A 72089-nucleotide genomic window follows, 5' to 3' on the forward strand; every position below is an offset into this window, starting at 1 on the left:
AACAAGAACAAAAGGAAGCAATCAAACAAAGCAAAATCTTTTTGGACTTTCTTATAGCAAACCAACGATAGCAAATAAAGCAAAATAGGAGCAAGAAACCAAAATAAACAAATGGTAAAGAGAAACAACAGAAATATTTTTGGTCTTTTTGTGTTTTAGGAAAGAAACAAAGCAAAAACAAGAAAATGAAAACTAAAAGAGTCACATAAACACGAAGCAAAAGAAATTCATCAAACTTGACAGCAGTACAGTAATCGATTTTTACGAAAATCTTCCGCTGCTCAGCTCGAAAAGTTCTCAACTAATGAAAGTTAGATAATAACCTGGGGAACAGGCTCAAAAATTGGCTTCGAAAAATAACGTTCTGGCTGTTTTTGAGAATTTTTTTGGTATCAGTCCAGAATCTGTTTTCAAACAGCACTTCCCCAAATATCATCTCCCTCTTATTAGAAACCACTTTAAGAAGCTAAACAAATATGTACAAGTATCCAGCAATTATAATATGCAATGAATGAGTGATGCCGGTATACCTCCCCCCAAGCTTAGGCTTTTGGCCTAAGTGGAGATCAACCCCATGGTGCCCATGAAGTGGTACCTCCGTAGTACGACGAAGATGGATCCTGTTCTGGGTATGTGCTGGAAGACGCACCAGGATACGTGACGGTGTACCTGTAGGAGGGCTCGGCGTCCTCGGAGTCATGCTGCTGGTGGAACCCATGTATCCTCAGCTGCTCATCTACCTCCTCCTTAGAGCGCGACCACGGTTTCCTGTGAACACTGAACAAATCGGTCTGCGGCAAAGGGATTTCCCTCTCATCCCCGTCAATAAACAACATTCTATAGACAATATTATCTAAACTAGAGTCAGTTGTAACAAATTGGTGACTCTTCATAGCAGCAATATCAAGCTTTATAGGAGTTAATTTCTCATCAGTAGGGTCAAGAGGAAGATCTAGATATGTAATAATGCGTAAGGCGACAATTCCTCCAAAAATAGGCCCCTTATTGGATAAACGACGAGAAACAAGAGCACCAAGATGATAAGGTGTCTTTCCAGTAAGTGCAGCAACTAGGAAAGCAAGATGATAACTAGAAATATTGCTAGTGTTCTCCCTACCAAGAATGCTAGTAGCAAGATTGTAAGCGAAATATCTAATGGCAGGGAGTTGAATGTTTCTTATCTTGCCGCGCTGAATGGTGCGGCTATCATCATTGGTAACTTCTCGATAGAGCTCCAGCAAAGCCTTGGGATTATTCTCGATCTTCTTTGCTGTACCTACAGGGGCAATATCCAATGCAGCACAAAAATCCTTCAACTTCATAGTGATAGGCCTATCATAAATGCTCAATGTAACCGATGGTTGGTAGTGTGTGTTGTTGAACTGAAAGCTTTCAACAAATATTTTAGTTAGCATGTAGTATTGACTCCTCTCATCTTCCATATAGGTGGATAAGCCCACATTATGGATGAGGAATAAGAAGTCATCAAGCAGCCCTGCATTACGCAAAAAGTCATAACATGGAAAGGATGAAGCATTAGGAACTCCATTATCCTCCTCAACTTCGAAGCTCGGTGCGATGACATCCTCATTATAGGATCATCTAATTCGAGTAGCTGCCCTTGAGGGCCTCCCCGTGCTTGTCATCTCTCTTTCGAACACTTCTCCAAAGTTATAGTTATCCATCTTCTTTTTCTGAAATTTTTCAACAAACATTATAAAAGTTGATTTGGAGACATATAATTGAGGGAAACTACTATAGGAACTTGGTAGAGTACTAAACATGCATCAAAACTAATTTTTACAACTTAGAACAAGCATGCAAGCTCACTAAACATGTTACCTACAGCAGCAAAATATTCAAGATATACTCAACCAAACAAGATTCTATTTGGATAATCGGAGGAGTCACATACCGGAGAGCAAATGTGCCAAATTTCAGACAGAAATCTGGGCTGAGCAAAGAGATCGAAGAATCCTGAGCTCTTGAGCAAAAACGCGAGTGAGAGAAAGTTGGTTCGAGTTTTTTCGGGAGAGAGAGTGAAATGGGAGGAAGAGATGAGTTAGTGGGGCAAGGAGGGCCCCACACCACAGGGTGGCGCGCCCCCCTCCTTGGCCGCGCCGGCACATGGGGGCAGCCCTGGGGTGCCCCACTTGTCAGCCCCAGGTGCTCCTAGGTAGCTCTTCGAAAAATAAGACCAACGGTATAATTTTTGTAAATTTTTGAAAACTTTGAAAAATTCACATTTCTGGGTGTTAAAATTATTATTACTGGGCAGAAAAAGATTTTGAAATCTCTAAACAACTAAAGCATCTTGCAAATCAAGTAGTACTACAGCAAGTAGAACAAGTGGAGGAACAAAGAAATGTTGTTTAGCTCCTCTATGCATATAAAATGTATTTGTTAACAAGGTTGATCAAGTCTTGCCACCAAATAAATTTTACATAGCATAAGAAGAAATAAACCTCAAATCAATCATGTTACCTTGTATTGTATTGATATGGATCCAATCATAATATTTTGATATCCTTCTTTAGGCTCATATATAGGACAATCAATAACTCCCACTTTGATAGTTCTCACATTAGAAATTGTATTAACTCCACATACTTTATCAATCCTCTTGGGAAAATAAACAGTATGCTCCTTGTCATCAACATTGAAAGTAACTTTTCCTTTATTGCAATCAATAACAGCCCCTGCAGTGTTAAGAAAAGGTCTCCCAAGAATAATAGACATATTATCATCTTCAGGAATTTCCAACACGACAAAATCAGTTAATATTAAGCAATTATTAGTAACTTGAACAGGAACATCCTCACATATACCAACAGGAATAGCAGTAGATTTATCAGCCATTTGCAAAGAAATATCAGTTGGTATCAACTTATCTAAATAGAGTCTCTTGTAAAGAGAAAAAGGCATAACACTAACACCTGCTCCCAAATCACATAGAGCAGTTCTAACATAATTATTCTTGATGGAACAAGGAATAGTTGGTATACCTGTGTCGCCCAGCTTCTTTGGAACTTTGCCATTGAAAGAGTAATTAGCAAGCATAGTGGAAATCTCCTCATTAGGAATTTTCATTTTGTTAGAGACAATATCTTTCATATACTTTGAATAAGGAGGCAATTTAATAGCATCAGTCAAAGGGATTTGCAAGAACAAAGGTTTCATCCAATCACAAAATTTATTATGGTGTTCTTCTTCCTTTGATTTTAGTTTCTTAGCAGGAAAAGGCATTTGCTTTTGAACCCAAGGTTCCCTTTCATTACCATGTTTCTTAGCAATAAAATCTTCTTTAGTATACTTTTTATTTTTAGCATGCTTTTCAGGTTCATCTTCAACCTCTTCTTTATCAGAAGCATCATTCTTATCATTGTCTTTATCATGTTCATTACAACTTTCAGTTTTAGCATCAGAAATAGAAATACTATTAGGATCATTAATAGGCTCAGAGGATTCTACAACAGTTTTATGTTTCTTCTTCTTTTTCTTAGAAGGAGCACAAGGTTCAATTCGTTGACAATCTTGTTCAACTCTTTTGGGATGCCCCTCAGGATATAGAGGATCCTGAGTAGAAACACCGCCTCTAGTTGTTACTTCATAAGCATGTTTTTCTTTAGAACTATTTTTTAACAAGTCATTTTGCACTTTAGTGAGTTGATCAATTTGTGTTTGAACCATATGAAAATGTTTAACAAGCATCTTAACATCATTGGAGGTTCTCTCCACAATATCATGCAAATTACTAATAGCTTGAGAATTTTCCATTAAATGATTCTCTACTCTCATATTAAAATTTTCTTGCTTAACAATATAATTATCGAACTCATCTAAGCATTGTGCAGGAGGTTTTGAATACAGAATATCTTCCCTAGTAAAGCGTTGAAGAGAGTGTACCTCAATCATGGATGAAGGGGGAGTTATCTTGCATAAATCTTCTATGGGAGGTAAATTCTTCACATCTTCAGATTTAATACCTTTCTCCTTAAGAGATTTCTTGGCTTCCCTCATATCTTCATCATTTAATTTAATCAAACCCCTCTTCTTCAATATTGGCATTGGGGTTGGTTCAGGTGTAGTCCAATCATCATGATTTCGGCCTATTCTAGCCAATAATTCTTCAGCTTCGTCTGGAGTTCTTTTCCTGAAAACACAACCAGCACAACTATCCAGGTATGCCCTAGACTCAATGGTTAGTCCACTATAAAATATATCAAGTAAATCATGCTTTTCCAAATCATGTCCAGGTCGAGCTCTGATAAGAGAGCAAAATCTTGCCCAAGCTTCAGGCAATTTCTCTCCATCTTCCTGGTCAAAACTATAAATTTTCTGCAAAGCAATATGTTGAGCACTAGCAGGAAAGTATTTCCGAAAGAAAACATCAAGCAAACCAATTGGACTATCAATAGAATCAGGAGGCAAACTATTATACCAAGTTTTAGCATCATCCTTTAATGAGAAAGGAAAAAATTTAGCAACAAAATAAGTACGCTTCTTGATATCATCAGAAAACAAGCTACTCAGAGTAGACAGCTCAATCATGTGTTCTACAACACTTTCTTTTTTAGTACCACAAAAAGGTGTTTTCTCAACAATAGATATATGAGATAAATCAAGAGAAAAATCATAATCCTTATCCTTAATGTTTATAGGAGATGTGGCAAATTTAGGATCAGGAGACAGTTTATATCTAACAGTATGTTGTGCAAGAAGCTTTTTAATTTTACTTGCATCAGTAGTAGCATTGCATTTAACAATAAAATCATCATCAAGTTCCACATAATCTTCATCAAGATCATCACTAGAGTATTCAAAAGACTCGGGTGAATTAACAGGTGTAACAGTATTTTCATTAGGAGTTTCAGTAGTTTCAATTTGTCTAGACCTAGCAATTGTAGCATCTAGAAAAGATCCTAACGAACCACTATCATCAAGCACAACAGAAGCATCATCAAAATTATGAGAATTTTCAGATTCAGCAGAAGTACCAGCATGTGAAGCTTGTGGTGGTGAAACAAGTTGACTTATCACAGATGGTGAATCAAGAGCAGCAGAGGTACTCAGAGTTGTACCTTTTCTTGTAGTGGATGGTAATATGGCGACTTTAGTATCGCGAGGTTTACCCATGATGGAGAATTTGCAACGATCAATATCAATCCAAGTGAACTTGCAAATAAAGCTATGCTCCCCGGCAATGGCACCAGAAAATAGTCTTGATGACCCACAAGTATAGGGGATCGCAACAGTCTTCGAGGGAAGTAAAACCCAATTTATTGATTCGACACAAGGGGAGCCAAAGAATATTTGTAAGCCTTAACAGCGGAGTTGTCAATTCAGCTGCACCTGGAAACAGACTTGCTCGCAAGAGTTTATCAGTAGTAACAGTTTTATAGTAGTAGCAGTAGTGAAATAAAAGCAACAGTGTAACAAAGACAGCAGTAGTAATTATAGTAAACAACATGATTAAAATACTGTAGGCACAGGGATGGATGAACGGGCATTGCATGGATGAGAGAAACTCATGTAAGAATCAAGGTAGGGCATTTGCAGATAATAATAAAACAATATCCAAGTACTAAACAATCCATAGGCATGTGTTCCATATTTAGTTGTACGTGCTCACAATGAGAAACTTGCACAACATCTTTTGTCCTACCAGCCGGTGGCAGCCGGGCCTCTAGGGAATCTACTGGAAATTAAGGCACTGCTTTTAATAGAGCACCGGAGCAAAGCATTAACACTCCGTGAACACATGTGATCCTCATATCATCGCATTCCCCTTCGGTTGTCCCAATTTCTGTCACTTTGGGGCCTCGGGTTCCGGACAACAATACGTGTATACAACTTGCAGGTAAGATCATAAAGCAATGACTATCATCATGAATTGATAACATGCTCAGATCTGAGATCATGGCACTCGGGCCCTAGTGACAAGCATTAAGCATAACAAGTTGCAACAATATCATAAAAGTACCAATTACGGACACTAGGCACTATGCCCTAACAATCTTATGCTATTACATGACCAATCTCATCCAATCCCTACCATACCCTTCAGCCTACAGCGGGGGAATTACTCACACATGGATGGGGGAAACATTATTGGTCGATGGAGAGGCGTCGGTGGTGATGATGGCGATGATCTCCTCCAATTCCCCGTCCCGGTGGAGTTCCAGAACGGAGTTTCTGGTCCCGAGACGGAGTTTCGCGATGGAGGCGGTGTTTTGGATGTCTTCTGGCAATTTCGTCTAACCCCCGTGCGTTTTTAGGTCGAAGCCCTTAAGTAGTCCAGAGTGGGGGCACCTGGGGCAGCCCGAGGCGCCGCCACCATAGGCCGGCGCGGCCGAGGGGCCTGTCACGCCGTCTGGTGGGGTGGCTGCCTCGTGGCCCCCCTCCTTCTGGTCTTCTGGCTCCGTCAATATTATGTGAAAATAGGCCCATTGGAATTAATCCCGGGGATTTTCCTGAAAGTTGAGTTTCTGCACAAAAACGAGACACCAGGGCGATTCTGCTGAAAACAGCGTTAGTCCGTGTTAGTTGTATCCAAAATACACAAATTAGAGGCAAAACAATAGCAAAAGTGTTCGGGAAAGTAGATACGTTTTGGACGTATCAGCCACCTGCTCAGAGACTGTCGACGGTTTATCGAGATGCAGAAGTTTATTCAGCAGCAGTAGCCGAGTCAACCACCACCACCTCAACACCAAGTTCATCAAGTACAGCCTCATAACCCTAACGATTCCTTCCCTCCACCACGAGGACAGATGAGCATGATCCACAAAACTGGTGTTTCGAGAAGGGAGATAAAGAAGCTGACTCAAGAAATCAACCTAGCAGAAAGTACTATGGCAAATGTTCCAGAATATGTCGATTGGTCGTCTCAGAGTATCCTATTTAGCAGAGCGGATCACCCGATGACAATCCCAAAGCCAGGGCATGCTGCTTTGGTAGTTGAGGCGCAAATAGGAGGATACAATATGAGCAAAGTCTTCATGGATGGTGGAAGCGGCTTAAATCTGATATTCGCGAACACACTCAAGAATATGGGAATTACGATAAGGATGTTGGAAGAATCTGACACATGTTTCCATGGCATCCTCCCAACTTTACCAGCGTACTCTCTTGGCAGAGTTTTCTTAAACGTTGTCTTTGGGAAGTCTGACAATTTCAGGAAGGAAAAGATAGAGTTCGAGGTAGTAGCTAGATTGGGAATCGCAGTACCATGATATACTCGGGAGACCGGCTTATGCGCTGTGCCACATTATGCGTATCTCAAGCTCAAAATGCCAAGCAATAATGGAACCAACATCACAGTCTATGGAAGTTTTTCACGCTCAGATAATTGCGACCGCGAGTTTCAGAGGATTGCTGCCAAGTTCGGCATAAAGCAAGAAGCTGTAGACTTCCCTTCTAAACAATTGGCACTTAAAGGTAAAAAGGATGAGAGCATCAAGAAATTGAAAAAGAAGCCAGACGACCCCGTCCTGAAAACCTCGGCAGTTGGGCCTTCGGCAGCTGATACAAAGGCCTCTGCCGATGACAGTAAAGCTCTTGCGCTTACCGCAAGCACTTCTGATGAAATCGTCAACGCCACCAAAGCCACCGACTCTCTAGACAAGATCGAAGATAAGAAGAACCCTCCTCTTGGTTAAAGAAGATGGGCAACATTATGCATATTTAATTTTCTTTCTTTAATAAGGCTTTTCAAGCCACTTCGTTTTTATATTACGATATTAATAAAGACTCAAGTTCTGTTTATCTAAAGTATTGCAGTAATTTGGGGCACCCAAACAAATTTTATCGAAAACCTTTTTCGTATACTACAGCGAACATTGGTTTACTCGATATTTTACTCAAGATTGTCATCCAAAGCATCTAAAATTATGAGTGCTAGGAGATAAGATCAACGGTACTTTCACCCTCCGCTAAAAGCCTCGAAATTACACGAGTGCTGCTAATAGGAAGGTTAAACACATATATACTTACCAAAAAAGACTCATGGCCGGTACTTTAAACTACAGAAGTACTTAATAGCGACGGAGTCATCAGCAGGCTTAGTTCCATCGACTCGCTCGGGGGCTGCCGCTAAAACATACATCGTCGGTTGAAAGCAAAGTTGCACTTACATCGGGTTTCGCAAACTCGCAACATGAGCTGATCACTCAAGAAATTTGTTGCCGACAAACATACATATACATCATAATCCAGATGTAAAACGAGTAATTAAGATTTACTCCATTCATACTAACCCTTTCCAATGGCATTAGACATAATTACAAAAGGGGGATACATATATACACCTTTCGATGAATCAGTTTAAACTCAAGCATCCGAACAATCGGATGCAGCAAGCACTGAAGTATTTACTTTACAGTAGGAGCATAAACGTTTCTCGGGACTATTCCTCTGGAGCCTCCGCCTCTTCGACTGCCTTTGAACTGTCTTCAAGTCATTCAATTACGATGGTGGCAGGAATCTCCACCTTAGGAAACAGAGGTCCTACATCACCATCAGCGTTGGCAATGGCCATCAAGTTTGCGGAAGGATGTCGCAAAAGAACAAGGGCAAAGGTAGCTTTAGCTCCAGCAATAAGTTGTGCTCGAATCAAGCCTCGGATTTTCTTGGTGTTCCTGAACTTTGACATCAAAGTCAGCAAAGTGGGAGGGACCTCGTTCAAAGGAAACATTGTCTTCCAGATTACCCTCAACCCATTATAGCACTTGTCAAAAAATCGGTGTGCTTGTTGTACCTGATCCTGAAACTTAGCGACAGTGGAAGCTTTTGATTGATTCCTCCAAAAAACCTCATCAACAAATGCAAGATGAGTCAAGGCATTTAAGCGTTCATGAATACACTTGTTCTCTTCTGATGGGTTCAGAGCTATGACTACAAGAAGCAGTGAAGGAAGTAAAGTCAAGAGGTTATCTTTATTATTCAAGAAGTTAAGGAACAGGAATTTAGGATACTTACAATTCAAACTTTCTATGTCCTTGTGCAACTCAGTAAGGGCGTATCGTTCTGCGTCGGCAGCTAGTTCGCCCTTTTTCTTTGTAATAGCGGCCATGTCATAAATACCACGCATATCCTTTTCCATCTGGGCGATCCGAGCCTTCATGCGTTGGAGCCGATCATTCTCAGAAGAACCATCCGAAGAAGCTTCGGTAAAGGAGGGTACAGGAAATACCTGCAAAGGTATGCCATTAAAAACACAATGGAGTAAATGAGATTTTCAATTGGACTCACTCCCATCGGGAGCGCGCGATTGAAAGTGTCGAAAGTATTATAGCACGAGGGTATTGACAAAATTGCCAATACGGGATTCATTACAATAAAAAAGGTCTTACGACATGAAATTGTTTTAAAAGAGAACAAGATTACAATCCAACGAAAAAGTCAAGGAGCCTGAGTCTGAGTTGACAAGCTTGGGCCAGTAGCTGATTTGTTTAATGAAACCAATTCAAGAAGCTGACGAACACACTTGAGCGCTGAAGTTTTATGGACACTTAAGTCAATAAGTCTCCCATCATGTTCCTTTGGCAGCTCCTTGGACATTTGTTCAATATCGGCTTTGAAGCCATGGCCCATCATAAGCTAAAAATCTAGGAGAACGTTGTAGGTGCGTGAAGTGCGTTTGAATACCGTGATAACTTCCTTCGTGTCGACAGTAAAAACATCTGTTAGCTGCTCTAGAGTTTTGTTTTGGTCGGCCTTCAGAAAAATCATCGAGTGCATCTTTAACATGACTCTTTTATTCTTCTGGAGAAGAGCCTAAATGAGTTTGTGAGATTCAAGGGTCAATGACAAAGCATCGACATGGGAGTTATCTTGGAGCTTCTCTAGGGCATCAGCAGGGATATCGGCAGCTTCTGCAAAGAACGAAAAGGAAAAATTTGTTAATTACAATTAAGCCAAGAAAGGAAAAATTAAAGAAGAGGCTGAGCCGATAAGAATTACTGAGCATGGCCAAAGTGGATTGGCGAAGGAGGTTGTCCTTTTCTTTCCTTTGGGCTTCGACAGTGGCCTTCGAAGCTTCTTCATCCTTCAGTTTCTTCTCTAGCTGCTTAAGCTCTCCCTTCAGGGAATCAGCGTTCTGACGAGCTTCGGCAGCTATTTTATTGCATTATCAAGCTTAGAGGAAATTGAGTCAATTTCCTCCTGAAGCCGAACCTTGTCAGCTTCGAGTGAGGTGAATTGAGAGGCGAAGGCCTCCAAAGAAGAAATGACTGATCGAATATCCTGGAGAAACGAATAGAAGTAGTTATTAAAAGCAATGGGGTTCTTCCCAAAGAAGTTTATAAATACTCAGAAGCTGTCAGTAGCAGGCGTGTTAATAAGAAAACTTACAGGCTTTTATGGAAGTGGAGAAGTTGTAACGGCATTCCAAGGAATCTCCTTCCCTTTAGAAAGGAAAGAAGTTGTCGAGACTTGAGCTGCAGGAATTGTTGCGGGACCCGAAGCTTCAGAAGCTGCCAAAGCTAGCTTGCTAGAATTTGACTTGGCCTTCTTGGGAGGAGGCTCTAGGAAGCCTTCATCACTACAAGCATATGAACCAGGCAAAATGAGAACATTAATACAAGAGAAAATCTCAAAGACTGGAGCAGAGGGAAACACTCACAGGTCAAACAGATCGTCTTCATCGGTGAACCCGCCAGACGACCTCTTCGAAGGCAGCACATTCACCTTCTCCGCAGCTGCAGCAACAAAGGGAGTACGATCAGCATCATCGTCATGGATCGACTCCGCTGTATCACTTGTATCATCAGCAAGGGATTTAGGATCTATGGAAACAGCTTCAGGATTCATCGGATCATTGTCTTCATCTTCTGGATTTACATTTTCTCCAGTACGGGATTCTACAAGAATGGAAGAGTTTCTTTCTTCAAGATTGTCGTCCGACATATCTTGAAAATGTTCGGGAGCTATCAGAATCTGTCGAAATAATTAAGGATAATGAAAAATATAAGTTTGGAAGTAATAAGTTGATACAAATACAAAGGGGGAAATACCTCGTTCGGCGGATGGTCAGCATCGAAAGGCATTTGAAGAGATAGAAGTGGAATCGAGTCTTCGTGACTAAAATGAGTCAAGAGCCTAACTTCATCAAGCAGTTCTTTCTCAGATAGTTCGGCAACATTCACTCTGGTCTCGTCCTTGGGGCCTGAATACAACCACATTGGGTGGGCCCTAGACATAATCGGCTGGACTCGACATTTCAGGAAAACGGCGGCTATCTCGGTGCCTATCATGGTTTGGCCATTAGACTCTTTGATTCGAAGAACTCTCTCGAATAATTTGCCAGCTGTTGGTTTCTCTTCGGGTGATAGGATATTCTTCCAAGATCACCTGGGCACAGCTTCGAGGACATCGGTAAAACATGGGAGTTGCATTTCTGATGCTGATGAATCTTTGATATATAACCACTTCAACCTCCATCCTTGGACAGACTCTCTCATTGTAAAATTGAAGTAATTAACTTCTTTGCGGACAACGAATCCAACTCCGCCGGTGACGAAGGACCCGTTACTACAGTTGTATCTCTTCACGAACAAGATCTTCTTCCATAAACCGAAATGAGGTTCGATGCCCAGGAAAGCCTCACATAAGGTGATAAAGATGGAAAGGTGGAGGATCGAATTGGGGGTTAGTTGCCACAATTGGATCTCATACACATGAAGAAGGCGCCGGAGGAATTCATGAGCAGGAAGGAAAAGACCAGGATAAAGGAAAGACAAGAACATCATAGTAAAACCGACGGGGGGATTGGGGCATGAAGCCGCAACTGGGAGAATGACGTTCCCCTCGTTAGATGAGATTATGCCGAGGCTCCGAGCCCTCTTCTCGTCACTCTTGGTGGTTGTGGACGCTGGCCAATCGGCAGGCGCAGGTCCGGCCATGGAGCTCTCCGGCGCGGGCGGTGCAGGAGCTGGGGCAGAGGCATCCGAAGCACCCTTCCTTGGTGCGCTTGGCAGGGCTTTGGTGCTGGCGCCGCTAGTCGTAGCACCGACAGCGAGAGTAAGATTCCTCTTCTTCACCATCATGAGAGAGATCTGGAGAAGGTTGATACGTCTCCAACGTATCGATAATTTCTTATGTTCCATGCTACTTTTATGATGATACTCACATGTTTTATACATACTTTATGTCATATTTATGCATTTTCCGGCACTAACCTATTAACGAGATGCCGAAGAGCCAGTTGCTGTTTTCTGCTGTTTTTGGTTTCAGAAATCCTAGTAAGAAAATATTCTCGGAATTGGACGAAATCAACGCCCAGGATCTTATTTTTCCACGAAGCTTCCAGAAGTCCGAAAGGGAAACGAAGTGGGCGACGAGGCGCCCACACAACAGGGCAGCGCGGCCCAGGTGCTGGCCGCATGGCCCTAGCGTGTGGGGCCCTCGTGGCGCCCCCTGACCTACCCTTTCGCCTACATAAGCCTTCGTCGATAATAGTTCCAGTACCGAGAGCCACGATACGGAAAACCTTCCAGAGACGCCACCGCCGCCAATCCCATCTCGGGGGATTCAGGAGATCGCCTCCGGCACCCTGCCGGAGAGGGGAATCATCTCCCGGAGGACTCTTCACCGCCATGGTCGCCTCCGGAGTGATGTGTGAGTAGTTCACCCATGGACTATGGGTCCATAGCAGTAGCTAGATGGTCGTCTTCTCCTAATTGTGCTATCATTGTTAGATCTTGTGAGCTGCCTAACATGATCAAGATCATCTATTTGTAATGCTACATGTTGCGTTTGTTGGGATCCGATGAATAATGAATACTATGCTATGTTGATTATCAATCTATTATCTATGTGTTGTTTATGATCTTGCATGCTCTCCATTATTAGTAGAGGCTCCGGCCAAGTCATTACTTGTAACTCCAAGAGGGAGTATTTATGCTCGATAGTGGGTTCATGCCTCCATTAAATCTGGGACAGTGACAGAAAGTTCTAAGGTTGTGGATGTGATGTTGCCACTAGGGATAAAACATCAATGCTATGTCTAAGGATGTATTTGTTGATTACATTACGCACCATACTTAATGCAATTGTCTGTTGTTTGCAACTTAATACTGGAGGGGGTTCGGATGATAACCTGAAGGTGGACTTTTTAGGCATAGATGCATGCTGGATAGCGGTCTATGTATGTTTTCATAATGCCCAATTAAATCTCACAATACTCATCATAACATGTATGTATGCCCTCGTTATTTGTCAATTGCCCAACTGTAATTTGTTCACCCAACATGCTATTTATCTTATGAGAGAGACACCACTAGTGAACTGTGGACCCCGGTCCATTCTTTTACATCGAATACAATCTACTGCAATACTTGTTCTACTGTTCTCTGAAAACATCATCATCCACACTATACATCTAATCCTTTGTTACAGCAAGCCGGTGAGATTGACAATCTCATTGTTACGTTGGGGCAAAGCATTTTGGTTGTGTTGTACAGGTTCCACGTTGGCGCCGGAATCCCTGGTGTTGCGCCGCACTACACTCCGCCGCCATCAACCTTCAACGTGCTTCTTGGCTCCTACTGGTTCGATAAACCTTGGTTTCTTACTGAGGGAAAACTTGCTGCTGTACGCATCACACCTTCCTCTTGGGGTTCCCAACGGACGCGTGTTGTACGTGTATCAAGCTCTTTTTCTAGCGCCGTTGCCGGGGATCGAAGAAAAGTTACACCACAAAGATTTTCAACTCCCACGTCAACAGCTCTTTTTCTGGCGCCGTTGCCGGGGAGATCAAGACACGCCGCAAGGGGAGTCTCCACCTCCAATCTCTTTATTTTGTTTTTGTCTTGCTTTACTTTTATTTACTTCTTTGTTTGCTGCACTAAAACAAAAAAAAATACAAAAAAAATTAGTTGCTAGTTTTACTTTATTTACTATCTTGTTTGCGTTCTCCATATTAAAAACACAAAAAAATAGTTACTTGCATTTACTTTATTTACATTTACTTATTTCATCATGATTCCTCCTAAGTTCACTCTAAAAGATATATATGTAGGACAAGGGTCTATAATTGGAAGAGATAATATAGAAGAATTTTTCACCCATGTTAGCATGAATGAAGATCTTGAAGATATACCCCTGGCAAAAACTGTCCCTACCTATGAAAATGCCTCTGTCTGTTTGGTACGCATGATGGAAACTAGATTTATTAGTCTCAATCCCATGATACAACACATGTTTCTTACACTTTCTGATATGGAGAGGGGAGAAAAGAGAGATTTTGTTTTAAAAGTCCTTGTTAGAGAATTTGAGGATATAGCTAAAGAAGCTAGAAAAGTTTTCATTAAGCATAAGAGGCTTGGTATGTTCACCAATTTTAAAAGAACACTTGAAAAGATGGACATGGACAGAATAAGGTACCCTAATAATGTTAATGATGGTGGGAAGATTAAAGCACCAATACCTTCCGAGCTCCTAGGAATGCATGAAGCTCTAGAAGATAATTATGCTTGGCTTGTCCCTAAAAATTTGTTTGATGAGAATAGCATGCCTAAGACTAATGAAAAGGGAGCCTCTGTAACTTACATATACAAAATACAATGCATGATTGAGAAAACTCCAAACCCCTCTGTAGATGTATCATCTCTTGATAATACTTGATACACACTTTCTGCGCCTAGCTGAAAGGCGTTAAAGAAAAGCGCTTATGGGAGACAACCCATGATTTTACTACAGCACTTTTGTTTTATATTTGAGTCTTGGAAGTTTTTACTACTGTAGCAACCTCTCCTTATCTTAGTTTTGTTGCATTGTTGTGCCGAGTAAAGTCTTTGATAGTAAGGTTCATACTAGATTTGGATTGCTGCGCAGAAACAGATTTCTTGCTGTCACGAATTTGAGCAGTAGTTTCTGTAGGTAACTCAGAAAATTCTACCAATTTACGTGAGTGATCCTCAGATATGTACGCAACTTTCATTCAATTTGAGAATTTTCATCTGAGCAAGTCTGGTGCACCTTAAAAATTCGTCTTTGCGGACTGTTCTGTTTTGACAGATTCTGCCTTTTATTTCGCATTGCTTGTTTTGCTATGCTTGATGGATTTCTTTATTCCATTAACTTTCAGTAGCTTTGTGCAATGTCCAGAAGTGTTAAGAATGATTATGTCACCTCTGAACATGTGAATTTTGATTATGCACTAACCCTCTAATGAGTTGTTTTGAGTTTGGTGTGGAGGAAGTTTTCAAGGATCAAGAGAGGAGGATGATACAATATGATCAAGGAGAGTGAAAGCTCTAAGCTTGGGGATGCCCCGGTGGTTCATCCCTGCATATTTCAAGAAGACTCAAGCATCTAAGCTTGGGGATGCCCAAGGCATCCCCTTCTTCATCGACAACATTATCAGGTTCCTCTAATGAAACTATATTTTTATTCCATCACATCTTATGTGCTTTACTTGGAGCGTCTGTATGTTTTTATTTTTGTTTTGTTTGAATAAAGTTGGATCCTAGCATTCATTGTGTGGGAGAGAGACACGCTCCGCTGTTGCATTTGGACAAATATGTCCTTAGGCTTTACTCATAATGTTCATGGTGAAGGTTGAATCAGCTTCGTTAAATTGTTATATGGTTGGAAACGGGAAATGATACATGTGGTAATTGATATAATAACTTGAATAATGTGATACTTGGCAATTGTTGTGCTCATGTTTAAGCTCTTGCATCATATACTTTGCACCTATTAGTGAAGAAATACATAGAGCTTGCTAAAATTTGGTTTGCATGATTGGTCTCTCTAAGGTCTAGCTATTTTCTAGTAAGGGTCGAACAAAAAGGAAGACGGTGTAGAGTCTTATAATGCTTACAATATGTCTTTTATGTGAGTTTTTCTGTACTGGTTCATACTTGTGTTTGCTTCAAACAACCTTGCTAGCCTAAACCTTGTATCGAGAGGGAATACTTCTCATGCATCCAAAATCCTTGAGCCAAACACTATGCCATTTGTGTCCACCATACCTACCTACTACATGGTATTTCTCCGCCATTACAAATTAAATTGCTTGAGTGTTACCTTTAAATTTCCATTCTTCGCCTTTGCAATATATAGCTCATGGGACAAATAGCCTAAAAACTATTGTGGTATTGAATATATACTTATGCATCTTATCTCTTATAAGTTGCTTGTTGAGCGATAACCATGTTCCTGGGGACGCCATCAACTACCCTTTCTTGAATATCATGTGAGTTGCTATGCATGTTCGTCTTGTCTGAAGTAAGGGCGATTTACCATGAGTTGAATGGTTTGAGTATGCATATTGTTAGAGAAGAACATTGGGCCACTAACTGAAGCCATGATCCATGGTGGAAGTTTCAGTTTTGGACAACTATCCTCAATCTCATATGAGAATATTATTTGTTGGTAAATGCTTATGCATTAAAGAGGAGTCCATTATCTGTTGTCTATGTTGTCCCGGTATGGATGTCTAAGTTGAGAATAATCAAAAGCGAGAAATCCAATGCGAACTTTCTCCTTAGACCTTTGTACAGGCGGCATAGAGGTACCCCATTGTGATACTTGGTTAAAACATATGTATTGCGATGCTAATCCAGGTAATCCGAGCTAATTAGGACAAGGTGCGGGCACTATTGGTATACTATGCATGAGGCTTGCAACTTGTAGGATATAATTTACATAATGCATATGCTTTATTACTACCATTGACAAAATTGTTTCTTGTTTTCAAAATAAAAGCTCTAGCACAAATATAGGAATCAATGCTTCCCTCTGCGAAGGGCCTTTCTTCTACTTTCATGTTGAGTCAGTTTACCTATTTCCTTCTGTCTTAGAAGCAAACACTTGTGTTAACTGTGCATTGATTCCTACATACTTGCATATTGCACTTATTATATTACTTTATGTTGACAATATCTATGAGATATACATGTTATAAATTGAAAGCAACCGCTGAAACTTAATCTTCCTTTGTGTTGCTTCAATGCCTTTACTATGAATTTATTGCTTTATGAGTTAACTCTTATGCAAGACTTATTGATGCTTGTCTTGAAAGTACTATTAATGAAAAGTCTTTGCTATATGAATCAATTGTTTACTCATTGTACTTACCATTGCTTCGAACCGCTGCATTCATTACATGTGCTTACAATAGTATTTGATCAAGATTATGATGGCATGTCACTTCAGAAATTATCTTTGTTATCGTTTACCTACTCGGGACGAGTAGGAACTAAGCTTGGGGATGCTGAAACGTCTCCAACGTATAGATAATTTCTTATGTTCCATGCTACTTTTATGATGATACTCACATGTTTACACATACTTTATGTCATATTTATGCATTTTCCGGCACTAACCTATTAACGAGATGCCGAAGAGCCAGTTGCTGTTTTCTGCTGTTTTTGGTTTTAGAAATCCTAGTAAGGAAATATTCTCGGAATTGGACGAAATCAATGCCCAGGATCTTATTTTTCCACGAAGCTTCCAGAAGTCCGAAAGGGAAACGAAGTGGGGCGACAAGGCGCCCACACAACAGGGCGGCGCGACCCAGGTGCTGGCCGCGCGGCCCTGGCGTGTGGGGCCCTCGTGGCGCCCCCTGACCTACCCTTCCGCCTACATAAGCCTTCGTCGATAATAGTTCCAGTATCGAGAGCCACGATACGGAAAACCTTCCAGAGACGCCGCCGCCAATCCCATCTCGGGGGATTCAGGAGATCGCCTCCGGCACCCTGCCGGAGAGGGGAATCATCTCCCGGAGGACTCTTCACCGCCATGGTCGCCTTAGGAGTGATGTGTGAGTAGTTCACCCCTAGACTATGGGTCCATAGCAGTAGCTAGATGGTCATCTTCTCCTAATTGTGCTATCATTGTTAGATCTTGTGAGCTGCCTAACATGATCAAGATCATCTATTTATAATGCTACATGTTGCGTTTGTTGGGATCCGATGAATAATGAATACTATGCTATGTTGATTATCAATCTATTATCTATGTGTTGTTTATGATCTTGCATGCTCTCCGTTATTAGTAGAGGCTCTGGCCAAGTCATTACTTGTAACTCAAAGAGGGAGTATTTATGCTCGATAGTCGGTTCATGCCTCCATTAAATCTGCGACAGTGACAGAAAGTTCTAAGGTTGTGGATGTGTTGTTGCCACTAGGGATAAAACATCAATGCTATGTCTAAGGATGTATTTGTTGATTACATTACGCACCATACTTAATGCAATTGTCCGTTGTTTGCAACTTAATACTGGAGGGGGTTCAGATGATAACCTGAAGGTGGACTTTTTAGGCATAGTTGCATGCTGGATAGCGGTCTATGTACTTTGTCGTAATGCCCAATTAAATCTCACAATACTCATCATAACATGTATGTGCATGGTCATGCCCTCTTTATTTGTCAATTGCCCAACTGTAATTTGTTCACCCAACATGTTATTTATCTTATGGGAGAGACACCACTAGTGAACTGTGGACCCCGGTCCATTCTTTTACATCGGATACAATCTACTGCAATACTTGTTCTACTGTTCTCTGCAAACATCATCATCCATACTATACATCTAATCCTTTGTTACAGCAAGCCGGTGAAATTGACAACCTCACTGTTACGTTGGGGCAAAGTATTTTGGTTGTGTTGTGCAGGTTCCACGTTGGCGCCGGAATCCCTGGTGTTGCGCCGCACTACACTCCGCCGCCATCAACCTTCAACGTGCTTCTTGGCTCCTACTGGTTCAATAAACCTTGGTTTCTTACTGAGGGAAAACTTGCTGCTGTACGCATCACACCTTCCTCTTGGGGTTCCCAACGGACACGTGCTGTACGCGTATCAAAGGTCTAAAGAATGGCAGCGGCGGCGGTGCAGCAGTTGTGAGCGAGGAAGAAGGGTTGCGAGAAGAAAGGGTGAAAAGGGTAAAATCTGCCCTCTGCGATTATAAACTAAAGAGAGTTTAGGATTAGGCGACCACGTGTCATTGTTTCTGATTTATTAAGGATCTTTTTCATCACTATGTGCGGAAACCGAGGAAACGTCTTGGTAACTGCACAAATACTGGTCATTCCCCAAACTGAACTGCGCAGAAATAGGGTGGGCCCGCTAGGTCATGTCCTATCAGTCATATCGCAGCAGTGATCACGTCATCAGTGATGTCACAAGAAGTATTGACTCCGCATGAAGCATTCGAAGGAAATTAAAAACTATCGAGTGGATCGGTTTGAGTCAACACACATATGCGAGCACCCGACAAAATTTGGGCTCGAAGACTTTTTGCACTAGAATTGCATCAGAAGTATCTGAAGAAAAATTGAAGTATTTGAGTAGATTTGGGCTGAGTCTGCACTCGGTTGCAAGCATCCGCGTCCAGACTCGGGGGTTACTCCCATTGGGAGTGTTGGATGCACACCCGATAAAAATTGTGGACTCGAAGATTTTTTGCCGCGACCCAGAATCATGCCCGAGGACTTGATTCTGTGTAGGGTAATGTTGTTTTGCCATCGGCAGTTAACCGGTAAAAACCGGGCACGTTACTCGATATCCTTTACGTACTAAATCTTGCTTGAAAGAAATGAAGACCCGATGAAAGGAGATATATTGGATGACCATAACAGTTTGCGGAAAGTTTCGACAGAGGAAATATTCGAGTAGAACAACTTGAGTCTACACACGGTTGCCAGCATCCGTGTCTAGACTCGGGGGCTACTCTCATCGGGAGCGCTGAATGCGCACCCGATAAAGAAGATGCTACTATTACAAGAAAGTCAAGTTTTTCCCGGCAGGAATGAAGATTCAAGACACATTTTTAGTCCCTGCCCGAAGTTTCTTCGGCCAGTCACTTGGGGGCTACTGATGTGGGCATTACCCTTCGGATAACTATTATTGTACTACCTCCTGCAGCCCAGCTAGGGGCCCAGGAAGACACTCGACGACCAGGTGGGCCGTATCGTTGGTTCCGAAGAAGGATTGTTGAAGCACAAGGCAAGAACACGAAGAATACAAGGAAAGTCTAGATCTAGGGCTCTTTGTAACATATTCGTACCTGGACAGATCTCTCGAGACTTGGCTCCCGATATAAGGGCCAGGAGAGGGGCTGCCGAGGGACAAACGCAATCATAGTAATCATAGCCACCGCAAGTCTAGAGCTAGGTCATTACAGAACTTAGTCTCTCGACGAGATCACAGCCGAAACCTTCGGCACCCCATTGTAAATCGATATTTTCATAATCAAGATCAGACAGGTAGGACGTAAGGGTTTTACCTCATCGAGGGCCCCGAACCTGGGTAAAACGCTCTCCCCGCTTGTTTGATAACCGATGTCTCGTGTCAGCCTACATGATTCCATCTACCCTAAGCCCCATACGGAGGGCATTGCCGAGGAGTACCCTCGACACCGGAAACCGGCTTCCATGGATGATCTCAAGTCTTTGGAAACATCCTTGAGAACCTCATTGGAATCTAGTGTGCTAGATATGAAGAAATATCTTGCAGAGCTTCTTAAGCCACCAATCCCTCCCATAATTCCCATCACACAGGACAAGGACAAGGACTCTTTATTAGAGGGTGATGCTTTGGCCTAACCCTCTACTAAAAACCCTTGGATGGTGATGACTTAGCCGATATTGAAATCTCTAGTGCTTTGACTAAAAAGGGCTTAGGTGAGAAGGAGAGCTACAATGATGTTGATTGGTGCTCTCCGGATCCACCTATCCCTCACCCTCATATAAACAATAGAGGTGATCCACCTAAGCTTAATGTTGAGGATTTTAATAGGTGGCAATTTGAGTTTCGCTCTCATGTGTGCAGTGCCTCCAATGAGCCGTCGATAATCATTCTTGAAGGGTACAAACCTTTCAACACCGAAAAATTGAATAGAATAGAGGTGTGGTTGATCACCAACTCAACTCTGTCGTCTTGAACATGTTTTATCAAGCTGTGGGGACAAAGGACTTGGCTTATATTCGGAACTACACCACCGCCAGGGAAGCTTGCGATGGGTTGTCCGAAATATTTTGTGGCAAGTGAAAGCATGAAGAGAAACAAATATAGTGCTCTTCGGAACCAAGCCGAAAGGTTCATGAGGTCGCCAAATTAAGATCATCAAGAGATGTATAGAAGGCTCCTATCCGTTGCTGATGCCATTCGTAATGTGGGTGCCAAACATATTGATGACTTTTGAATCAAGGACAAGTATATTAATGCCATGATGCCGTATGAACCCATTGATGTCAAAAATCTCCTATGGAGGGAAGTTATCCAAAGCTAACCTCCACTACAAGAAAAGTTGTCATGGCCAACGAATTGAAAGTCGCGTCGTGGTTGTTGATACACTATGCCTGTAATATCCCAGGTAATGGGGTTACAAAAATAGAGGAAACAGATGTGTGCATTGCATTCATGCATAGAAAATCTGGGGAATTTTCGCGCTTTAAAGTAAAACAGTCACAGTAACTGAAGTTTCACTTGACCTTGGTGGAATTGAAGTAGCTCAGCAAGTCAAGCGCTATAAACCTCAATGTGACTTTGGTAAAACCTTGTTTTGGGTAGAGAGGATTTGATCTAAGGGGTTAGATCAAATGGAACTAATAATCAACACAACAACACTTTACTCAATGATCAATTGCTTGATCCTATGAAAGATTATAATATGGTAATCCTTGTCATAACATATGAACACCAATTCAATTGCAAATCAAGTAACAATATAATGGAGAAACTATTCTTGACTTATCTTTTCCATGTCTTAAACTAAAACCTTGATCCTACCATGAACCTCATGGTATTCAATTTACTTCATTCTTGGAAATAAGACAAGGAGATCACAGAAATAAATATTTCTCTCTATTCCAAATTATTATACATCAAACCTAGTGAGGTGAGAGTTCTATAGTATTTATTAGAGAAGCAATGGAAAACCTTAAGCTAAAATCTTGGATATACATCCATGTATTCCAACCATCACCTTGAAGAGAAACCCTAGGATACTATTCCAGACCTTCCCTAGAGAGAGAACCCATTCATGTTAACCATAGATATTGGTGACTACATCATTATCTTTGGAGAATAACCTTAGGCTAGAATTGAAGTCCTTCCCAAATGAGTGAGACCATTCATACTAATCCTAGTTTCACCTAATTTAAGAATAGATGACAACCTTTGAACTAAACAAATAGGGGATAAACCATTTCATCCTAGTGTGGTGAGATAACCAACTACCAAATGAAATAAGACCATATTCATGAGACATACCTTAGGAAGCCAAACCTTTGATCATTACAAATTGGGTAATGAACATATACCATAAGAATTGAGAGTAGAAGCCATTGAGAATAAGTTGTTCATGATAATGCCATGATCATGCTTTGGAGAAATAGAAGAATAAGCCATAAGTTAAACCTTATATGATGAGTAGATATCATTCACCACATGAACTTATAGGGAGATCACTAGTAATCAACCCTAGGCTTATATTACAATTCTATCTTGTGAATCACTTGGTGATCATAAGTACAATTCTACCACATCTACATTCCACTTATCTTTCATTTCAAAACCATAAGAAAACCTTAGAGTAAAACTCCATACTTTATATGGTGAGAAACCATACATCCATATGACCAAAGTTAACTATAAAAAAAAGAACCATAAATACTTTAGTTTCTATAATGATAAGATGAGGATAATAATAGGAGTTAATTGATACAAGATAAAACCAAACCTCAAAGCCTTAGTAATTAGGGAAGTACATGAAATATTAAGCAAGTAACCACCTTATCATGGTTAGGGGAGATTAAACCCTAGCACATGCAATATGGTGTAATCTCAACTCTATAACCTAGAATTATAACTCAACCCTAGTTTGAGTATCACTTGGGTGATCACAAATAAAACCAAGTCCTAATTGAGATTCAAACAAATTGCCATTAGGTGAATATGATTAGAACCCTAGAAATTGTTCACTAATTAAAGCTCATGATTCATTATGGAACTTAAGAATAACCTAGTGCTAAACCATTTGATTAGAACTGTGGTGGTGATCAACCACTCATAATTATAACCAAGACTAAACCATGATGAGAGTAATACCCACCCTAGGCAATCCAAAGTATTATTAAATATAATCCTAATGCTACCTTTGAAATATGGTTATAATAAATCACAAGACCTTAATCAACAAGTGATCACATGAAATAACATGCAAATAAATAATTTCTCAAATAGAAACCATGAACTACTAACAACCTAAGAAATAATTTGTGATACAAGTATCAACTCTCATCCTTCTAAATTGAATTGAACTCCTAATAATAATAAAGGAAGTAAAAGTGAGAATACAAACTCATGTTTAATTGCTATATTGAATAAGCCAACAAGCATGAAATGTAATCAAATATAAAATGTTTGATTCATAATGGAGTGAGGTGTGATACATCACATTACCTTGTAATTGAGTTAACATAACAAGACTTGCAAGTAAATTTTTAAATCAAATTAGATTTAACACAGAATTCAATAAATGTAATTGAAACCAGAAAATAAAAATAGGAAAGAGAAAAGGAAATAAAGAGAGGAGGAGGACTTACTAACAGGCCACTGTGAGCCTGTGCGTAGCCCAACAAAGAACTCAAAGAGCCACAAGCCCAACACGGCCCATCACAGCCCACCGTACCCCTTCACCTGGATAAAAACAGAGAAGCAAATCCTCTTCTTCCTCTCGCCAGGGATCGACACCGCGGCATCAACGGAGCTCCACGTCCCGGCCGAAATTGTTGACCCCGCGAACGCCGACGACTGCGAGGGGAAGTATAAATGCCACGGATGAAACCCTAGCCCTCAAATTTCCCCTCTCTCTGCCTCTATCCCGAAAATGGACGAAACCCTAGCTCCCGGACCGCCACCTCTCGCCGTCGATTGGGGAAGCCCCAAGCCCCGCCGTGGACATCATCATCACCGCCATGCTCTACTCGCTCTACTGGCGCGAGGAATTGAGCTGAAGCATCCCGAGGCGACCTCACGAGCTCATCTTCTCCGCTCCCGGCCACCGTCTCCGTCGACCATGGAGTCGCCGTCCGACTACCTCCGACCTCGCCGTCACTTTTTTCGTGACCACGGTGAGCTCCTGCTTCTCGAGGACCCATTGGTTATTTCGCGCGTGCCTCCTAACGCTGTCGCGTCGCACGCCTGTGAGCACCACCGCGCGGCCTCACCGGCGAGCAAGCTCCGGCGACCGTTTAAGGGCGGCGCTCGAACTATTAGGTTCACCGCGCTGTGCTGAATCGAGGGGTGTGAGGATTCCGTCCACCCGAGCCCAGGAACGGCGGCGCCGTCACCGGCTTACCGCCGGCAGAGAGCTCTGCCACGTCGTGGATTTGGACCTCGGTCAACGTCCGCGTGGCAGCCGACGTGGCTCGGCCTGGTCCGCGTGCCTCTGTGGGTAGAAAACCGGGTAGATTTAGCAGTTTCTTGTGTTTTATTTCAACTACAATAATTACTGAAACTTTGATAAATTGTAGAAAATCCAATATAGCTCAGAAAAATAAATATAAGATATCAAAATTCTTATAAAGATAAATCCTATCCAATAAAAATATAAAATGAAATTTTAGTTTTTAATAAAAATTTAATTATTTAATACTTGTTATTTAAGCCTTTTATTTTAATTCTAAATTCAATTAAAATTCAATAATTAGTAAAAAGTTCCAAAATTAAATAAAAACCAGTAAATAAATAAAGAAAACATTAAACTAATTTTCTTTATCTATTATTTGTTAAATCATTATTAGAGAGATTTAAACCCTAATTAATAATTATCTTAATTATTAATTATTTAAGAAAATAATAAAATGCCAAATCCAATATTACTTTTATTTCAAAGTTATTAATAACTTCAACCTTAAAGTGAAGTTATTAATTCAAGAACTTTTGGGTATTTAGAAAACCCTAATTTCATAAGTAATAGAACCAGGAACCCATAATTTAATGTGGGACCCTAAAACCCCAATACCATTAGGCAACCTAGCTCCATTTATTCATATGAACCCTAATTTGTTTCTAACCTAAATCCTAGGTTAGAACTTGTGATCATGACATTTTGATTTCATTCATAGAACCATAGTAGCTTCTAAATGTTTACCTTGATCACATAAAATGTAGCAACCAGCATTACTAAATTAGTATCCCATGTATTCATCTTAATCAAACCTAGATGATCAAATAGGGCCAACACTAGTTCCTATACCTAGAGGCAACAACTTTAAATATCCATATTTACCATCACACCAATGTGATGAACCTTAGGAGCAATCATACCAAACCTTGAGCATTCCATAACCATACTCCACTAAATCTTATTAGTATTGGATACTTATCCACCATCCTATTTAGGAGCCAATTAAACCTTACTTAATAGAACCAACAGTAAAACCTAGACCACTTCAACCCTAATTGATATACTTCTTATTATTTAAGAAGTATGTTCTTCAAAAGTTATTCTTTTGAAGAAAATAAGGAATCATCATCAACCCTGCTTATAGAACCTATAAACCCTAGCTAGCTATCACCAGCAAAATGAACCCACCAGGATAGCAACCATGTATAACTAATTGCTTAAGTTGCTTATGCTTAAGTAAAACCATTCAAGCCTAGTTGCTAATTAATCCAACCTTGTTTGGATCCAACCTAATACTTACTCCAGAAACTAGATGAAACCATAGTCAACCATAGAACCCCACCAACCTAATTATCATACTTGTTCTTTATCAAAGAACATGTTCTTCAAAAGTTATTCTTTTGAAATATATGATAATTAATCATTAACCATGTCATATAGTACTAAAACTGACAACTGTTCTTTACATGCTAACATTATGCCAATTATCATTCTTGGTGTGCTCAATTGATTACTGTGCTTTATTATCTACCTGTTCATGATACCAAGTAATCACACCTGAATAAGAACCTTGTTTGCGAATCACTTTAAAAGTGCAACACACCCTAAACTAATCCTTACCACTCACTAATCCTAAATCATCGGGGTTAGGACACGCTTAGAACGATTGCATCTCATACTTATGCATTATTGCATCCTTGCCAATCTTTTAAACATCGTCCTTACCGGACGATGATGCTATTTCAGAATTTGGAGTTTCTACGTATCGAAGACCTTGCCTGCATAATCTTGCAGTCAAGAAAGGCAAGTTCATCACTTGCTCATGTCATTTGAGTATTTCTATCAAATTACTTGCAAAGTATTATGGTTATCACTATTGCATAAAAATCAAAACCACTACTTTCATAACTATGAATATGACTATGTGGTGGGCAATGGAACCATGGATTGTGTTGATATGGTGGAGGTTCCATTGCAAGGGTTTATATCCATCTAGGATTAAACAACAAATGTCACCAGTGATTCTTGTGCCGTAATACCCGTGTTAACCATAAGATCTGGAGTGGGACAGAGTAGTCAAAAGTGTTTCCACCTCTCGTTCATCAACGGATGCGCTTTACCGTAGACACTTGTATCTGTCGGCGGCAAGCGGTAGGTCGGGGAAGCCTTAAGTCCCCACGGCATAGTCCGTAGACACTTGTCGTGCGAAGTGCAAGCGGTAGGGTGGGGATCCCATTCTAATTCCCCACGGTATTGCGGTCTATGATGGGTTGCAGCCACCGGCGTAGGAGTGTATGGTAAGAGCCCAGCACTGTTGTCGTGGTCGGGGTCCACCCTGAAATTACGGGAATAATGGGACCGACGTGGACCCAGGGTCGGCGCATGCAACAAAGGGTGGGTGTTCGAGGTAGCGGAGGAACATGATTGGCTAGACCTTATACCGGGCCTCACACCATAGGAAGTGTGGACGAGAACATGACTCGGTTGGCACCAAGGTTAAGATCTCTTATGGGTAAAGCAACACACCTCTGCAGAGTGTAAAGAACCGTGACCTGTCACTCCCTGTTCCGGGATATGGAACTGCGAACGCGGCCGGAAAGGAGCTCCATTAAGTTCTAGTAAACCGGTGAAGGCTGACGGACATAGTTCTTCTGAATAAAAGCAACCTTTTGAAGAAATGGTTATGAAAACCTGCATTGGTATTAGACTTTCTGGTCTAATGCCGTAGCTAGTGCATTAAACACCTCTTTCCTATAATGAACTTGTTGAGTACGCTCGTACTCATCCCACTCTTAAATCCCCTGCTTAGATATGGAGGCCACGATGGAGGATCTACAGTGTAACTCGAAGACCGAGGAGTCAACAACTACTTCAAGAGACAGGACCATGTCAGAGGAGTCAGATACCACGTCCAACAAGGAGAAAACCTAGTTTAGCCATAGAAAGGAACTAGCTTCCTAAACCTAGCTCCTATTTAGCTAGAATCTATTCATAGCCCCTACAGCTAGTCAAATACTCTACAAATAGAGTTCGTGATAGGATTAGACTACGAGTCGTTCTTCTGGAGTTTATTTGCAGATTTACCTCATTGTAAAGTAGGAGGCTGTGATGATCTTATGTAACAGAGTAAATCTTGTAATTCTATAGACATGCCTTGGACCCGCATATGTTTCTGTTGTACCACTCTGAGCGATATAATACTAGTGGAACTGTGTTTCATTGGTGTTATATCAGACTTGCATACTACACCATGCAGTGGTATGCCGGGTCACCACAGTTGGTATCAGAGCAAATGCTTTGACCCTAGGATTAAAACCCTTTAAAGGAGACCTATAGGATTGGTAGTGTCTATAGGAAGTTGTCCTAGGTAAACCAAATACTTCTTATGACTTGAGATGGATATTCACTTGAGAAAAATCCTGACACACTTGAGTCAACATTTCTTACCTTTGTAATAGATAAAGTAAAGTTAATCAGCTAATCCCAAACATGTAGTACACAATTAAGTCCTTATAACAATAGATGAGTAGATCATAGTTGGTATACAATACATGGTAGTCCAAAGAGAGGATACAACCATAAGGAAGATATCCTATTGGAAGATGTGTACCAACACATGTAATTGGTAAGTAAATTATCCAAACGTGTAAAAACAACTGATAGTAAGGAATGAATATAAGTTATAGGAGGTTGTATTAACCATGATGAGTCAATCATGAGAGGAAAGGAAGAGGGATAGGAATAATATATGACTACTTACATGGTAGAGATAGAAATCATATATGATTCACCTGAGAATCGTTATGGGATGGATTAGAACTTCATAAATACTTAGAAGAAGTACCATAAGAAGTCAGGTGTTCAACAATAGTGCAAGAATTGTGTTCCCAAAACCATGGGAAGTGTGCCAAGCATATCATGACCATAGTCTCATGATAAGTATAAACACTTGGAAGTATAGGAGCTATATTGCAATAGTTATGTATTTAGAGTAGTGATGTTAGAATCTAGATATACCATACGAAGTAGTCCTCAACATAATGGAAGCTAAGTTAGTACTTCCAAAGAAAATTAGGTTAACCTTAATCATCCCAAACCACTTTGTTTCAAGTTTATCACATTGCAAATGTGCAATTATGGTAAAGGTTGAGATAAATAGAAGAAATCCCCATATTCGTGCTAAGTATCACGATATAAACCTGTATTATGTGGTGTTATATACTACACATCAGAGCCTGATGTTTAGAGATGTTTTACTCAATTATTATTTGGGCTTATGATGATGTGTATTATAAGCACAAAGCTGAATCTTCTTGGATTTTATTGGATTTTCATTGTTTGACTAGATCCATACATGAAGTTTGACTTTGATATGCAAGTGCATGTTGCTATATCAAGTTCTTACTTAATGCTATAGATCTAGAGGGTAATGGTATTCGTGTGAGGAAGTGACGAATTCTGAAGATTCTGAAGACAAGATGAAGGTTCATCAGAAAAAGGAAGTAAAGTTGTGGGATGTAACCACAATACTCTGAATGAAGTACAATCGGAAACTCATGCTTACCTCAATAAAGGAGTACTTTTGTACGAAAGAAGCATGAAGGTGAGAAATATAAGGATTATGGTGAAGCTGAAGCAGATCCATAGTCAACATAGAAGAGGGAATGCATGGGAAATCACTGAGGATACTATATTCATAGTGTCAGCCAGTGGTTTTCTTGCAAAATAAACCCTGAATGAAGGAAGGTGTTATATGAAATCATAGCAGACATAAGAAGACCATAGTCGATATCAAAAGGCCACAATTGGTATAATATCTATACTACGAGATAAAGTAGAAGATGTCTCGTCCAGTTGATCAGAACTTATAATAGAATCCATTTTTAGATATCAAATAGCCACAGTTGGTATAATAATCACAGCTGGTATCAGTTGGTATTACAAATAGTCCACGATTTATTTATTTGTAACAAAAGTTTGTGAACAAATAAAAAATCTTGTCAGCCAAATAGCTAGATCTATAATCATTTAGTCGAAGGATTCACATTGGATGTCCACAATCGAGTGGATACACCACAAACATTCTTCGTGAGACCTTAGAAGAAGTAAAACCCAAAAGTTAGAACCAGACCAATATTCCAACCATAAGTCCAATAGTTGGAAGAAAAGGAGTTGAAAACCATAAGAAAACTCTAAGGGGTAGAGTAAACATTGAGTTGGATGTACAATAACTCAATATTTTGAGCAAGATAGTTGAAGAAGGCTTGAACTAAGAGGAAGTTCGATCTTATTTTCATAAGATTAATGAACACTACTTTCAGAAGAAGGTCAGACCAGAAGCCGAGGTTCATACCTCGAGGACGTAAGAAGGGAATTATAACTTGAGCAAGTGAGTAATATTTACTCAGAAGTACGATAGCTCAAGTCAGCAAAGTTTAATGAAGTTGGACGAAGAAAATACCATATACCAAATAAAGCTCAAGATGGCCAAAGATTGAACACAACAATACCAAAGACTAATAGAATGATTCCTTTCATGGAACCTAAAGAACCCAAAATAGTTATAGGTATGAACTATAAACCATGATTGGATGGACTAAATGAGTCTAATCCATTCTTAGGAAAATAAACCATCACAACCATTTCCATAGTTAGTACCTTATTAAGCACCATTACTGCAATTTTGGTAGTAAGGGAAAACGAAGACCTATTTACCAATTAGGAGTATGCTATCAAACTAGTCTTCAGTTAAGACTAGCAGCACCAGAATAAGTCCTAATTAATGAATCTTCAAAGAGAAAGGAAATAAGCTTAGAGTTTGAAGAAATCAAAGAATCAAAGTAAGAACCATGGTTCAGAGACAAACCCTAATGGATTCCAGGAAGAATCTGGACAAGGGATATATTCAATTATATCTAGTGAGATCAATATGGGGTTCGAGAAAAGTTTTAGTCTATACAAGTTAGATCCACACTCCGGAAACGTAAGAGAGTTCAAACTTCGAGGACGAAGTTTAGTTTAAGGGGTAGAGACTGTAATATCCCAGGTAATGGGGTTACAAAAATAGAGGAAACAGATGTGTGCATTGCATTCATGCATAGAAAATCTGGGGAATTTTCGCGCTTTAAAGTAAAACAGTCACAGTAACTGAAGTTTCACTTGACCTTGGTGGAATTGAAGTAGCTCAGCAAGTCAAGCGCTATAAACCTCAATGTGACTTTGGTAAAACCTTGTTTTGGGTAGAGAGGATTTGATCTAAGGGGTTAGATCAAATGGAACTAATAATCAACACAACAACACTTTACTCAATGATCAATTGCTTGATCCTATGAAAGATTATAATATGGTAATCCTTGTCATAACATATGAACACCAATTCAATTGCAAATCAAGTAACAATATAATGGAGAAACTATTCTTGACTTATCTTTTCCATGTCTTAAACTAAAACCTTGATCCTACCATGAACCTCATGGTATTCAATTTACTTCATTCTTGGAAATAAGACAAGGAGATCACAGAAATAAATATTTCTCTCTATTCCAAATTATTATACATCAAACCTAGTGAGGTGAGAGTTCTATAGTATTTATTAGAGAAGCAATGGAAAACCTTAAGCTAAAATCTTGGATATACATCCATGTATTCCAACCATCACCTTGAAGAGAAACCCTAGGATACTATTCCAGACCTTCCCTAGAGAGAGAACCCATTCATGTTAACCATAGATATTGGTGACTACATCATTATCTTTGGAGAATAACCTTAGGCTAGAATTGAAGTCCTTCCCAAATGAGTGAGACCATTCATACTAATCCTAGTTTCACCTAATTTAAGAATAGATGACAACCTTTGAACTAAACAAATAGGGGATAAACCATTTCATCCTAGTGTGGTGAGATAACCAACTACCAAATGAAATAAGACCATATTCATGAGACATACCTTAGGAAGCCAAACCTTTGATCATTACAAATTGGGTAATGAACATATACCATAAGAATTGAGAGTAGAAGCCATTGAGAATAAGTTGTTCATGATAATGCCATGATCATGCTTTGGAGAAATAGAAGAATAAGCCATAAGTTAAACCTTATATGATGAGTAGATATCATTCACCACATGAACTTATAGGGAGATCACTAGTAATCAACCCTAGGCTTATATTACAATTCTATCTTGTGAATCACTTGGTGATCATAAGTACAATTCTACCACATCTACATTCCACTTATCTTTCATTTCAAAACCATAAGAAAACCTTAGAGTAAAACTCCATACTTTATATGGTGAGAAACCATACATCCATATGACCAAAGTTAACTATAAAAAAAAAGAACCATAAATACTTTAGTTTCTATAATGATAAGATGAGGATAATAATAGGAGTTAATTGATACAAGATAAAACCAAACCTCAAAGCCTTAGTAATTAGGGAAGTACATGAAATATTAAGCAAGTAACCACCTTATCATGGTTAGGGGAGATTAAACCCTAGCACATGCAATATGGTGTAATCTCAACTCTATAACCTAGAATTATAACTCAACCCTAGTTTGAGTATCACTTGGGTGATCACAAATAAAACCAAGTCCTAATTGAGATTCAAACAAATTGCCATTAGGTGAATATGATTAGAACCCTAGAAATTGTTCACTAATTAAAGCTCATGATTCATTATGGAACTTAAGAATAACCTAGTGCTAAACCATTTGATTAGAACTGTGGTGGTGATCAACCACTCATAATTATAACCAAGACTAAACCATGATGAGAGTAATACCCACCCTAGGCAATCCAAAGTATTATTAAATATAATCCTAATGCTACCTTTGAAATATGGTTATAATAAATCACAAGACCTTAATCAACAAGTGATCACATGAAATAACATGCAAATAAATAATTTCTCAAATAGAAACCATGAACTACTAACAACCTAAGAAATAATTTGTGATACAAGTATCAACTCTCATCCTTCTAAATTGAATTGAACTCCTAATAATAATAAAGGAAGTAAAAGTGAGAATACAAACTCATGTTTAATTGCTATATTGAATAAGCCAACAAGCATGAAATGTAATCAAATATAAAATGTTTGATTCATAATGGAGTGAGGTGTGATACATCACATTACCTTGTAATTGAGTTAACATAACAAGACTTGCAAGTAAATTTTTAAATCAAATTAGATTTAACACAGAATTCAATAAATGTAATTGAAACCAGAAAATAAAAATAGGAAAGAGAAAAGGAAATAAAGAGAGGAGGAGGACTTACCAGAACAGGCCACCAGAGCCCAGGCGTAGCCCAACAGCAACCCAGCAGCCACAAGCCCAACACGGCCCATCACAGCCCACCGTACCCCTTCACCTGGATAAAAACAGAGAAGCAAATCCTCTTCTTCCTCTCGCCAGGGATCGACACCGCGGCATCGACGGAGCTCCACGTCCCGGCCGAAATTGTTGACCCCGCGAACGCCGACGACTGCGAGGGGAAGTATAAATGCCACGGATGAAACCCTAGCCCTCAAATTTCCCCTCTCTCTGCCTCTATCCCGAAAATGGATGAAACCCTAGCTCCCGGACCGCCACCTCTCGCCGTCGATTGGGGAAGCCCCAAGCCCCGCCGTGGACATCATCGTCACCGCCATGCTCTACTCGCTCTACTGGCGCGAGGAATTGAGCTGAAGCATCCCGAGGCGACCTCACGAGCTCATCTTCTCCGCTCCCGGCCACCGTCTCCGTCGACCATGGAGTCGCCGTCCGACTACCTCCGACCTCGCCGTCACTTTTTTCGTGACCACGGTGAGCTCCTGCTTCTCGAGGACCCATTGGTTATTTCGCGCGTGCCTCCTAACGCTGTCGCGTCGCACGCCTGTGAGCACCACCGCGCGGCCTCGCCGGCGAGCAAGCTCCGGCGACCGTTTAAGGGCGGCGCTCGAACTATTAGGTTCACCGCGCTGTGCTGAATCGAGGGGTGTGAGGATTCCGTCCACCCGAGCCCAGGAACGGCGGCGCCGTCACCGGCTTACCGCCGGCAGAGAGCTTCTCTGCCACGTCGTGGATTTGGACCTCGGTCAACGTCCGCGTGGCAGCCGACGTGGCTCTGGCCCACAGGTCAGTGCCTCTGTGGGTAGAAAACCGGGTAGATTTAGCAGTTTCTTGTGTTTTATTTCAACTACAATAATTACTGAAACTTTGATAAATTGTAGAAAATCCAATATAGCTCAGAAAAATAAATATAAGATATCAAAATTCTTATAAAGATAAATCCTATCCAATAAAAATATAAAATGAAATTTTAGTTTTTAATAAAAATTTAATTATTTAATACTTGTTATTTAAGCCTTTTATTTTAATTCTAAATTCAATTAAAATTCAATAATTAGTAAAAAGTTCCAAAATTAAATAAAAACCAGTAAATAAATAAAGAAAACATTAAACTAATTTTCTTTATCTATTATTTGTTAAATCATTATTAGAGAGATTTAAACCCTAATTAATAATTATCTTAATTATTAATTATTTAAGAAAATAATAAAATGCCAAATCCAATATTACTTTTATTTCAAAGTTATTAATAACTTCAACCTTAAAGTGAAGTTATTAATTCAAGAACTTTTGGGTATTTAGAAAACCCTAATTTCATAAGTAATAGAACCAGGAACCCATAATTTAATGTGGGACCCTAAAACCCCAATACCATTAGGCAACCTAGCTCCATTTATTCATATGAACCCTAATTTGTTTCTAACCTAAATCCTAGGTTAGAACTTGTGATCATGACATTTTGATTTCATTCATAGAACCATAGTAGCTTCTAAATGTTTACCTTGATCACATAAAATGTAGCAACCAGCATTACTAAATTAGTATCCCATGTATTCATCTTAATCAAACCTAGATGATCAAATAGGGCCAACACTAGTTCCTATACCTAGAGGCAACAACTTTAAATATCCATATTTACCATCACACCAATGTGATGAACCTTAGGAGCAATCATACCAAACCTTGAGCATTCCATAACCATACTCCACTAAATCTTATTAGTATTGGATACTTATCCACCATCCTATTTAGGAGCCAATTAAACCTTACTTAATAGAACCAACAGTAAAACCTAGACCACTTCAACCCTAATTGATATACTTCTTATTATTTAAGAAGTATGTTCTTCAAAAGTTATTCTTTTGAAGAAAATAAGGAATCATCATCAACCCTGCTTATAGAACCTATAAACCCTAGCTAGCTATCACCAAAGAAAATGAACCCACCAGGATAGCAACCATGTATAACTAATTGCTTAAGTTGCTTATGCTTAAGTAAAACCATTCAAGCCTAGTTGCTAATTAATCCAACCTTGTTTGGATCCAACCTAATACTTACTCCAGAAACTAGATGAAACCATAGTCAACCATAGAACCCCACCAACCTAATTATCATACTTGTTCTTTATCAAAGAACATGTTCTTCAAAAGTTATTCTTTTGAAATATATGATAATTAATCATTAACCATGTCATATAGTACTAAAACTGACAACTGTTCTTTACATGCTAACATTATGCCAATTATCATTCTTGGTGTGCTCAATTGATTACTGTGCTTTATTATCTACCTGTTCATGATACCAAGTAATCACACCTGAATAAGAACCTTGTTTGCGAATCACTTTAAAAGTGCAACACACCCTAAACTAATCCTTACCACTCACTAATCCTAAATCATCGGGGTTAGGACACGCTTAGAACGATTGCATCTCATACTTATGCATTATTGCATCCTTGCCAATCTTTTAAACATCGTCCTTACCGGACGATGATGCTATTTCAGAATTTGGAGTTTCTACGTATCGAAGACCTTGCCTGCATAATCTTGCAGTCAAGAAAGGCAAGTTCATCACTTGCTCATGTCATTTGAGTATTTCTATCAAATTACTTGCAAAGTATTATGGTTATCACTATTGCATAAAAATCAAAACCACTACTTTCATAACTATGAATATGACTATGTGGTGGGCAATGGAACCATGGATTGTGTTGATATGGTGGAGGTTCCATTGCAAGGGTTTATATCCATCTAGGATTAAACAACAAATGTCGCCAGTGATTCTTGTGCCGTAATACCCGTGTTAACCATAAGATCTGGAGTGGGACAGAGTAGTCAAAAGTGTTTCCACCTCTCGTTCATCAACGGATGCGCTTTACCGTAGACACTTGTATCTGTCGGCGGCAAGCGGTAGGCTGGGGAAGCCTTAAGTCCCCACGGCATAGTCCGTAGACACTTGTCGTGCGAAGTGCAAGCGGTAGGGTGGGGATCCCATTCTAATTCCCCACGGTATTGCGGTCTATGATGGGTTGCAGCCACCGGCGTAGGAGTGTATGGTAAGAGCCCAAAGATCGTTGTCGTGGTCGGGGTCCACCCTGAAATTACGGGAATAATGGGACCGACGTGGACCCAGGGTCGGCGCATGCAACAAAGGGTGGGTGTTCGAGGTAGCGGAGGAACATGATTGGCTAGACCTTATACCGGGCCTCACACCATAGGAAGTGTGGACGAGAACATGACTCGGTTGGCACCAAGGTTAAGATCTCTTATGGGTAAAGCAACACACCTCTGCAGAGTGTAAAGAACCGTGACCTGTCACTCCCTGTTCCGGGATATGGAACTGCGAACGCGGCCGGAAAGGAGCTCCATTAAGTTCTAGTAAACCGGTGAAGGCTGACGGACATAGTTCTTCTGAATAAAAGCAACCTTTTGAAGAAATGGTTATGAAAACCTGCATTGGTATTAGACTTTCTGGTCTAATGCCGTAGCTAGTGCATTAAACACCTCTTTCCTATAATGAACTTGTTGAGTACGCTCGTACTCATCCCACTCTTAAATCCCCTGCTTAGATATGGAGGCCACGATGGAGGATCTACAGTGTAACTCGAAGACCGAGGAGTCAACAACTACTTCAAGAGACAGGACCATGTCAGAGGAGTCAGATACCACGTCCAACAAGGAGAAAACCTAGTTTAGCCCTAGAAAGGAACTAGCTTCCTAAACCTAGCTCCTATTTAGCTAGAATCTATTCATAGCCCCTACAGCTAGTCAAATACTCTACAAATAGAGTTCGTGATAGGATTAGACTACGAGTCGTTCTTCTGGAGTTTATTTGCAGATTTACCTCATTGTAAAGTAGGAGGCTGTGATGATCTTATGTAACAGAGTAAATGTTGTAATTCTATAGACATGCCTTGGACCCGCATATGTTTCTGTTGTACCACTCTGAGCGATATAATACTAGTGGAACTGTGTTTCATTGGTGTTATATCAGACTTGCATACTACACCATGCAGTGGTATGCCGGGTCACCACAATGCCCGACGATTTTTGCTCTCTCTATGGTGCATGTCAAAAAAATTCTCGTTTTTGAGGCCATCTAGCCCGACGTTAATGTGGAAAACATCGTGAATGGTGGCCCGGGACGTGGTGCATGATCAATTCTCGGGTGCGCCGGCTGATTCAATGCAAATCCGCACCGCCCAGGGATTTAGGGCCCAGATGGCAGCGTCTCTAGCAATATTTTTTCTCGATCGCGCCATCTAGTTCACGCTCTTCGATCGAGCCATTTACGCTGCAGGATCATGGGTCCCGCATGTCATCCTCTATGAAATAAAATTGTTCTTTTCTTGGATTTTTTTTACCCATTGATTTCTGGCTACTTCCTTTTTCTTTTGATCCCGTGCCGCCTTGGAAACGTTGATACCGCTGCTGCAAAATGGGACCCGTATGTCATCCTCTATGTACAACAAACATTTCTTTTCTTGGAGTTATTTTTGGCACCTGTTATTTAGTCACTTGCCTTTTTTTTTTCTTTCGATCACGTGCCACCTTTGAAACGTTGGGACCGCTGCTGCAAAATGTGACCCGCATGTCATCCTCTATTTACAATCAAATTTTTTTCTTGGAGTTATTTTTGGTACCTGATACTTGCCTTTTTCTTTCGATCACATACCACGTTTGAAACATTGAGACCGCTGCTGCAAAATGGGACCCGCATGTCATCCTCTATGTACAATAAAAGTTTCTTTTTCTTGGATTATTTTTGGCTCCTGATATTTGGTCACTTGACTTTCTCTTTCGATCTAATGCCGTATTTGAAACGTTGAGACTGTTGCTGCAAAATGGGACCCATATGTCATCCTCTATGTACAATAAAAGTTTATTTTCTTGGATTATTTTTGGCTCCTGATATTTGGTCACTTGACTTTTTCTTTCGATCTGATGCCTCCTTTGAAACGTTGAGGAACCTTCTTGCTCATGGGACCCGCATGTCATCCACTATGTACTATAAAAGTTTCATTCCTTGGATTTTTTTCACCTTATGATTTTTGGCTATTTCCTTTTTCTTTTGATCCCTTGTCGCATCGAAAACATTGAGTAAGCTGCTAGCTCATGGGACCCTGATACGCGTACAGCACGCATCCGTTGGGAACCCCAAGAGGAAGGTGTGATGCGTACAGCGGCAAGTTTTCCCTCAGTAAGAAACCAAGGTTTATCGAACCAGTAGGAGCCAAGAAGCACGTTGAAGGTTGATGGCAGCGAGATGTAGTGCGGCGCAACACCAGGGATTCCGGCGCCAACGTGGAACCTGCACAACACAACCAAAGTACTTTGCCCCAACGAAACAGTGAGGTTGTCAATCTCACCGGCTTGCTGTAACAAAGGATTAGATGTATAGTGTGGATGATGATTGTTTGCAGAAAACAGTAGAACAAGTATTGCACTAGATTGTATTCAATGTAAAAGAATGGACCGGGGTCCACAGTTCACTAGTGGTGTCTCTCCCATAAGATAAATAGCATGTTGGGTGAACAAATTACAGTTGGGCAATTGACAAATAGAGAGGGCATGACCATGCACATACATGATATGATGAGTATTGTGAGATTTAATTGGGCATTACGACAAAGTACATAGACCGCTATCCAGCATGCATCTATGCCTAAAAAGTCCACCTTCAGGTTATCATCCGAACCCCTTCCAGTATTAAGGTGCAAACAACAGACAATTGCATTAAGTATGGTGCGTAATGTAATCAATAACTACATCCTCGGACATAGCATCAATGTTTTATCCCTAGTGGCAACAGCACATCCATAACCTTAGAGGTTTCTGTCACTCCCGCATTCACTAGAGACATGAACCCACTATCGAGCATAAATACTCCCTCTTGAAGTTACAAGCATCAACTTGGCCAAAGCATCTACTAGTAACGGAGAGCATGCAAGATCATAAACAACACATAGATTGATAATCAACATAACATAGTATTCTCTATCCATCGGATCCCAACAAACACAACATATAGCATTACAGATAGATGATCTTGATCATGTTAGGCAGCTCACAAGATCCGACAATGAAGCATAATGAGGAGAAGACAACCATCTAGCTACTGCTATGGACCCATAGTCCAGGGGTGAACTACTCACTCATCACTCCGGAGGCGACCATGGCGGTGTAGAGTCCTCCGGGAGATGAATCCCCTCTCCGGCAGGGTGCCGGAGGCGATCTCCTGAATCCCCCGAGATGGGATTGGCGGCGGCGGCGTCTCTGGAAGGTTTTCCGTATCGTGGCTCTCGGTACTGGGGGTTTCGCGACGAAGGCTATTTGTAGGCGGAAGGGCAGAGTCGGGAGAGTCACGAGGGGCCCACACGCTAGGGCCGTGCGGCCAGCACCTGGGCCGCGCCGCCCTACTGTGGCGCCGCCTCGTGGCCCCACTTCGTCTTCTCTTCGGTCTTCTGGAAGCTTCGTGTGAAAATAGGCCCCTGGGCGTTGATTTCGTCCAATTCCGAGAATATTTCCTTACTAGGATTTCTGAAACCAAAAACAGCAGAAAACAGCAACTAGCTCTTCGGCATCTTGTTAATAGGTTAGTGCCGGAAAATGCATAAATATGACATAAAGTATGCATAAAACTTGTAGATATCATCAATAATGTGGCATGGAACATAAGAAATTATCGATACGTCGGAGACGTATCAGCATCCCCAAGCTTAGTTTCTGCTCGTCCCGAGCAGGTAAACGATAACAAAGATAATTTCTGGAGTGACATGCCATCATAACCTTGATCATACTATTGTAAGCATATGTAATGAATGCAGCGATCAAAACAATGGTAATGACATGAGTAAACAACTGAATCATAAAGCAATGACTTTTCATTAATAGTACTTCAAGACAAGCATCAATAAGTCTTGCATAAGAGTTAACTCATAAAGCAATAATTCAAAGTAGAGGTATTGAAGCAACACAAAGGAAGATTAAGTTTCAGCGGTTGCTTTCAACTTGTAACATGTATATCTCATGGATAGTTGTCAATGCAAAGTAATATAACAATTGCAATATGCAAGTATGTAGGAATCAATGCACAGTTCACACAAGTGTTTGCTTCTTGAGATGGAGAGAAATAGGTGAACTGACTCAACATAAAAGTAGAAGAAAGGCCCTTCAAAGAGGAAAGCATCGATTGCTATATTTGTGCTAGAGCTTTGGTTTTGAAAACAAGAAATTTTTTTGTCAACGGTAGTAATAAAGCATATGTGTTATGTAAATTATATCTTACAAGTTGCAAGCCTCATGCATAGTATACTAATAGTGCCCGCACCTTGTCCTAATTAGCTTGGAATACCGGGATTATCATCGCAATGCACATGTTTCAACCAAGTGTCACAAAGGGGTACCTCTATGCCGCCTGTACAAAGGTCTAAGGAGAAAGCTCGCATTGGATTTCTCGCTATTGATTATTCTCAAATTAGACATCCATACCGGGACAACATAGACAACAGATAATGGACTCCTCTTTAATGCATAAGCATGTAGCAACAATTAATGTTCTCATATGAGATTGAGGATATATGTCCAAAACTGAAACTTCCACCATGATTCATGGCTTTAGTTAGCGGCCCAATGTTCTTCTCTAACAATATGCATGCTCTAACCATTAAATGAGTGGTAAATCTCCCTTACTTCAGACAAGACGGACATGCATAGCAACTCACATGATATTCAACAAAGAGTAGTTGATGGCGTCCCCAGGAACATGGTTATCGCACAACAAGCAACTTAATAAGAGATAAAGTGCATAAGTACATATTCAATACCACAATAGTTTTTAGGCTATTTGTCCCATGAGCTATATATTGTAAAGGTAGAGGATAGAAATTTAAAGGTAGCACTCAAGCAATTTACTTTGGAATGGCGGAGAAATACCATGTAGTAGGTAGGTATGGTGGACACAAATGGCATAGTGGTTGGCTCAAGGATTTGGATGCATGAGAAGTATTCCCTCTCGATACAAGGTTTAGGCTAGCAAGTTTATTTGAAACAAACACAAGGATGAACCGGTGCAGCAAAACTCACATAAAATACATATTGTAAACATTATAAGACTCTACACCGTCTTCCTTGTTGTTCAAACTCAATACTAGAAATTATCTAGACTTTAGAGAGACCAAATATGCAAAGCAAATTTTAGCAAGCTGTATGTATTTCTTCATTAATAGGTGCAAAGTATATGATGCAAGAGCTTAAACATGAGCACAACAATTGCCAAGTATCACATTATCCAAGACATTTTAGCAATTACTACATGTATCATTTTCCAATTCCAACCATATAACAATTTAACGAAGAAGATTCAACCTTCGCCATGAATACTATGAGTAAAGCCTAAGGACATATTTGTCCATATGCAACAGCGGAGCGTGTCTCTCTCCCACACAATGAATGCTAGGATCTATTTTATTCAAACAAAACAAAAACAAAAACAAACCGACGCTCCAAGCAAAGTACATAAGACGTGATGGAATAAAAATATAGTTTCAGGGGAGGAACCTGATAATGTTGTCGATGAAGAAGGGGATGCCTTGGGCATCCCCAAGCTTAGACGCTTGAGTCTTCTTGAAAATTGCAGGGGTGAACCACCGGGGCATCCCCAAGCTTAGAGCTTTCACTCTCCTTGATCATATCGTATCATCCCCCTCTCTTGATCCATGAAAACTTCCTCCACACCAAACTCAAAACAACTCATTAGAGGGTTAGTGAACAATCAAAATTTACATGTTCAGAGGTGACACAATCATTCTTAACACTTATGGACATTGCACAAAGCTACTGAAATTCAATGGAATCGAAAAATCCATCAAGCATAGCAAAACAGGCAATGCGAAATAAAAGGCAGAATCTGTCAAAACAGAACAGTTCGTAAATACGAATTTTATTGAGGCACCAAACTTGCTCAAATGAAAATGCTCAAATTTAATGAAAGTTGCGTACATATCTGGGGATCACTCACGTAAATTGGCATAATTTTCTGAGTTACCTACAGAGAATTAGGCTCAGATTCGTGACAGCAAAGAAATCTGTTTCTACGCAGTAATCCAAATCTAGTATGAACCTTACTATCAACGAATTTACTTGGCACAACAATGCACAAAACTAAGATAAGGAGAGGTTGCTACAGTAGTAACAACTTCCAATACTCAAATATAAAATAAAAGTACTGTAGTAAAAACATGGGTTGTCTCCCATAAGCGCTTTTCTTTAATGCCTTTCAGCTAGGCGCAGAAAGTGTGTATCAAGTGTTATCAAGAGATGAAACATCAACATCATTTTCAAAATTTATCCCATTAGGTATCTTAGATGCTCCCTTATCTATAGTGGTTTTAAGAGCTTTATCAATTTTAGGCCTATAATAGCTTTTTGGTTTAGGCCCCTTAGAGACATACATGAACTTTTGCTCCTTACCCACATAAGCTTTCTCTCTAAACTTTATAGATGAAAAGGTTGACCCCAATGTTCCCATAGCCTCTTCAAGTTCACTAATCCTTTGGGTTTGATTATCATGAATAGCACAAGATTCTAAAATGGCAATTTTCTCATTAATTCCACCTAGAGATTTATCAAGTTTATCAGTGCTATCAAGTAATGCTCCCAAAGTAGTATCAATACTTGGAAGGTTTTGCTCTATGGTTTCCAACTTCTTCATGACATCTTCAGGAGAGGTTTCAATTTTAACTTCATTAACAGGTGGTATTCCAAATAAACTCTCAATAATGCAACTAGCTTCTAAAGCAGGAGCACCTAGGAAGTTACCTCCCGCGAGACAATCAAGAACATACCTATTCCAGCTAGAGATACCAACATAAAAATTCCTGAGTAGGATAGTGGTGGAGTGTTTCTTAGTGCACCTATTATGGGCATCACTAATTCTATACCAAGCATCTTTTAAACATTCTCCCCCTTGTTGCGTAAACGAACGAACTTCAACTTCAGGATTACTCATTTTAGCAGTAGTAAATAAAGCAAACTAGATAAAGTAAATGCAAGTAACTAATTTTTTTGTGTTTTTGATATAGAGTGCAAACAAGACAGTAAATAAAGTAAAACTAGCAACTAATTTTTTTTTTATTTTGATATAGTGCAGCAAACAAAGTAGTAAATAAATAAAGCAAGACAAAAACAAAGTAAAGAGATTGGGATGTGGAGACTCCCCTTGCAGCGTGTCTTGATCTCCCCGGCAACGGCGCCAGAAAACAGTCTTGATACGCGTACAGCACGCGTCCGTTGGGAAACCCAAGAGGAAGGTGTGATGCGTACAGCGGCAAGTTTTCCCTAAGTAAGAAACCAAGGTTTATCGAACCAGTAGGAGCCAAGAAGCACGTTGAAGGTTGATGGCAGCGAGATGTAGTGCGGCGCAACACCAGGGATTCCGGCGCCAACTTGCAACCTGCACAACACAACCAAAGTACTTTGCCCCAACGAAACAGTGAGGTTGTCAATCTCACCGGCTTGCTGTAACAAAGGATTAGATGTATAGTGTGGATGATGATTGTTTGCAGAAAACAGTAGAACAAGTATTGCAGTAGATTGTATTCAATGTAAAAGAATGGACCGGGGTCCACAGTTCACTAGTGGTGTCTCTCCCATAAGATAAATAGCATGTTGGGTGAACAAATTACAGTTGGGCAATTGACAAATAGAGAGGGCATGACCATGCACATACATGATATGATGAGTATTGTGAGATTTAATTGGGCATTACGACAAAGTACATAGACCGCTATCCAGCATGCATCTATGCCTAAAAAGTCCACCTTCAGGTTATCATCCGAACCCCTTCCAGTATTAAGTTGCAAACAACAGACAATTGCATTAAGTATGGTGCGTAATGTAATCAAGAACTACATCCTCGGACATAGCATCAATGTTTTATCCCTAGTGGCAACAGCACATCCATAACCTTAGGGGTTTCTGTCACTCCCCCAGATTCACGGAGACATGAACCCACTATCGAGCATAAATACTCCCTCTTGGAGTTACAAGCATCAACTTGGCCAAAGCATCTACTAGTAACGGAGAGCATGCAAGATCATAAACAACACATAGATAGATAATCAACATAACATAGTATTCTCTATCCATCGGATCCCAACAAACACAACATATAGCATTACAGATAGATGATCTTTATCATGTTAGGCAGCTCACAAGATCCGACAATGAAGCATAATGTGGAGAAGACAACCATCTAGCTACTGCTATGGACCCATAGTCCAGGGGTGAACTACTCACTCATCACTCCGGAGGCGACCATGGCGGTGTAGAGTCCTCCGGGAGATGAATCCCCTCTCTGCCAGGGTGTCGGAGGCGATCTCCTGAATCCCCCGAGATGGGATTGGTGGCGGCGGCATCTCTGGAAGGTTTTCCGTATCGTGGCTCTCGGTACTGGGGGTTTCGCGACGAAGGCTATTTATAGGCGGAAGGGCAGAGTCGGGAGAGTCACGAGGGGCCCACACGCTAGGGCCGCGTGGCCAACACCTGGGCCGCGCCGCCCTACTGTGGCGCCGCCTCGTGGCCCCACTTCGTCTACTCTTCGGTCTTCTGGAAGCTTCGTGTGAAAATAGGCACCTGGGCATTGATTTCGTCCAATTCCGAGAATATTTCCTTACTAGGATTTCTGAAACCAAAAACAGCAGAAAACAGCAACTGGCTCTTCGGCATCTTGTTAATAGGTTAGTGCCGGAAAATGCATAAATATGACATAAAGTATGCATAAAACATGTAGATATCATCAATAATGTGGCATGGAACATAAGAAATTATCGATACGTCGGAGACGTATCAGACCCGCATGTCATCATCTATGTACAATCAACTTTTTTTCTTGGAGTTTTTTTGACCCCCTAATGTCACATCCCGAAAATTTTCCAAATTTCGGAATGTAAAATAAAAATAAATTAATGCTTGATTGTTTTAACTTGATTGAAAATTCACAAAGAATTAAAACTTTTTTAAGTTATTTAAAGTATTTCCCAAAATGGTGTTTTCAAGTACCTTTGGTTTCAAAGTATTTTTAATCAACCATAGTTTGTTTTGGGGATTTGAAATTATATACTCCCTCCGATTCATATTAATTGACTTCAATATGGTTGTATCTAGAACTAAAATATGTCTAGATACATCCATTTTAGAGTCAATTAATATGAACCGAAGGGAGTATAAAAAAATTCTCCTTGGGAATACAAAATCCCTAAAACCCTAATTTGGAAAATGTGCATAAAAGGACCATTTTTGGTCTACCCTATAATTTTGAAAGTTTGAAAATTTATTTTTCAAATAAAATAAGTGCCAAAGTGTTCTACACTAAATTAGCTTTGCATTCATATTTTTTCAAAATTTTCGGAATAGGTTTTGAATCAATTTGAAATTTGCTAATCAAATAACAGAGAAGAAATCGGAAAGGAATTAAAAAAAGTGAAATGGCCCAGCCCAAAGAAGCCAGCCGTGGCCTCCCTCTCTCCATATGTTTGGACCGACCCAGCCTGGCCCAACTAACAAAACGAGCGAACCAGTCCATGTAGACCATACATAGACTCCACGTGAAACGTATGACAGTTAACCTTGTCTCATCTTTTTCCTAATTTCTAGCCATTGTTTCCTCTCAGCTTAAATACGAAAATTACTCAGTATTAACTGAGGAATCCATTCAGGGAGTTATTTCCTCTTTTTATTGACTTAATTGCCCTAATGGAAATGACGCCCTGAATGCCGCTCGTTGGCATTCACGTCCCAATCTATCACCTCAGACCATTCCGAGATAAATCGAGACGTCTACCTTGTGTCCCTGTCTTTCCAGAAATCCTACACCTACGGAATAGTTCTCACGGAAAAACCTTACGGACTGCCTCCTCCTTGTGTGATTGGCTGAATCCCTCCCACCTCCCATGATTCTAGGACCTCAATCCCTCCCGTGGCCTCCACGTATGTCCGTAAGGTGAATTCTGTACAAAATTGTCCGTAGATGTAGTGTTACTCCTGTCTTTCCTCCCTCACTTTCATTTCAAAGTTTTCTGAGAGGAGCTCTGTACAGCTCGTACCAACTATGCCAACCTTACCCATAAAATTGAGTTTACCGTCAGATCTTGTCGCGCACGGTAATCACCTCGACGTTTTGCTGCACCAGAAGAATCCCCTTGTCACACTAGTGGAAAATGGGGCATCCATCTAAGCCATTGGTACCGGTTCCCTTACGAACCGGTGCCAATGGGGCAATCTGCACCGGTTCGGGGGCTCAGGCGGGCGAGGAGCAATGGCACCGGTTCGTGAGGGGCTTTCGTACCGGTTCGTGTTAGGAACCGGTACGAAAGGTCTTCGGCCATTTGTCAGACGCGTGGTGGGGCTCGGGTAGGACCTTTGGTACCGGTTTTTAACACGAACCGGTACCAAAGGGTGCCCCCTATATTATCATCAAGTCTCGAGCCCGTCCCCTGGCCGGCTCTTCTCTTCATCTCATTTTTCTCTTCTTCCTCTCACACACAAAATTTTTGCACCTCTCACACTCCAATAAATCTCTATTTTTTCTCCACCATTTTAACAAGATTAACGGCATGCATCTATCCAAGGGTTAGCAATATCATCCTTTCTTCCGGCGTTCCTAATTTAGCTCATTTCTTTGGTAGTTTAACTCGTACTATTTTTCTAGTGCTAGCAAGGTGTTTGATGAAATGCCTAAGTTAGGGATTTTACTTTTTTTATAATCAATTTGAGCTGAAATTATGGTATATTTTGTAGGTTTTAATTAGTATCATCCCCGTCCTCACCGCCGTCGATCGCTAGCGTCGTCCCCTAGCCGGCACCGTACAACCTCGGTGAGCCTCTTCTTTTTTATAAAAAAAACTTAGTTTTATGTGATGAACTTGAATATTAATTAAGTTGGTCACTCATATATCCATGATGTTGTGTACTTAATGATTTTTGATATACATATAAAATGCAGATGAGTCGACAATGGATGTACGGTGACCGGGTCCATCCCGAGTTCATTCGGCATGCATTATTTTCTCAACGTGGCTGAGGCAAACAGCAATCGAATGGTTTCATGTATTGTCCATGTAGTTCCTGTAAGAATATGAAGGATTACTCTACCTCGAAGACCCTTCACGTCCACCTGCTGGAGAATGGTTTCATGCCCAGCTATAATTGTTGGACCAAGCACGGAGAAAGAGGGGTTATATTGGAAGACAACGAAGAAGAAGAGGATAGTGACAACTATCCCTTATTCACTGAAGACGGTGGTAGTAGAATAGGGGAAGACGAAGCTGAAGAAGAGCCCATTTTCGATGAGCCGATTTTTGATGACCCGGATGACGATTTGGGTCGGGCCATTCTTGATGCGAAGATGAACTGCGGAAATGAAAAGGAGAGGTTGAAGTTGGAGAAAATGTTAGAGGATCACAACAAACTGTTGTACCCAAATTGCGAAAATGGTCAGAAAAAGCTGGGTACCACGCTGGAATTGCTGCAGTGGAAGGCAGAGAATGGTACTTACGACAAGGGATTTGAAAAGTTGCTGAAAATAATAAAGAAGATGCTTCCGGGGAGAACGTGTTGCCCTCTAGCACGTACGAAGCTAAAGAAGGTTGTCTGCCCTCTAGGATTAGAGGTGCAGAAGATACATGCATGCATCAATGACTGCATCCTCTACCGCGGGAGTACGAGAATTTGAATGCATGCCCGGTATGTAGTGCATTGAGGTATAAGATCAGGCGAGATGACCCTGGCGATGTTGAGGGTGAGTCCACCCCCAGGAAGAGGGTTACTGCGAAGGTGATGTGGTATGCTCCTATAATACCACGGTTGAAACGTTTGTTCCAGAACAAAGAGCATGCCAAGTTGTTGCGATGGCACAAAGAGGACCGTAAGAAAGATGTGATGCTGAGACACCCCGCTGACGGGTCGCAGTGGAGAAAAATCGACAGAGAGTTCAAGTCATTTTCAGATGACGCAAGGAACTTAAGATTTGGTCTAAGTACAGATGGCTTTAATCCTTTCGGGGAGCAGAGCTCCGGTCCATAGCACCTGGCCGGTGACTCTATGTATCTATAACCTTCCTCCTTGGTTGTGCATGAAGCGGAAGTTCATTATGATGCCGTGCTCATCCAGGGGCCCGAAGCAACCCGGCAACGACATTGATGTGTACCTGAGGCCATTGGTTGAAGAACTTTTAGAGTTGTGGCGTGACGAAGGTGTACCTGTGTGGGATGAGCACGAACAAAAGGAATTTAACCTACGAGCGTTGTTATTTGTAACCATCAATGATTGGCCTGCTCTTGGTAACATTTCAGGGCAGTCAAACAAGGGATACAATGCATGCACACACTGTTTAGGTGAGACTGATAGTATTTATTTGGGAAACAAGAATGTGTAACTGGGGCATCGTCGATTTCTTCCAAAACAACATCACGTAAGAAAGAGAGGAAAGCATTTCGGAGGTGAGGCAGATAACCGAACCAAGCCTACCCGCCCTAATGGGGAAGTTATATATGATATGGTCAAGGATTTAGAAGTGATCTTTGGAAAGGGTCCCGGCGGACAATCTGTTCCGCATGATGTTGACGGACACGTACCCATGTGGAAGAAGAAGTCGATATTTTGGGAGCTACCCTACGGAAATTCTTAGAGGTTCACTCTGCAATCGACGTGATGCACGTGACGAAAAATCTTTGCGTGAACCTGCTAAACTTCTTGGGCGTGTATGGGAAGACAAAAGATACACCGGATGCACGGCAGGACCAGCAAAGTATCCACGAAGGAAACAACCTGAATCCAGAGAAGTATCAAGGTCCTGCCAGCTATGCTCTTACCAAAGAGGAGAAGGAGATCTTTTTTGAAGTCCTGAGTAGCATCAAGGTCCCGTCTGGCTTCTCGTCGAATATAAAGGGAATAATAAACATGTCGGAGAAAAAGTTTCAAAACCTAAAGTCTCATGACTGCCACGTGATTATGACACAATTACTTCCGGTTGCATTGAGGGGCTTCTGCCGGAAAATGTTCGAGTACCCATTGTGAAGCTATGTGCGTTCCTCAATGCAATTTCTCAGAAGGTGATCAATCCACTTACTCTACAAAATTTACAGAAGGATGTGGTCCAATGTCTAGTCAGCTTCGAGTTGGTGTTCCCACCATCCTTCTTCAATATTATGACACATCTCCTAGTTCACCTGGTCGAAGAGATTGGCGTTCTCGGTCCTGTATTTCTACACAACATGTTCCCCTTTGAGAGATTCATGGGAGTCTTAAAGAAGTACGTTCATAACCGTGCTAGGCCAGAAGGAAGCATCTCCAAGGGCTATGGAACAGAGGAGGTCATTGAGTTTTGTGTTGACTTTATTCCTGACCTTAAGCCGATCGGTGTTCTGAATCGCGCTATGAGGGGAGACTGCGTGGAAAAGGCACGCTAGGAAAGAAATCAGCAACGTGTATGGACGGGACATTCTTTCACTCAAGCACACTACACAGTTCTACTTAATTCCATCTTGGTGGCTCCGTACAAAGAGGAACACAAGGAGATCTTACGCTCTAAATACCCGGAGCAACGTGAAGATTGGATTGATGGAGAACACATGAAGACTTTCGGCGGTTGGTTGCAAACACGTCTCATGAATGTCACCGATGACGAGCAGCTGTACTTGTTGGCCAAGCAACCATCTTCTACTATATCGACTTTTCAAGGGTACGAGATTAATGGGAACACATTTTACACTTTGGCCCAAGACAAAAAGAGCACCAACCAAAACAGTGGTGTCCGCTTTGATGCAGAAGATGGCAATGGGAACAAGGTCACATATTATGGGTACATAGAGGAGATATGGGAACTTGACTATGGACCTAATTTCAAGGTCCCTTTGTTCCGGTGTAAATGGTTCAACCTGAAAGACGGGGTACAGGTAGACCCGCAGTACGGAATGACTACAGTGGATTTCAAGAATCTTGGGTACGACACCGAACCATTCGTCCTAGCCAGTGAAGTGGCTCAGGTTTTTTATGTGAAGGATATGTCTAGCAAACCGAAAAAAGAAAAGAAAGGCAAGAGGACACATCATACGATGAGCCAAAGCGGCACATAGTTCTTTCAGGAAAAAGAAACATCGTGGGAGTAGAGGACAAGACAGACATGTCAGAAGATTATAATAAGTTTGACGATATTCCACCCTTCAAGGTAAAAATTGACCCAAGCATCATCTTAAACAATGAAGATTGTCCATGGTTGCGTCAGAAGTAAGAAGAAAGGGAAACGAGCGAAGAAAACTCAGAAGACTAGCTAGCTACATATAGGGATCATAACTTGTGTATCTCAATATGGAAATCACTTTTGTGTAATGATGTTACTGTATGTAAGATATTAACAATGGAGATGGTTGGCTTGTTTTACTAGTTAAGTCACGGGCTTGTATGTAAGATATTAATATAGGGCATGTGCACCAAGGGCATATTCGAGAAGTTCCGCCACGGGAGATTTCCCACCGACAGGGCGTCGTGCGCTACATACTTTATCTCATCGAGCAGAGCGTTCTTATCCTGCCGACAGCTTTAGTACCGGTTGCACCCACCAACCGGTACTAAAGGTTACCCACGCGTCCTTATCCCACCGACAGGGCGTCGTGCGCTACATACTTTATCTCATCGAGCAGGGCGTCCTTATCCTGCCGACAGCTTTAGTACCGGTTGCACCCACCAACCGGTACTAAAGGTTTGCCTCGATCTGTCTTCCCGCCTATTTTCTTCCCGCGCTTTCCACCGGTTCCCGCCTCTGTCTTCCCGCCATTTTTTCACTATATATATGTAGGCTTGGCCACCATTTACATATCACATCTAGACTCATATCTGCAAACCCTCATCATTCTCTCCCATGGCTTCCATCGCATCTCTAACCCCCCGGGAGGCGGAGGCGCTTTGCGCCTCGAACTACCCCTGCCCGCCGGGCTACCGCGTCCCGACCGGCTGGTTGCTAAGCGTCGGAGGCGTACCGGTCCCTCCAGTCCCTCTAGGTGTGGCGCGCGAGATGGCCATCACGAACCACTACTACTTCGAGCTCACGCCAGAGCAGCGGAGGAATCCCCAGTGGCATCCCGACTACAGCCCGACTTGGGAAAGCTTCTTCATCAATCGGCGTGAGAGGGCGCTTGCCAGGCACGAGGAGGGCGGCCCGCCTCCTCCGAACTTCAACGAGGCCGGCCGTCGGCTGTGGTGGCGCGGCCGGACTCTCCAGGGCGTCATGGCCTACCGTGGCCCCCGCCTGCGCTACCCTCAGTCCCAGCCCACGCGTGCTCACCCGCCGACGTTCGAGTACCGCGACCCCGATGCCAGCGACGATGATGACGGCGACTACGACGACTACAGTGGCGAGTACTACAGGGCTAGGCAGGAGTATGACTGAATGACTCCCCAGTAGAATTTGGTCATGTATCTTTAATTTTCAGTTAAGCTATGTACTTTTAATTCGAGTTCAATCGTAATAAAATTTCATTCCCGCCCTTTCTTTCCCGCCTTTTTTCTCCCACGCGCGGCGTCGTGGCGGGAAAGTTTCCCGCGCGACGTCGTACGTGGCGGGAAACTTTCCCGCGCGGGACGGCGTCACATGGCGGGAGTAAAGAAAAAGAAATAGAAAAGAAACAGAAAAGAAAAGAAAAGGAAAAAATAAATAGAAAATAAAAGAAAAGGAAACAGGAAAAGAAAAGAAAAGAAAAAGAAAAGAAAAAGAAAAGCAATAGAAAAAATAAAAGCAATAGAAAAGAAAAGAAAAAATAAAAGCAATAGAAAATATAAATAGAAAAGAAAATAAAAGAAAATAATAAATTGAAAAGAAAAGAAAAGAAAAGAAACAGAGAAGAAAAAATAAACAGAAAAGAAAAAGAAACAGCAAAAGAAAAGAAAACAGAAAAAGAAAAAAGAAAAACAAAAAAAAACCTTTGGCACCGGTTGGTGCCACCAACCGGTACGAAAGGCCTTTCGTATCGGTTGGTGGCACCAACCGGTGCCAAAGGTCGTTCCCAGGCATTTTGACTTAGCCGCGCGGCCAAATCTCCCCCAAATCCCCCAAAATCTTCACAGTACTGCCGCGCGCGCGCTCGCCGTCGTCCACGCCGTCGAGCACCACGACGTCGCCGCCGTCGAGCACCACGCCGTCGAACTCCGCGCCGTCGCCGTTGCCATCGTCCGCGCGCTCGCCGTCGTCCACGCCGTCGAGCACCGCGCCGTCGAACTCCTCTCTCTCTCCGCGCGCGCCGGCAGGTACGTACGTCCTCCACGCCGGCCGCCGCACCATGGCGCCGTCGGCGTCCCTCTCCCCTTGTCCTGCCCTCGCCCGCGCGCTGCACGCTGCCTCGCTGCTGCTCCGTCTAGGTCGGCGTCTCGCTGTGCGCTCCCGGCCTCCGCCTCGGCGCCGGCCAGGTCACGCCCGCAGGGTGTTCGACCCAATGCCGAGCCGCGCGTGCGCGGTGGTGGAGGCCGTGCGCCAGGGAGATCGAGGGAGGCCGTGCTCCGTCTAGGTCCGCGTCGGCACCCCGTCGCCGGTCGAGCTGGTAGACGAGGTCGTGGGGATGCGGAGCGGCACGAGCTTGCCGCCGGAGAAGAGCTGGTCGGCGGGGAGAATGGTGGACACCGCGGAGCACCCGGCGAGGAAGAACTCGAAGTCGGCGCTGGCCTTGCCCGGTCCCGCTCCCGCGGCCATGGACGCGTCCCTCCCGCCGCCGGCGTCGTCGAGGCTGAAGGAGACGCCGTTGAGTTTGAAGAGTTAAAAGGGGCAGCGAATATTAGAGTACCTATTTTCCTAAGTCAATGTAAAAGAAAAGAGTAGTATGTGTTCTCGAAAAAATAAATATTTTTTGACAAACATGCATTAGTATTAATTCCGGAGAAAACAATCGATGAACAACGAAACATTTTTTAGAAATATAGAGTGGTGGAAGAACACATGCAAATGTGGGCCATTTGAAAATAAAATTGAGGAGTTACTGATGAAGTGCGGTAGGGGCGGACGCGGCCGACGAGCGCGTTCTGGATGTGGAGGCTGCGCACCCGCACGCCGGAGCACGAGTCGATGGTCACCGCCGTCGTAGATTTAGGGAAAGAAAAAATAGGACCACCGTAGTAGATTAAGAGAAAGAAGAGCGAGAGGAGGAACACCGAGTCCATGGAGGAACACCGAGTCCATGGAGGAACGCCGAGTCCGTGGGTTAGGGTTAGGGTTATTGCTTTCTTCATTTCAATTGTTATCCATCTAGCAATCTGTTATATGATCATGACAAGATGAATGAAATATAATTGCTTTCTTAATTTTGTAGTGACATTGAGCTATGGCGGACGGCACCTTCGTCCGAGATGAGGAGGGGGAAGAAGCGGTGCAGAAATTGATATATGAGAGTGCCCGTGGGGCTGATGGAGATGAAACAGATTTTGCCGACTTTCTGAATGATTTCGGCGAGGGACTTGAGTCCGAACAAGTTAGAAGAGACAACGAAGTTTCCATAACAAACTCCGCCGAGGTGTATATTTATGTATCAAGTCTATGTTCATATCACTAGATGCATTCATTTATTTGTATTTCACTTATTAACGAATAATTTTTCTATTAGCCTTCTGGAACATCGAGCAAGTCTGTTAAAACAAAACGAGGCCCGACGCGAGTTCTAAAGGGCGAGGGTAGGTTAGCCCTCACGGCATTTAAGGATAATGGTGAACCGGTGCATCCCAAAGATCATCGCACCAAATTTACAAGTCAAGCTGGAGTTCTTGTTAGGGACCATGTACCGATCAGCATTCGAGAGTGGCATAAGCCGAAGAAAGCGGACAATGAAGCTAGTTATGTCAACGACGCGATGAAAAAGTTTCTTTGGGAAACTCTGCGACACGCTTCAGCCTACCGGAAGACATGACGGAAGGCCGTAAGAATAAAGTCAAGGAATGGACTCTCAAGAAGATGGCCATACAATTCCAGGACTTGGAAGAAAAATTTATGGGACAAATATAAGAATGAAGATCCAGATTCGATGATAATCTAGTGAAGATAAAGGATCACCGGCAAGAATTTAAGAGGTATAAGCAATCGTCTACTTTTGTGTCTCGATCGGTCACAAATAAGAAAAATGCTGCAAAGAAGACAATTTGGCATCATATGGGGTCAGGTGGCTACAAGACTGCCATTCCGAGGTGGATAGCGTATGAAAATGAACTGATGGCTGCAGGAATCACTCCACAGACATGGGACTGGCCCGAACGGTCCAAGTTCTGGTTGTTCGCGCATGGGGCAGGGTTGGACCCAAAGACAGGGCTGATCGTTGCGGAGGGAAAATGGAAGGAAAAGATTGAGCAAATCGTACCGAAGCTTGTAGCTGCAATTGAACAGGTTCGAAAGGGAGAGTACATTCCCGATAGAGAGAATGACGAGCTGACACTCGCCTCGGGGGAATCCTGAACACGTTGGACGGGTACGAGCTCGCCCAGGTCTCACCATGAAGGAAGCGTTCCCGCAGTCCGGCGACACTTATAGAAGCCGTTCGCGGAAGAAGAAGAAGGATGCCGACATTGTAACGGAATTGTTAACTAGGGTGGAGGCGCTTGAGAAAATCAGAGGCCACCCGACCAGCCGATGTTCCTACGGGATCCTCAAGCCGATGCCGCCCCATCTCAGCGAAGAAGCAGTGTGGGTTCCACGCATCTTGACGGATGTGGAGGAAGCTACCCCGTGGATTATGTCACGGAGAAGACAGATTGCGAGCTCTATATGTTATTCAGAACCGCGTCTGTTAAGGTGGCGGTCGGTTATGTTTACCCAAGTGAAGAAGGAGCAACGCACCACCATATGCCCATTCCACCTGGCTGTGTTCGTGTCGGGGTGGATGAAGTTGTTCCGGCTTTTGAATCAGTGGAGCTTGATATTCCTAGAGGTGACGATGAGAGGACACTTGCCGATGTCAAGCACGGTTTCGCCCTATGGCCGAAGAAGTACGTCGTCCTTCTGCAAAGGCCACCGACTCCTCATAGCAGTCCACATGAGCATCAAAGGCCTTCGACTCCTCCTCCTAGCAGTCCACATGAGCAGCAAAGTCCATACCTACCTGAGAGGGACCCCAGCATGAGTCCACCACCTCGAGATCCTCCGCGTAAGACAGCGCCTGGTAAGCGGAATGGTACGCCGCCTAAGAAGAGATCTAGAAAGGAGAAACCACTGCCGCCTATTGAGAAGTTACCTTGGGAAAAAACTCCCGAGGAAAACCAGGAAGCCGTTGAGTCCCAAATGAGGGCCTTTTTGCTAAGAAAGAGCCAGAGATACCTTTTGAGAAGACACTAGATCCGGTGAAGGTTTATCGTACGGTCGAGAATCAGATAACCCTGAACCATCGCCGCCATCTGACTATAGGCGTTCTATTGAAAGGTCGTACGACCAAATGATGGAGGCGAAAAACCCCACTACCAGCTCGGGTATCAGGGAGATAAAAGGGATACACCAAGTCTACCAGCTCGGAGAACAACCCGTTAAATCGGTCCCCCCTCTAAAGGTGTTTGACGAGAAGGCCGTTCAAAGTTCTCGACAAATCTCAACCGATTACGCCATGGCTAAGGTAGTATATCAATATGTTCAAGGGAAAGATTTGGTCGAGAATCTCAGCAAGCTACCAACAAGTATGCGTAACTTGCATACGTGGTACGGTGTTGCCGCAAAGGGAGGGATGGAGACTATCATGGTGCGAGTTAAGGAAGAGCACTACTTCCAAGAATACTCTGTGAGCGTTGACTTCTCCGAGCTTTTCCAAGTTATACAATCTTCGGGCCCTCGACAAATCTATCGTCGATTGCTATTGTCTGTAAGTGATTTATTTATATAATTTGAGAAGTCTTTAGCTCAGCTCCTTGATTATCTGCAAATTATAATCTTTTGTGCGCTATGTTATGCAGATTGAAGATGCTCGAATGCAAAAGGGATGAAATCAAGGACATTGGGTTCATTGACCCGGACACAATGCATGTCAAGACCATAGAAGAACCCCTCTATAACAGGGATACACCGGAGACTTTGCTAAGGTTTTTGAAGCGACAACGTGACAAAAAGACAATACTTTGGCCTTACAACTTCCAGTGAGTGTTACTCTCTTATAACACATTCTATTTTGCTCACTTATATATATGACACTACATATTTAAACGTGCGCAGGTTTCACTTTATTCTTATCGTCATTAAAATGTACGAAGGAGAAGTTGAAGTCTTTGACTCACTAACCAAAGAGCCTATACAATACAAGTCTTGTTTTCTTATGCTCAAAAGGTAATTCAAATTCTTATCGGTTTTTTTGTTAGTTTCCTGATATCAACTGATTGATAACTCTTTTGTGCATTTTCTTTTGTCGGGCAGCGTATGGGAAACTTTCATCAAGGAAGATCAGTCCCATGATTGGAAACCGAAGCTGATATGGCGTGCGAACAAAGTAAGTAGTACTACCTAGGTCCACACACCTTTATCATACTTCATTATTGTTTGACTGAATTATATTCTTGTACAGAAATGCGCAAAACAACCACCGGGGACTAATCTATGTGGATACTACGTTTGCGAGTACATCCACAGAATTGTCAGCGAGAGAGCGAATAATGAAAGAAATAGAGAGGTACGAAAATAATATTCACAAATTTATTTTCTTACCATAAGTTGTGCTGAGTTTCAGTAATAATTGTTTGATTTGTGATTTGATATAACACACATAGCTCATGTATTCATCTTATTCTTTTACAGTTGAGAAGAAAGCGGGAGAAGATCGGAATCGAGGAGCGCTTCAAAGCAATCGGCGATGAATTGGCGGGATTTTTCCTTCGGGAAGTCATACCACCATCCGGAGAGTACCACTATGCATAAAGATCTTCTCCAGCTCCTCGATTGCTTTGTGTGTATATATAGTTTGACTCGGAGTGTACCACTATGGTACATGTGTGTAATAGATCGATCTTCATGCTTGTACTATGGTGCATCGACTTGATTTGCATCGGAGAGTACTACTTATGCAATTACATGTGTGTTATATTATATGCACCAACTTTATATGCATCACCTTGATCTTCATGTACTACGTAAACCCAAACGCATTTCCGGTGCATCGACGCGATATGAAACGCTCCGATACCCCTAAACCCCTACAGAAACCCTAAACCCTGAATTCTCTGCCGCGGCAGAGATTCTCGAATTTTTCCTGCCGAGGCAGCCTACCTTTGCCACCGGTTTGTAGTACAAACCGGTACGAAAGGTCCATCGACGTGCGCTCTCCTGGGCGCCCACGTGGAGGGCCATCTATACCGGTTCGTAAGGAACCGGTAGGAAAGGGGGGGGGCCTTTTGCACCGGATATTTTATACCGGTTGCTAAACCGGTGCAAATGGCCCTCTGGAACCGGTATTGATCAGCGTTTTTCCACTAGTGTCAACGGCTACCTCCACGACATGGCGGTGTATCAAGTTGTTGTTGTTGGCCGCGACGCCTTCGGAGTTCATCGCGATGGTACGTCTTTCCTAGTGATTCTTAGATGGATTCCTCGCAACTGTAGACTCTCCTAATTCTTGCCTACCTCCAGGACATGATGGTTCAAGATTTTTGTTACGGTTGGGCGCGCCCACCGGCACCACCCATCAGCGCTGCCGTTCCAAGATGATTCCGTCGCCAGTGCCGTCCGTTTTGGCCACCAAAATACTCCTCACATCTTTGCGTATCTCTTGATTTTTATTCACGTATAAATCATGCAGTTTATCGAGCTCCGCAAAAACGTCTGACGCCGGCCGCGCCCTATCGTCGTTGCAGGACTCAGTCAAGCATGTCGTCCGCAATCTCGACTTCCCTACGTGTCGAGCACTCGAGCAGCACCCCTTTGACTATTTTCTCGTTGCAAAGGAACCACCGGAAGCAGCATCGGCAAGGACACCTGGAACAACGCCGCCGACTTGCTCAACGTCCTCGACTGCCACCGCCGGTAACGACATAGTCACTTGTAGCGTTAAGTGTGTAGTGTAATGTTCAGATGATATAAGTGAGATCCGTTAGATCTAAATCTGAGGGTAAGTTTTAGCTAGCCCAAGCAACCGAACCGGTTCACACTCTTTCCGATCGATCAACTGCAGATCTTGCTAGCTAACTCACCTATGAAAACTTTGAAATTTCATATCTCATGAATTACCACTTCGTTTTAGATGATTTCTCTGAAGTTAAGTTCGTAATTAAATCTTCTACAACTTTCATGTAGGAAGTTTTTCCATCCGAAAAACTTTCTCGGATAACTTTTCGGACACCACTAGAATTCTAACCGCATATTGTAAAATCCATACCTTGAGTTCTACACGTTGGTTTTTGACAAACTTTATACCGTTGGAATCAGTAAAATGCCTAGATCATTCTGGAAATTTTGCATGTCGGTTTTACACACTTTATTTTCGCGGTATTTCTATGATCCGTAATATCGTTCTCCGACTATGAAAAATTATTTAGACACATTTATCATGTTTCATGATCACATCTCTCCCCAAACTATTATCTTAGTTCATATTATTCGAATAACAGTTGAGTTATTTGAGTAGATTTTCATATCACTAGTTTCTAACTAATCTTTTTCTTTGTGCCATTAGTGTTGTCACACTCTTCATAATGGTATGTTGCTTTACGCCATCTGAGACTCATGTGATTCTATCACATGAATCATTCTAATTATTAATTTCGGTGTAGCAAACAGCCCTTGATCATATAACCTTGTCAATCTTTTCCTCCTAAGCATTTGACTTGGATAATCTTTTTCTTTCAAAGTACATGACCCTTCCAATCTATCAAACCATATGTTACAAGCCAAACTTGATGCCACACCTTAGTACCATAGAGCGATTCCGATTGTTGTCTTGTTTGATTATGTTGCTCTGAGTGGTGTGTTTATTTTGTGCTATTTTAATCTTATAGTTCGTATGGAGAGCGACGTGTTTTGTTGAAGGAAAAGAGAACACTCGTCAACTACCAAAATGGCAAGTGACACACCAAATCATAAAAGTCCTAGTTTTTATCTATGCATGTAGTCCTTTTTGTAGTTGCATGTATAGGATTATATGCTTTGCTATTCACACCTAGTAGAATAGGTACTTGTTCTTGACTTGTATCTTTTATCGCTATTAAACTTAGGATGCTTAGATATGCTATGAAAATATTTTGCTAGTGGTTAAGGAAAAACAACTAAGTTTAATGAACTACATGGGTGAATGGTGGAGCTTTGGAGCGGGTGGCTGCATCAGGGGCCCCTGTAAATGGCGATACCCTGATGTGAGTGCACATTTGCGGAAAGTCACCCAGGATTAAAGAGATTGTAGACAACCTTGCTCATTAGCTTACAGTACAACCACATGCTATATGGGCTCTGGCTTGACTGAGTATGTTGAGATAACCCGGATCCTAATGTAGGGGATTGTAGGTTGGTACGAGTCCGTTGAGAAAGGTCTAGGAGATTACTTCGGAAAAGTCTCGTCCTAGTCAACATCTGTCCATTTTAGCAAAATGTGGATCATGGAAGAAGAGCATACTAGGTCATGTGGGTAAATTTGTACAACCTCTGTAGAGTGTTAAAAACTAAGTACTTAGCCGTGTCCCCGGTTATGGACAATTCGAGCGAACTGACAAGGGTCTTGTTCGAAAGTCTCCTCATCCCAATTTCTGAATAAAACTTGATGGGTACAACAATGGGCTAGGAGCATATGAAGCTAAGGTCACAGCGTATCCAGAGCCGGGCGACCCGTAGCGATCAGTGCACGGTGGATTAGTTAGTGTGTCCTAATAGGCATTTGGGTGACCTAATGTGTCTTATACTTTATTAGGAGCACCTGGGCGATCCAGTGTGTCCTTAGTATTTTTTTAAAGGATGAAAATAATTTTGAAAAGTAGGACAAAATATTGCTTTCTGCAAAAGAGCCTGAACTCTACCAGCCAAATAATCATGAATGTGTTAGGTTGCCACTTGTGTCCACCAAAGTGTCATCTTGCCAATACATTCAAAGTATTGACCAAATGTTTTTGGCTGTAACTTTACCTGTTGCAGATATTTTGATAGACGAGTGAGCTATAACTTTACATGTTGCCTATGTTTGCTCGTTGTGAAACTCTGATGTTACGCTAGCCTTGTGCTATGCAATTTGTAATCCTTTATGTAATTGGTGGATCATACAATGTACTAAAGACCTTTTTATCTTGGTATTACATCTTATACTGTGTGTGCTAGCGATTGATCCAGGGACTAGCACAAATACGCACAGAGATCGGTACCCTTAAAAGGTGAGGTCGCTACACCTAATTTCTGGCTACTTCCTTTTTCTTTCGATCTCAAGCTGCCTTTGAAACATTGAGACCGCTGTTGCAAAATGGGACCCGCATATCATCCTCTATGTACAATCAAGTTTCTTTTCTTGGATTATTTTTTGCTCCTAATATTTGGTCACTTGCCTTTTTCTTTCGATCTCGTGCCACCTTTGAAACGTTGAGGAGGCTGCTGGCTCATGGGTCCCGCATGTCATCCTCTATGAAAAATAAAGTTCCCTTTCTTGCAGTTATTTTTTACCCCTAATTTCTGGCTATTTCCTTTTTCTTTTGATCCCCTGCCGTTTTTGAAACGTTGAGGACTGTGCTGGCTCATGGGTCTCACATGTCAGCCTCTATGAACAATAACCCTTTCCTTTATTGGATTTATTTTTACCCCTAATTTCTGGCTATTTGCCTTTTTTGGATCTCGTGCCGTCTTGAAAACATTGAGGATGCTTCTGCCTCATAGGTCCCCCATGTCATCCTCTTAGAATGATAAATGCTTCTTTTCTTTGATTTTTTTACCAACTGATTTTTGGCTTATTTTTTCTTTCGATCCCGTGCCACCTTTAAAACGTTGAGGATGCTGCTGGCTCTTGGGTCCCACATGTTAGCCTCTATGAATATTAAAAGTTTCCTTTGTGGATTTATTTTTGACCCTAATTACTGGCTATTTGCCTATTTTTCGATCCTCGGCATGCCGCCTTTGAAACTAAGAGGACGGTGCTGGCCCATGGGCCCCACATCTCAACCTCTCTGAACGATAAACCTTTCCTTTCTTAGATTTATTTTTTACCACTAATTTCTGGCTATTTGCCTTTTTCTTTCGATCCCCTGCCGCCTTTGAAACATAGAGGATGTTCCTGTCTCATGGGTCCCACATGTCAGCCTCTAAGAACAATAAGTTCCTTTTTTGGATTTATTTTTGACCCTAATTTCTGGCTATTTGCCTTTTTTCGATCCCCTGCCGCCTTTGAAACGTTGAGGACGCTGCTGGCCCATGGGTCCCACATGTCAGCCTGTCTGAACGATAAACCTTTCCTTTATTAGATTTATTATTTTTGACCCCTAATTTTTGGTTATTTCCTTTTTCTTTCGATCCCCTGCCGCCTTTGAAACGTTGAAGCAGCTCCTGCAAAATAGGACCAACAAGTCATCCTCTCTGAACTATAAATGTTGAGGCGGCTGCTGCAAAATGGGCCGCACATGTCGGCCTCTCTGAACGGTAAATTTTCTTTTCTTGGATTTTCTTTAAACCCATGATTTCCTGCCTACTTGACTTTTTCTTCTGATCCCATGCCGCCTTGTTGACGTGGCAGGATGATGGGTCCCTAGTGTCAGCCTCTAAGTAGAAGAAAGGTGTGACATCTCGATTATTTTTTACCATTGATATTGCGGGATATTTACCTTTTTTATCCCCTACGTTTAATTTTGAACTTGTTATAACTTAGAGGGACGCTGACGCTGTTGGCTGATGGGTCCCGGATGTTGTAATATCCCAGAACATAGGAACAACGAAGGGTAGATTTAGAAATGGGATGTGCATTTCATCGCAAAACGAGGGAAATTTTCGCGCCTTATTCAATAAAAACCTAAGAGGCATCGAGGTTCTCTCTCATTGCAATTAGGGTTAGGCAATGTGAGTGTTAAGAATTTCGACATGATCTCTTTTGTAACTTGTTAATTTTTGGATATGATTTGAATTGGCAATTCATATTTGAATTCAAACAAAAAAATAATAGATGAACAATATATAAATGAATTATGAATTCATAATTCAAATCACATCATATATACACACATAATTCAAATCACATTATATATATACACAAATAATTCATATGTGAATGATAAGTTTACAAATAAGCTCATAACCAAAAATTTGAGCTTTATTGATCATACACACACATACATTGTCTTTACAATATTTATCATACAAGAATTGGATGGAATAATAAACAAAACAATATGAGATTACAAGAATTGAATGGAATAAGAAATAAAACAAAATAAAATTACAAGAATAGAAGAAGAACTAGCCCAGGGGGTTAAACCAAGTGTCCAGTACACTTGTCGATGTCCAAAACTTGGCCAGAACCACGATAAGCACCAGCTGACCAAACCTGAGCCACTCATGGGCTCAAGTTTCACCAAAGGCACATACACAGCTCACAGAGTTGTTGTCCATCCAACAGCAAGCCAAGCCATGGCTTAGTCACCAAGTCTGGCCAGGCTTGTGTGTCACAGTCAAGGTGAACCAACAGGCAGTATAAAAGGGTAGAAACCACCAGGAATAATTCACAAGTAGACTAGATAAGCATTCACCAAGCAACCAGAAGGAACAGTGCATAGTTCATCATGTTCTTGCTCAAGAACATCAAAACCAACCACTGAAACCATCCATTCATCTTGATTATTTGATATCAATTTACCCGCAAAAGTACTATACTTATTATTTCTGCATTGAAAATAAAATGTTACTTTTCCAATTATGAATATGACTATGTGGTGGGCAATGGAACCATGGTATGTGTTGATATTGTGGAGGTTCCATTGCAAGGGTTCTACTAATATATGACTAATCACCAATGCCGTCTAGTGATTCCAGCACCGTACATTTCGCCTTAACCATGAGATCTATAGTGGCTCTGGGGAAGTCAGCTGTATATTTTCCCTCTTGCATATCAATGGACTTGATAGAGCCTGGATGGGTGTTGGGTTAACACTGTAATAGGTTAGGAAATCCTTTAAAATCCCCATCCTTGTGGATGAGAGGCTCTACCGTCTATGAGGGATTGTCCATAGTACATCGGGGGTAAAGCCGTATGATCGGGAGATGTCTACCGGGGATGTACGGATGGACAAAAGGGTGGGTATGCAGGGTCGCGGAGAAGGTAGTGATTGGCTTGGATCGTACACCTGGCCCCACACCAAGGAAGTGTGGACGAGAAACGCGTCTCGGTTGGTATCAAGGATAAGTTCTCTTATGGGAAAAGTAACGCACCTCTGCAGAGTGTATTGAATTATGGCTGTGACTCCCTATTCCGGGAAGGGAACTACGAACGCGGCAGGAAAGGAACTCCATGAAGTTATGGTCAACCTGTGAAGACTGGCGGGCATAGTTTTCAGAATAAAATAAACCTTTTGAAGAAATGTTTTCGAAACATGCATTGGCCTGAGATTTTCTGATCAATGGTCGTAGGTAGTGCATCAAACACCTTTTCTCTTTTGAACTTAATGAGTACCTCTGTACTCACTTTCTTTTGACACCCTTGCTAGACTGTGACAATGAAGTGGAGGCCAACGACGGAGCACCAAAAGGAGACAACGAACTGGTCCGAGGAACCTAATCTGTCCGGGGGAGTGGAAGGCGTGGACTACTGAATAGTCTACGGAGCTGACAACAATGAGGCGGAGGAGTAGTGTCTTACCCTAGTTATCTTAGAGCCGAGCAACGTAGTAGCTTACCTAAATAAGTTGCTGAGCTCAATTTAATCGTTATGTTGGTTTGTAATAAGACTTCAGTAGTATCTTAGGGTGTTCTCATCGGACCTATGTGATACGTCTCCGACGTATCGATAATTTCTTGTGTTCCATGCCACATTATTGATGATATCTACATGTTATATGCACATTTTATGTCATATTTATGCGTTTTCTGGAACTAACCTATTGACGAGATGCCGAAGTGCCAGTTCCTGTTTTCTGCTGTTTTTGGTTTCAGAAATCCTAGTAACGAAATATTCTCGGAATTGGACGAAATCAACGCCCAGGTTCCTATTTTCACCGGAAGCATCCAGAACACCCGAGAGCCGCCAGAGGGGGGCCATGTGGGCCCCAGACGACAGGGTGGCGCGGCCTGGGCCCTGGCCGCGCCCCCCTATGGTGTCACCGCCTCGTCGCCCCTCCGACTCCGCCTCTTCGCCTATATAAAGGTCCCAGACCTAAAACCTCGATACGAAAAAACAATGGTACGAGAAACCTTCCAGAGCCGCCGCCATCGCGAAGCCAAGATCTGGGGGACAGGAGTCTCTGTCCCGGCACGCCGCCGGAACGGGGAAGTGCCCCTGGAAGGCTTCTCCATCGACACCGCTGCCATCTCCACCGCCATCTTCGTCACCGCTGCTGCTCCCATGAGGAGGGAGTAGTTCTCCATCGAGGCTCGGGGCTGTACCGGTAGCTATGTGGTTCATCTCTCTCCTATGTACTTCAATACAATAATCTCATGAGCTGCCTTACATGATTGAGATTCATATGATGATGCTTGTAATCTAGATGTCGTTATGCTAGTCAAGTGAATTTTACTTATGTGATCTCCGTAGACTCCTTGTCCCACGTGTGTAAAGGTGACAGTGTGTGCACCGTGTGGGTCTCTTAGGCTATATTTCACAGAATACTTATTCACTGTTATGAATGGCATAGTGAAGTGCTTATTTATATCTCTTTATGATTGCAATGTGTTTGTATCACAATTTATCTATGTGCTACTCTAGCAATGTTATTAAAGTAGTTTTATTCCTCCTGCACGATGTAATGGTGACAGTGTGTGCATCCGTGTTAGTACTTGGTTTATGCTATGATTATGATCTCTTGTAGATTATGAAGTTAACTATTGCTATGATAGTATTGATGTGATCTATTCCTCCTACATATGCATGAAGGTGACAGTGTGCATGCTATGTTAGTACTTGGTTTAGTCTTTTGATCTATCTTACACTATAAGGTTACTAAAATATGAACATTAATTGTGGAGCTTGTTAACTCCGGCATTGAGGGTTCGTGTAATCCTACGCAATGTGTTCATCATCCAACAAGAGTGTAGAGTATGCATTTATCTATTCTGTTATGTGATCAATGTTGAGAGTGTCCACTAGTGAAAGTCTAATCCCTAGGCCTTGTTCCTAAATACTGCTGCGTTACTACTGCTTGTTTCTTGTTTTCTTGTGTTACTACGCTGCAATACTACCACCATCAACTACACGCCAAACAAGCTATTTTTACGGCACCGTTGCTACTGCTCATATATATTCATACCACCTGTATTTCACTATCTCTTCACCGAACTAGTGCACCTATTTGGTGTGTTGGGGACACAAGAGACTTCTTGCTTTGTGGTTGCAGGGTTGCATGAGAGGGATATCTTTGACCTCTTCCTCCCTGAGTTCGATAAACCTTGGGTGATCCACTTAAGGGAAAACTTGCTGCTGTTCTACAAACCTCTGCTCTTGGAGGCCCAACACTGTCTACAGGAAAAGGAGGGGGAAGTAGACATCAAGCTATTTTCTGGCGCCGTTGCCGGGGAGGAAAGGTAAAAGGTACTCACACTCCGGACCTCGGCTACCAAGCTATTTTCCGGCGCCGTAAGTACTCGATGCTATTTCCTTTAGATCCTGCAATTGCAACTTTTTGTTTCTTGTTTACACTAGTTTGGCATAATGGACAAGAATGATCTTCTTATTCTATTTCCTGATTTAAAACATGGATTGTTTGATGCGAAAATTAAAAAACCTATAGAATCTTATTTGCATGCTGGTAGTGATATTAGTATGAACGCTTTGAACACCATTGTTGATAATGATATAGAAAGTTCTAAGCTTGGGGAAGCTGGTTTTCATGATCTTTTTAGCCCCCCAAGCATTGAGGAGAAAATTTTCTTTGATGATACTTTGCCTCCCATATATGATGATTATAATGATAGTGGTCTTTTGGTGCCACCTACTATGGAGAGTAAATTTTGTTGTGATTATACTATGCCTCCTACACTTGATGAGAATAATAATGATAGCTACTTTGTTGAATTTGCTCCCACTACAACTAATAAAATTGATTATGCTTATGTGGAGAGTAATAATTTTATGCATGAGACTCATGATAAGAATGATTTATGTGATAGTTATATTGTTGAGTTTGCTCATGATGCTACTGAAAGTTATTATGAGAGAGGAAAATATGGTTGTAGAAATTTTCATGTTACTAAAATGCCTCTCTATGTGCTGAAATTTTTGAAACTACACCTGTTTTATCTTCCTGATCTTGTTACTTTGCTCTTCATGAACTTTTTTATTTACAAGATTCTTATGCATAGGAAGCATGTTAGACTTAAATGTGTTTTGAATTTGCCTCTTGATGCTCTCTTTTGCTTCAACTACTATTTCTTGCGAGTGCATCATTAAAACTGCTGAGCCCATCTTAATGGCTATAAAGAAAGAACTTCTTGGGGGATAACCCATGTGTTTATTTTGCTACAGTACTTTTATTTTGTATTAGAGTCTTGGAAGTTGTTACTACTGTAGCAACCTCTCCTTATCTTAGTTTTGTTGCATTGTTGTGCCAAGTAAAGTCTTTGATAGTAAGGTTCATACTAGATTTGGATTACTGCGCAGAAACAGATTTCTTGCTGTCACGAATCTGGGCCTAATTCTCTATAGGTAACTCAGAAAATTATGCCAATTTACGTGAGTGATCCTCAGATATGTACGCAACTTTCATTCAATTTGAGCATTTTCATTTGAGCAAGTCTGGTGCCTCAATAAAATTCGTCTTTACGGACTGTTCTGTTTTGACAGATTCTGCCTTTTATTTCGCATTGCTTCTTTCGCTGTGTTGGGTGGATTTCTTTGTTCCATTACCTTCCAGTAGCTTTGAGCAATGTCCAGAAGAGTTAAGAATGATTGTGTCACCTCTGAATATGTGAATTTTTGATTATGCACTAACCCTCTAATGAGTTTGTTTTGAGTTTGGTGTGGAGGAAGTTTTCAAGGGTCAAGAGAGGAGGATGATATACTATGATCAAGAAGAGTGAAAGCTCTAAGCTTGGGGATGCCCCGGTGGTTCATCCCGGCATATTTCAAGAAGACTCAAGCATCTAAGCTTGGGGATGCCCAAGGCATCCCCTTCTTCATCGACAACTTATCAGGTTCCTTCTCTTGAAACTATATTTTTATTCGGTCACATCTTATGTACTTTACTTGGAGCGTCTGTGTGCTTTTATTTTTGTTTTGTTATTTTCATTCTCTGAATAAATACATGCTTGTGTGGGAGAGAGACACGCTCCGCTGGTTCATATGAACACATGTGTTCTTCGCTTTATCTTTTAGTGTTCATGGCGAAGGTTAAAACTGCTTCGTTCATTTTTATATGGTTGGAAACGGAAAATGCTACATGTAGTAATTGGTATGATGTCTTAAATAATGTGATACTTGGAAATTGTTGTGCTCATGTTTAAGCTCTTGCATCATATACTTTGCACCTATTAATGAAGAAATACATAGAGCTTGTTAAAATTTGGTTTGCATAAGTGGTTTCTCTAGAGTCTAGATATTTTCTAGTGAGGTGTTTGAACAACAAGGAAGACGATGTAGAGTCTTATAATGTTTTCAATATGTCTTTTATGTGAGTTTTGCTGCACTGGTTCATCCTTGTGTTTGTTTCAAATAAGCCTTGCTAGCCTAAACCTTGTATCGAGAGGGAATACTTCTCATGCATCCAAATCCTTGAGCCAAACAACACTATGCCATTTGTGTCCACCATACCTACCTACTACATGGTATTTTCCGCCATTCCAAAGTAAATTGCTTGAGTGCTACCTTTAAAATTCCATCATTCACCTTTGCAATATATAGCTCATGGGACAAATAGCTTAAAAACTATTGTGGTATTGAATATGTAATTATGCACTTTATCTCTTATTAAGTTGCTTGTTGTGCGATAACCATGTTCACTGGGGACGCCATCAACTATTCATTGTTGAATTTCATGTGAGTTGCTATGCATGTTCGTCTTGTCTGAAGTAAGAGCGATCTACCACCTTATGGTTAAGCATGCATATTGTTAGAGAAGAACATTGGGCCGCTAACTAAAGCCATGATCCATGGTGGAAGTTTCAGTTTTGGACATATATCCTCAATCTCAAATGAGAGAATTATTAATTGTTGTTACATGCTTATGCATAAAAGAGGAGTCCATTATCTGTTGTCTATGTTGTCCCGGTATGGATGTCTAAGTTGAAGAATAATCAATAGCGAGAAATCCAATGCGAGCTTTCTCCTTAGACCTTTGTACAGGCGGCATAGAGGTACCCCTTTGTGACACTTGGTTAAAACATGTGCATTGTGATGATCCAGTAGTCCAAGCTAATTAGGACAAGGTGCGGGCACTATTAGTACACTATGCATGAGGCTTGCAACTTGTAAGATATAATTTACATGATACATATGCTTTATTACTACCGTTGACAAAATTGTTTCATGTTTTCAAAATCAAAGCTCTAGCACAAATATAGCAATCGATGCTTTTCCTCTATGAGGACAATTCTTTTACTTTTATTGTTGAGTCAGTTCACCTATCTCTCTCCACCTCAAGAAGCAAACATTTGTGTGAACTGTGCATTGATTCTTATATACTTGCTTATTGCACTTGTTATATTGCTTTGCATTGACAACTATCCACGAGATATACATGTTACAAGTTGAAAGCAACCGCTGAAACTTAATCTTCCATTGTGTTGCTTCAATACCTTTACTTTGAATTATTGCTTTATGAGTTAACTCTTATGCAAGACTTATTGATGCTTGTCTTGAAGTGCTATTCATGAAAAGTCTTTGCTATATGATTCAGTTGTTTACTCATGTCATTACCATTGTCTTGGATTGCTGCATTCACTACATATGCTTTACAAATAGTATGATCAAGGTTATGATGGCATGTCACTCCAGAAATTATCTGTGTTATCGTTTTACCTGCTCGGGACGAGCAGAACTAAGCTTGGGGATGCTGATACGTCTCCGACGTATCGATAATTTCTTGTGTTCCATGCCACATTATTGATGATATCTACATGTTATATGCACATTTTATGTCATATTTATGCGTTTTCTGGAACTAACCTATTGACGAGATGCCGAAGTGCCGTTCTGTTTCTGCTGTTTTTGGTTTCAGAAATCCTAGTAACGAAATATTCTCGGAATTGGACGAAATCAACGCCCAGGTTCCTATTTTCACCGGAAGCATCCAGAACACCCGAGAGCCGCCAGAGGGGGGCCATGTGGGCCCCAGACGACAGGGTGGCGTGGCCTGGGCCCTGGCCGCGCCCCCCTATGGTGTCACCGCCTCGTCGCCCCTCCGACTCCGCCTCTTCGCCTATATAAAGGTCCCAGACCTAAAACCTCGATACGAAAAAACCACGGTACGAGAAACCTTCCAGAGCCGCCGCCATCGCGAAGCCAAGATCTGGGGGACAGGAGTCTCTATCCCGGCACGCCGCCGGAATGGGGAAGTGCCCCCGGAAGGCTTCTCCATCGACACCGCTGCCATCTCCACCGCCATCTTCATCACCGCTGCTGCTCCCATGAGGAGGGAATAGTTCTCCATCGAGGCTCGGGGCTGTACCGGTAGCTATGTGGTTCATCTCTCTCCTATGTACTTCAATACAATAATCTCAGGAGCTGCCTTACATGATTGAGATTCATATGATGATGCTTGTAATCTAGATGTCGTTATGCTAGTCAAGTGAATTTTACTTATGTGATCTCCGTAGACTCCTTGTCCCACGTGTGTAAAGGTGACAGTGTGTGCACCGTGTGGGTCTCTTAGGCTATATTTCACAGAATACTTATTCACTGTTATGAATGGCATAGTGAAGTGCTTATTTATATCTCTTTATGATTGCAATGTGTTTGTATCACAATTTATCTATGTGCTACTCTAGCAATGTTATTAAAGTAGTTTTATTCCTCCTGCACGATGTAATGGTGACAGTGTGTGCATCCGTGTTAGTACTTGGTTTATGCTATGATTATGATCTCTTGTAGATTATGAAGTTAACTATTGCTATGATAGTATTGATGTGATCTATTCCTCCTACTTATGCATGAAGGTGACAGTGTGCATGCTATGTTAGTACTTGGTTTAGTCTTTTGATCTATCTTACACTATAAGGTTACTAAAATATGAACATTAATTGTGGAGCTTGTTAACTCCGGCATTGAGGGTTCGTGTAATCCTACGCAATGTGTTCATCATCCAACAAGAGTGTAGAGTATGCATTTATCTATTCTGTTATGTGATCAATGTTGAGAGTGTCCACTAGTGAAAGTCTAATCCCTAGGCCTTGTTCCTAAATACTGCTGCGTTACTACTGCTTGTTTACTATTTTACTGTGTTACTACTGCTGCAATACTACCACCATCAACTACACGCCAGCAAGCTATTTTCTGGCACCGTTGCTACTGCTCATATATATTCATACCACCTGTATTTCACTATCTCTTCGCCGAACTAGTGCACCTATTTGGTGTGTTGGGGACACAAGAGACTTCTTGCTTTGTGGTTGCAGGGTTGCATGAGAGGGATATCTTTGACCTCTTCCTCCCTGAGTTCGATAAACCTTGGGTGATCCACTTAAGGGAAAACTTGCTGCTGTTCTACAAACCTCTGCTCTTGGAGGCCCAACACTGTCTACAGGAAAAGGAGGGGGAAGTAGACATCACTATGAGAATACCAACTTGTTAAGATGATTATTGTAATATAATCTAGAGTGTTATGACCTACAATGTTTCTGTTGTACCACTCCGAGGGATGTGATATTTGTGAAGAAGTCCCTTCATGAAGATCATATCAACGACTTGTATACTACAACATGCAGTGGTATGCTGGGTCACCGTAGCTAGTATCAGAGCAAATGTTGCGACCTTAGGTTGGAAAAACCTAGTAAAGGGAAAAACATGTAGGAGTCAAGTAGGAATAGTAAACAATTCTCTAGAAATATGGTGTTTATTCACTTGAGAATAGAAAAATCATATCTTTTAGTGCAATAATTCTTTATTATAACTATTATGATGCATCATCACTACTAATATTGTACTCATGTATACAGCCAAAATGGCGTACACTTTTCCAAAGAGGACTTTAAGGAAGGTTGAAGGTTGGCTTGGCGATTATGATGGAAGTCTTACAGATCTCCTGCGAGGGATGCTGAAGGAACTTCATTGTGAAACGAGGATTCCTGTTCTCAAGTACATCTACTATGATGGAGAGATAGTTGCCAAGTGCAGAGTTTCAGTTCAACTACCTAAGCAACTGGAGATGAGTCGCATTATGCCGTATGGAGAAGCCAAAACACTCACAACGGCGTACCACATGGCTATCTTCAAGAAAATTCTCGAACTTAGGACACACAAATCCATAGAATTCCTGTGTTCAGAGTATTCTCATGTGCCTCATGCCGAGGAAGATGAGGATCCTTCTCTGAATCATCTACTCATGGCACACAAACATCCTGAAGTAGCAGCACAACACATGGACAGTTGCAAGTCCTTGCCGACTACGATGTATTTACTTCACATGAAGATGGTGGAGGAAGTCACACACATGCAAGCTGAGTTCACGGACCATGACAAAGTCCAGGCTCGAATGCATTATCTTAGGGCACAACCCCAACATACAACACCTTTCTTGTTGGGGGGATGACCCCCGGTATGCCAAAGGCATGCCGAAGTTGCCTAGTTTAGGCTGTTGAGGTACCGGTTTAAAGATTATTCTGGAACAATGGAGTTAAGCTTATGGCTAAGTGAACCTGTGCCAGTATCCTAGGAGGGGTATACCGGAATAGGCTAAGAAGGTACCGGATTACCGGTACAAGCTACACTGTAGCGTGTCGGCAAGCTAGTCAAAGATTCTCTCAAGAGCTAGAGGACAAGGATGAGCGAAGCGCCTCAGCTTTAATCGAAGCTCTGGGGCCAAAGCAGAAGATGACGTAAAAGGTACCGGAGGATGTCACCGTGCCTGATTAAAGGTCTACCGGTGTCATCAGCTGCCAAAGAGGCTTTGTAAAGTAGTTTGTCTAGTCAAAGATGCCATTAGGGTTTCCTAGGGTTTCTTCCCTTGTAAGCCACCCTCTCCCCTATATAAGGAGAGGGAGCACACCCTAGCGCGGGTACGAACCAGACGTCCTACCCTGTATCAGGTAGCCTGTAACCTAATTCGATCAACGAATAGAGAGATTCCTAGTTGAGATAGTTCTTGCGCTGTTCATCT

The 72089-nt window shown here is 41.7% G+C and overlaps 2 protein-coding genes across 2 annotated transcripts; both read left to right on the top strand.

Annotated features, from left to right (window-relative positions):
- The first annotated feature begins 11901 nt into the window (after positions 1-11901).
- LOC139837984 (uncharacterized) lies at positions 11902-53331 on the top strand. Its single transcript, XM_071827327.1, has 3 exons — positions 11902-12021; positions 51742-51989; positions 53042-53331. Exons 1-3 carry the CDS (start codon positions 11902-11904, stop codon positions 53109-53111), a joined length of 438 nt encoding a protein of 145 aa, XP_071683428.1. The 3' UTR covers positions 53112-53331.
- A 2310-nt stretch (positions 53332-55641) lies between these two features.
- LOC127338384 (uncharacterized) lies at positions 55642-56793 on the top strand. The gene is made up of 5 exons (XM_051364514.1): positions 55642-55832; positions 55909-56019; positions 56107-56179; positions 56255-56359; positions 56485-56793. Exons 1-5 carry the CDS (start codon positions 55642-55644, stop codon positions 56602-56604), a joined length of 600 nt encoding a protein of 199 aa, XP_051220474.1. The 3' UTR covers positions 56605-56793.
- Positions 56794-72089: the final 15296 nt, after the last annotated feature.

Source organism: Lolium perenne, chromosome 3 (genome assembly GCF_019359855.2).
Source record: "Lolium perenne isolate Kyuss_39 chromosome 3, Kyuss_2.0, whole genome shotgun sequence".
Lineage (NCBI taxonomy): Eukaryota > Viridiplantae > Streptophyta > Magnoliopsida > Poales > Poaceae > Lolium > Lolium perenne.

Excerpts from the sequence above, each read along its gene's own strand:
- LOC139837984 (XM_071827327.1), top strand. The coding sequence starts at position 11,902 with ATGGAGCTCTCCGGCGCGGGCGGTGCAGGAGCTGGGGCAGAGGCATCC. Across the intron at positions 12,022-51,741 it reads TCGTAGCACCGACAGCGAGA|GTCGTTCCCAGGCATTTTGA; the intron begins GTAAGATTCCTC and ends CCGGTGCCAAAG. Across the intron at positions 51,990-53,041 it reads CTCTCCGCGCGCGCCGGCAG|TGACATTGAGCTATGGCGGA; the intron begins GTACGTACGTCC and ends TTAATTTTGTAG.
- LOC127338384 (XM_051364514.1), top strand. The coding sequence starts at position 55,642 with ATGTTATGCAGATTGAAGATGCTCGAATGCAAAAGGGATGAAATCAAG. Across the intron at positions 56,020-56,106 it reads TGTTTTCTTATGCTCAAAAG|CGTATGGGAAACTTTCATCA; the intron begins GTAATTCAAATT and ends TTTGTCGGGCAG. Across the intron at positions 56,180-56,254 it reads TGATATGGCGTGCGAACAAA|AAATGCGCAAAACAACCACC; the intron begins GTAAGTAGTACT and ends ATTCTTGTACAG.